Here is a 72,089-nt window from a genome sequence, read left to right on the forward strand (position 1 = left end):
CTAACTCATATCAAGAAAGGATTGCACAAGAACATGTGTTCTACGGCTTTGATCTGTGCTATGGCGGAAAAGGTAAGAGGCATACTCAGCCACAGAGTTTTCTGATGTTTAATGATATAATGGTTTATTTCGTCATATGATGCCCTGAAATGTCAATCCTCTGCTCCTACGGATTTTGGTAGAAGACTTATCTGCAAATCCAAAGGTGACAATTAATTATTCTATTTACTGTGTCTCCCTTTATTTGTCCCTTTCAGCACTACAGAATTTTGTTAGTAATAAAAACTACTAACTGCTCTGAACTGACTCTGAGAAATTGATTGAACACCAGTGCTCTATCATTGGAAAGATAAGACAGTTAAGGCTTCCTTATCATGATAGATTTAATCAAAGTATGAAAATGACAAAAGTTACACAGCACCAAACTCCAACCCTGCAGAAGCAAGGGTCTGCAAACGTTCTCCTTCTGTAGTAGAATGGATGCACACACATGCAGACAGACCTACGTATTCCTGAAATTGTGCAGTTGCCAAATTGTTGCCTACTGTCTGTTCAATACTCACTTGAAATTAGGGATATAAGGATTGAAATCTTCTGAAATGGCATTCTGAACTTCAGACACATTTTCCAAGAAAAGTTTCACCTAAGCTGGTACATTCCAATATTTTGGCTTTGATGAACTGCCCTTCTTCTGGCAGAAAATTCTTGGCAAATTCTTAAGTAGGAATATTTTAACTTCATTTGTTGAGATTAAAACTTAAAACACCACTAGCTACATGCTCTATTTTCTTTCATAAACTATTAATATGGCATGTAATAGTTTATTATATATTCCTGTCTCTTGACTTTATAACACTGGGTGTTACAACTTGGCTGAGGAGTTTTGCATCTTTTACAGCTATTCGTAGATGGATATGTAACAGCTAGTAAATTATTTTAATGGAAGTAGCTGTCTAGCATTTAACATTAAAATTTCAAAAGCAACCTCCCCCCAAATATTTTTTTCTGATTTTTGTTTCAACTGTTACTGGGAGAAATTACTTAATTTTGGGTTATCTGCAGTGTTAAAACAACCTGAGATCCTAGGATGAGCCTCTTCATGAAAACTAACAGTTTTCCTCCCCCATGGGTTAGCATCAGAATGGACACTGCTTGTGATCTATAGATTCAAGATTAACATTAGAAAACGTTACCTTTCTTTGCATGGAGGTAATCTTTCCTAAAGTAGTAATTGAGGTTTTTCTAAGAAATGGCATCTGGATCTACTTCAAACCAAAAAAAGCAGTATCAGCTAGAAAAGTTATACAGGAGTGAAATATGAACCTAGTTCTTATCTATTAACTTAACTGAAGATAAAAGAGTATGATTTTGCAAAATATTACAGCCTGGGAAACATATGGGAGGAATGCTGGAAGCAAAGAATACCAGGCCTTACCTAATGTTTCATTTTTTTCATTCCACCTGTGAAAGAAAACAGGTTCACAACCCTTTTGTTGGATAATACTCTTTTATGGTAGCAATCACAACACATTTACAAACTTATTTTTGAATGTAAAACTCAAGAGACTGCAGTTATTAAAAATAAGTTTCAAGTCCAAAGTTGTACTACCAGAAAAATCCAAAACATTCTCAAAATACTTCGAATTTGACATTTGATTTAATAATGGGATTATAACAGATGTAATGAGATTAGGTCACATGACCCCAAACTTAAGTACATTACTCTAGTTCTCAGTATTGTGAGTTTTATGTGTTTGTGTGCCACATTGAGGGACACTAACTTTCCTTGCTAAATTACAGTCTATATCACCCTGACACAACTTGATTTAATCTTTGAAAATCATAATTAATCTTTATCTTAATCTTTAAAAATCTTAATCTTTAAAGATCTTACACAGACTCTGCATTTTCTTGGAACTGTCAAGCCTGTTCTCCTGCTGCTTACCTTGAGCTTTTTAACTCAAGGTATTTTAATTCCTTGCTGGCCTCACAAGAAGGATTATGTATCAGTTTTTGTACAAGATCCTGAAATGCTGCTGCCCCATATAGAAAGAGTGTTGTTAATAAAAATCAAACTGCTAAATCCAAGTAAATAAAAAACCAAAGGTAATTATGAAAAATACCTACAAAGCAACTGCTACATGTAAGATTAATAATGAAACTGCCTTACGCTCATTTATCGATTTTTATTACTACTACTTAGAAAAACAGAAAAGATAAGGGAGAAAACTAAAGCAAGCAATGGCAAAAGATTTAGGAAGCCAAGCCACGGGGAAGATTTCATGGAATTCCCTGTGGTGAGGAGACAGCTGATCATGTACTTTTGCCTGTGGCTCAGGGGGTTGCTTGGAACCAAGGAGGATTGTGGCTTGGCTGCAGTTCCCCGTGGTTGTTTGGGGAATAATAGGTGGTGTGAGCGGGAGAGAGTTCTTGCAAAATTTTGAAAGAATTGTTCTGCTTGATGGGCTATTAACTACAGCCTAAATGAGGCAGTGGGGCTGGCTTAGCTGAAAGCAAAGACAAGTGACAGTCAGCAACCAGAGAGCAAATAAACATGACTGTATTGGGATTTAAAGGTAGGGTGTAAGGAAGACACAATGATGTTGGTGTTAATGATTAAACTTGCAGAAACAAAGACGACAATGCAGAAGTTGCAAGATTCACGTGGTACTTTAGTACCTTACTGTTGAAAAAAATGTTTTAAACAGATAAAAAATGTTTTAAAAAATGTTTTAAACAGATAAATGACAATGTTTTAAACAGACAAATGTCACGCAATCTTTCTGCCTGAACAATACAGAATAGGGAGGCAGGCAGGTAAAACTTGGCAGTGTGCATAGGAGTATTAAATGGAGGAAAGACAGACTCAAGACAAATCATTACACGGAACAGAAAAAACAGCTAGTTAAACAATAGTTTACTACACCTGATTCAAAGGCTGGGTATGAGCAATAAGAAATAACATAAACATGCAGCAGTACATGACCTGGAGAACAAAATGTGAAATTTTAAATTAGTATTGCAGACTGTAAAACTGGATGCTATATGGACAGCACGTTCATACCTGTATTGGTTTAACCCCCAACTCTCACAAATGATTTAAGCAGAATAACACCTTCTACCTCCTTGGATGGTGGAACCTCTGACGCAGCTTCACTGACGCTTGTGTCAGGCTCAAGTCCTACACTCAGTGAGTACAGTAGTTGACGATATCTTTTCCTTCTCTCAAGATCTGGCATTCTGTGGTGGGCTGACCTTGGCCAGGTGCCCACCATGCTGCTCTATCACTCCCCTCCTCAGCAGGACAGGGGTGGGGGGGAGAAAATAAGCTGGAAAAAAAACCTTGTGGGTCAAGATGAAGGCAGTTTAATAAAGCAAAAGCAAAGGCTACATGCAGTAGCAAAGGAAAACAAAAGATTTATTACCTACTTCCTATCAGCAGGCAATGTCCAGCCACTTCCCGGAAAGCAGGGCTTCAGGACGTGTGGTGGTTGCTCTGGAAGACAAACGTTGTAATAATGAATGCCGCCCCCTGCTCTTTACTCTTGGCTTTTATTGCTGAGCACATGTCATATGGTGTGAAATATCCCTTTGGCCAGTTTGGGTCAGCTGTCCTGGCTGTGTCCCCTCCCAAGATCTTGCCCACCCCCAGCCTACTGGTGAGGAGGGAACGTTGGAGAAACAGCATGGATGCTGTGCAAGCACTGCTCAGCAGTAGCCAAAACATGGGTGTGTTATCAACACCTTTTCTAGCTACGGATACAAAGCACAGCACTGTGAGGGCTGCTATGGAGAGAATTAACTGCATCTCACCCAAACCCAATATATATTCCTTCCTGCCCATTGTCTCACAGCACCCTATGTCCACAATTATAAAGCCACAATGGTTTGTGGTGCCACTCTTTCAAGTGGATTCCAGAAGTGACCCAGATGTAAAATCATCAAACCCATCCCTCTTCTCCTATCCAAAAAAGCAGTTATTTTCCTCTGACAGATCAGTGCCCTGATTTTGTCAACAGAACATCATCATGCACAATTGTACCAATGCAACATGGCAAGCATGTTAGTTTAGTTTCACATATGTACTTCCTATGGCAGCACTTGTTGGACTTGATGAAATATGTGACCTTTTGGAATGATTGATAGATATGTCAAAGAGGGCATTGATTATTGTAGCTTTGCAGACGTTGATGGTTTTGCAGATGTTGCTCTGGTGAGATCTTGTTCAATTTCGTGTTTGCTGATCCATAGAAAATTCACTTCTGGATGGTTAGATTGAAAACAGGAATGAGGAGTGAGTTTTTTTGAAATATGATCTTCCAGAGTAAGCTACAATTGTTTAAGAACTTTTCTGCATAAATTCCATTGCAGGATGAAATATAGCAAAGAGCAATGTATAGTCAATGGAATTTCCCTTTCTTAGAACAATAAGTAAATTGAAATATTTTGACTTATTCAAAGTGATCTACTTATTGTGCAGTAATCTTTTTACTGAAGAAAATAATATTTAAAGAAGATGGAGGATGTTTTAAGTATTCTTTTCAGAGCAGGTACCTGGCCTAGTTGCCTACCACAACTGTATGTGAGTCGTGCTGCTGCTCCTACAGTGTCCTGCTGCTGGAGATACAATTAAACATGACACATCTATCTTCTGAAATTCCATTTTACATTCTTCCACAAATCTTGCTATATTTAAGCTAAGATATTATTCTGCAGGTTTTCTCACACTCATCACAATAGCATTTAAGGTCTTACAGAAATGCACCTAACAGCCTAAGCAATTAAAAAAAATTAATACCGTCGAGCTGAAGACATGGCACTTGCTTTTGGTTATGCAGAGATGGTGATGTGTATGGCACCACTTAATGTTCCTCCACACAAAAAACAGGGTCAGTCTTAAGATTTCATGTACCATGGATCTCACTCATGTCTCTGACAAGATTCTGCAAGTTGTCATTCTATGGTCTTCTAAATGTCCTTCTCTGTGTTTACAGCACAGAATAAAATCTGAAACAGTATCAAAAACACTAATAGAAGTGGAATATTGGAGAAGCATGTGTCAATACTCAGTTATTACAGTTAATACAGTAAACTAGTAGATATAATATATAAAAATAAAGCAGTAATAACACTGCATCACATATAAAATAAATTCTACTGTAATGTGAGATAGCAATAAGACATAAAGATACAGTACATTTTTGCTTCATAAACCCAAGTTCATGTCCATAGGGACCATATTACAGTCAGCTGAAGCTTTAAATTTAAGCCATATATGTATATAGTAGTTCAGTGTTGTATTTTTATAGCTAGTTTTACACTCAACTCAAAAGACATACATCAAGTTACATAGCCACCACTGGCACCTCAGATATAATTTTGCGACAAAATGCATCACTCAGTATATCCATCTATCTGATACCCATTGCAATAACATCCATTAAAATATTACTGACAAATCTGTTTCAGAGCTGAAGGAGTAGAATTTCTCTCTCTCTTATAGAAACCCTTGCTGGGAAATTCTTACGTCTATGGTCTGCATCAAAATGACAATCGAGAAATTCCATGATATGGCTATAGATCATTACTGTGTGTACTGTATTCCACTATACTGTACATAGAAATGTTCCTGTTCAACATCTGGCAAGATTGGAGGATAGAGGAACCTCTTTTTGACTGTTTAAGGAAAAGGTCTTTTAAGTAAACTTGCAGTTTTGTTATTACTACCACTTATTTACATCACTATTTCACTGATTAACCCATAATTTTGTATTTCTATCTCTAACTTTCACATGTCAAGTGACTTAGGCTTTTTACATTTATGAATCAAAAATACTGATATGGCAGCCTGCAGTGTGTTTGAAGCTGTATGCCTGTGACTGAAGTGAAGGAAGCGATAAGGTCATCCTCTCAGCTTAAGCAACTCTACTTGATCATGAGCTGTGCTGGGTAAAACAAAATGAAGCTATCAGTAACGCGTATTGCATAAAAAGCATGGTACAAGTATAGGGACTGAGATGAAATTGTATTTGGGGCGAGCAATTCTGTATCTCCATTCTTTTCACCCTATCTCGGAATAAACTCAACACACACTAACAACACAGACGTGGATTCTTATGCATCCGGATCCTACTGCCATCTCAGGTGCACTCAGGCACATCCTGGCCCGCTGCCAACCCCTTGGCACACATCTTCCCATCGGTGACAGCATTCTGCAGAAGAACGGAAAGATCACTGACTTGGCCCTATCACCTAGCAACTTGTGGTAGCCGAGGTTAGCTATTAAAGCAAGAAAGAACAGCTTATGTTACCGACTTTTAAAATACCTTTTCTGTGCAATTTGCTTGAGAGCAAACTGCTAATGGAGTGTGTAGATTATCACATATGAATTTAGCAAATCTGGAAGTGTAGCCAGATCTTCAGGAAATGCTTTCTAATTTGCTCTGTGGAGAACTGTTGGGTCTGCTAGCCCCGACTCCCGTTTCCAACTGTTCTGCACTAAAAGCAGCCGAAGTACGAGATCCGCCGGTGGCTGCGCTTGGCAGAGGGGCAGTACCGACTGTGAAGGGGAAGAGCGGGGGAGGACAGCACCACCGCTGAGAAGCGAGCACGGGCGGGGTAGGCCGAGTTCCCGAGAGGCCCGGCGGCGTCCCCGCCCGCGGGACACGGCCCTTCCCCGCGGTGTCCCGCAAAAGGCCGAGGTGGCGGGGCACGGAAAAGGTATCGCCCGCCCGAGCGGCGGGCACAACCTGGGGAGAGGACCCCTTCTGCCCTCACTGCCCGCTTCTCCCCAGCGGCCCCTCCCGCCCCGCCTTCACGTGACGGCCGCGGAGACCCTGGTGGACCCCAGCCACGCCGCCTCGCACCCCTCCCCCGCGCCTCGGTGATACAAACGCTCGTCCGCTCATCAGCCAATCAGGAGAGCGGGCTCTCTTCTCGCTGGCCTCTCATTGGTCGGCACGGCGGCGCGCGCCGCCGTCGCAGTTCTGCAGTCCGCCGTCGCTGCCGCGCCGCGGCTCGCGCACGCTCCAACCGCCGCAGTAGCCGAGTCTCGGCGGGGCGGGGCCGCGCCGCAGCGCGCGGCTGCAGCGCGCTCCCCGCCGGTGCGGGAAGGGGGTGGGAGCGGCGGGGCCGGGCCGGACCGGGCGCGGAGGTGACTGCCCCGCCAGCGGCGGGGATGCTGCTGCCGCTACTGCCGCCGCTTGTGAGGGGGCAGCAGGGGGGAGAGCGGGCGGCCGGCGGCATGAACAGCGGCGGGAACATTCTCCGAGCCCCGCGGCAGTGCTAGGTGCCCCTTCCCGCTCCGGCCGCCACCTGCGAGCCGCGGCGGCGGGTACAGCCCGCCCGGAGGCGCAGCGCGAAGGAAGGTGGGCCTCCTCCGGCCGGCCACAAAGCGCCGCCGCCGCCCACCCCCCTCCTCGAGCCGCGACGCTGCTCCTGCCGGCCCCCGCCGGGGACGTGGCGGGAGGGAGGCGGCGAGCAGAGCCCCCTCGTCACCTTCTCGCTGCTCGATCCATGGGAGGAGCGGGCCGCCCCCCTCTGGGAAGCGCCGCGGCGGCTCGCCGGGACTGAGCGGAGCGGCCGGCCGCCGGCGCGCAGGGAGGATGCCACTGCTCCGGAAGGTGCTGCGGGTCTCCAATCGCTCTATGCTCGCCTTCATCTTCTTCTTCTCCTTCTCCTCCTCCTGCCTCTACTTCATTTATGTGGCCCCCGGGATCGGTGAGTCGGGAGCCGCCCCCTCGGGGCGGGGGGGGAGCGGGGGTGGGCGCCGCGGCCCAACGTGCGGGGGGCAGCGGGAGCCGGGGGGGCGGCCTCGGCGCTGCGCACCCGCCTCCCTCGGCCCGTCACGCCGGGCACCGCGGCAGGGGAGGGGTACGGGCGGCGCCGGGCGCGGGGCGTCCCGGGTGTCGAAACGCGACCACTGTCCCCTCCCCGCCGAAGGAGGGTCGTGGCGGCTGACAGGGCCCGTCGCGGCGGCGGTAACGTGTGCTAACCTCGCATCTTTGTTCTGTTGGTTTCAAATGCTCTAGAAGATTCATCTGCCATCGCCAGGTAGGTAGATGTTCTTGCTTCCCAGGCCGGAAATAGGAGGCAAAAAGGCAGCTCGCTGTTTCATCACGTTATAAATTAATGGTAGAAACCAGGAAAGAACTGCAGAACTGCCTGCTGGAGTCACTTGAATGCATTCATCTTTTAAGTCATTAGTAACTGCATTAATAATAAAGCACGCATGCACAGAAATAAGAACCAATTTGAGTATTTGTTGTTTAATTCTGTCAGTGGGCTACCTTTTCTCAGGTTTTACAGTTTAACTTCCACTTCTGAAAGAACCACTCAGAGGGGAGACAAACAGTTGCTTTAAGAAAAGCTATGTAAAATAACTGTGCAAGTCTGGGTCAGGCAAAAAAATGTGCTGTTTTCTTTAGTGCGTTCTGCTGTTTCTGGGAGACCATCAGGCTTTTTCTCACTGGATGATCCTTTCAGAACTGGTTAGCCTTACCCTTGAGGTAAGACAAACTGTATCCTGTATGGTTCTCTGTGGTGTTTCACTGTGTTGGGTGTCTGTTAGCTAGGCAATGTTTCCCTTTTTTTTTTTTAGGCAACATTGACACTTTCTCCTGCACTTCGCCTTGCTTATCAGATGCTACCTAAATACCTGTAAAACCATATCGCTCTTTGTCCTCAGTGCTTAAAACTCCTCTCTGCAGTCATTACTACAAAATGTCCAATGTCCACATTGATTTGACCACTGAATCTGCAGGAATTGTTCTTTATGGTGTTTGGCTTCCTCTTCTTGAGAATCTTCTATTTCGCTTGTAAACCCTTTCAAGTTGCAGTTACTTCTCCCACACTTACAGCACTTCATACAATATTGACATGCCTGTCAACTATTACTACAGTTCAAATAAGTATAAAAAAATATTAGGGAACATATCGTGGGTTGGAGTTCTTAAGTCTCCTGTCCGTCAGTGTGTCCCTGCTGAAAGGGATGTAATTTAGCCTTCTAAGTGAGAGAATGATGCTGTTAGGGTTCATTTAGACATCTTAGTTCTATGAGACACTAGTGCAATATCAGAATAGACTTTAATTACAAGCAGTTTATGTATGATTTAGAAAACGAAGTGCAGTTTCCTCATCTTTAGAAGTGAAAATATTAACGTCTTGCAAAATGTATGCAAGTTGGAGTTTTACTTTATTATTTAAATGTTTCTTCTTCAACGGGTATCTTAGAAGTACGATCCCTTCGTACTAAACAAGGCTTGTTCAGAATCAGAGCTTCTGGTGATGTGACTTTTCTTTCCTGATCTTGCTGCTCAGCTATTGGGGTTTAAGTGTCTGTTCAGTTTCCTTTGTACCAGAAGCGAAATGAAATCAACAGTATGCACCAAAAAGTATCCTGGGGGTATGTTATTTAGGTCTGATCAACCTTAAGGAAAAAAATCATACTCAAACTGGTCTGTCTTGCTCTCTCAGATGAATACACTGCAGTTATCCTTTTCAAGCTCTGGTTTAATGATACAAAAATCTTCATGAGTTACACGAGTTTGTGAGATCACAGCTCTTTCCAGCTACTAATGGTGTGCTGCCCTAACTCTGTATGCAGTTGTGTTGTGAAGTCATCCAGCTTAAACAAATCAAAACCCTACAATATTGGAGCTACTCCAATATGTCTGTGTTACTTCTTGAATTGTCACTTCAGTGTCTATTGGCACTTCTTGGTTTCAGTTTGAAATGCTACCATGCTGTGTGAGTCTTACTGGGGAAGGGAATATAGAAAGCGGTAAGGGAAAAAGCAGTAGGCGAGCTTTACAGTGGTAATGTAAGCCTATCAGCTTGCAGATGTGATGCTGATTTCCCAGGAATTTGCTCCTGGAAATGTTACTGTAGGAGAAAGAAGATCATATCTTAAATATTATCTTAAAGCCGACAGGCATCCTGGCAGTATTATTGGGGAAAATGTAAGTTGTAAGAATGGAAAATTTTCAGAAAATGCTGTAACACCCTGGCCCTCAAGTTTATAGGCAGATGATTCATCTAATAATCTTATGCTGTATGCTTATTCCATTTGCATATTGCAATAGTACAAAATATTTCAGTGTTCTTGCTCCTTTCCACTGAGTGTGATGAAATAGGTGTATGTAAGTCAAAGCTGATTGTATGTGGAGAGGAGGGGGGCTTAAGATTGCTTATAGAAGTTCAGACACCTTACATGTTAGCAGCATATTCATGAAATATATTTTGCAGTTAAGTCATAAGTGATTGGGCTCTGTCATAATTTATGTGTACAGATATGTTTTAGTGAAGATATTTTGGTTCATCAGGACACTTTCTTCCTCAACAAGCTACAAGTCACAGTGGCAGAGAGGAGGAAATTCCAAATTGTGTTGTAGGGAACTGGTGCCCTTTCTGTGGCTGGTTTCTCTTCCTGATGGTCAGAAGAACTCGGAGAGAGAGAGGTCAGACTCACAAATGTTTTATGGAGCAGCAGTGTACTGGAAGGTGGGAGGTGGAAAACAAGTGAGTTATGTAGCAGAATGGCTTCCTGAGATGTCAAAACTCAGTGGAAATTTGAATTCTTATGGACTAGTAGAGTGGAATTCCCTCCTAGCAAGCAGTTCAGGGCTTATCAAAGGGAGGAAATGTGTGCACAAGTAAACCCTTAGCACTGGGAGAACTCTCAAAGAGGTCATTATCGTATTCCCTCTGTCCTTCACGCCAATTAGAAAATATTTACTGTTTTTTTTTTTTTTAAGCAAAATTAGATCTTGTGACAAATGCAGTTTGGGTCAGTTTAGAATACTGACAATTTGTTTAGAGGGGAAAAATCGTACTTACTTACTTTAAGGTCTTTAATTGTCTAATATTTAAATGTTTTTATTTGCACAATAATTACTTGTATAACACTTTTTGTTATTGTAGAGGCCTTGCAGAATGTTAATTCTTTGGGAAATAGAAACTTTTGTTTATCCCATGTACTTCAGAATATGAGGAGAGGAAGAGCATTTAAATTTCAGGTTTTCAGACACTGTTTTGTGTTTTGAAACTAAGACACATAAAAATACAGTGTTTATATGGTTGAGAAGAATTTGTGCACTATATTGGGGTTGTTCATGTGCCTCCTTTCCCCTCTTCTGTAAGAACAGAAGATGGGATTAAGTAGACATGCCTGCAACCGTACCTCAGCACCCCAGTGATCTTTTGATAGTCAGAGGAGCTCAAACACAGCAGCAGATTGATTTCTAACTGCTGATTAGAGAAGACAGCTATTTTTCTGGTTTTCATTTTCCCTGTTTAATTGAATGGATGTTTTGAAGCAAAATCTAGAGGGATAGGATGGCAAGGTAAAATGGTGGAAAACATTTTAAATGTTTAAAATCACATTTAAATGTTTAAATGATACTTCTATATAGTAGTCTGAAGTATTTGATGGAAGTAGGTAACAGGTGCCACTTCTCCAAAAGACCACTTTTCTGACAGTACTTCATCTGGTGCTTCTTCTCTGGTACCTGAAATGAAAAGATAAAAACTGAAGTTACTGTTTTTGAATTAGGCAATGAAGGTGGCCTGTGATTCTGAAACTTCTCTGAAAGTTACAAGTATTTGTACTGCAGTTAGTTACTGAAGTAGCTGTCTGAGAGCAGGAATCTTTGGCACCAATATGTTCTTTTTCAGTATTGTAGATAACAGTACTGATAAAAGGGACTTGAATAGTCGATGTCTGGTGCTGACAGCCATTTAGAACACATAACTCATGTTCAAGTTTACATCATGGAAAGGATCCAAAGACGAGGAGAATAAGACAAAGTAGCAAGGCAATGGTAACCAAGAGAGAGCACTTGCTGATCTTATTTCACTGCCAAGCCAATCTGAGTATTGCCAGAGAATATCTTTCTTTCCTTTTCCTGTATTTTTATCAGCATTGTAACTGAATTCACATTGGACAACATAACTGATCTCAGAAAATGATCTCTTACTCATCTCTGGGTTATTCCTTTCAGTCTGACTCCAGCAGAGAACCTTTACCAGATTGGGTGGAAGAGTACCTTAGAGCTCTTAATACTGTAGTCAATTGCAGTCTGACTTGGCCAGCTTGGACTTGATGACCTTTGTAGCTCTTCTAAAAACTGGTTATGGAACAGTGCAGTGATCAGGGAAGATGCAGTCTGTCTTTGACATCAGTAACTAGAAATCCTGAATAGTGGAATGAGATTCAGGACGGAAAAACAGCTACTGTTTTCTGTGTTCTGGTCTTCTGCTTCACTTATTAAAACTTTACTACTTCACTGGCAATCCTAAACGAAGGGCAGCTGTGCAGGCTAGGTGGAACTTGGAAACATCTCCACTGGTTTTAGCTCACAATTTGATATCAATCTATTTCCTTTTCTGTTATTAGGAAATAATTTTCCTAATAGGAAAGGGTGATATCACTCCTTTTTGAACTTGTACAGAAATGGAGGGAAGAGCTGAAAATGCTATTGGCAAGATAAATGGTTGCCAGTTCTGCCAGGTGCTGAGCCCATAGATATGGGCCCAGCCTTTGTGCTGATATTATTTGTTCCTGGCATCTGTGGCAGTTGTGGTATTTCTAAAAGACTTGCTGTTTGACTATAGAATAATATAGATTAGCAGTGTCCTCTGGAAGTCATCTGATGCAACCTCCTGCTGAAAGCAGATCCTACTAGATTGGGTTGCTCAGTTGCTATGTCCAGTTGAGTTTTGAATACCTCCAGGGATGGAGATTCTGCAGTCTCTCTGGGAAACCTGTTCCAGTGTTTGACAACTGTAAGAAAATTGTAATATGTAATTGTAATTTTCCGTCTTGCACCTTGTGTTCATTGCCGTGTGTCCTTTCTCCATGTACCTCCAAGCGTTCAATTTAACCTTGTCTATACTTCTACTCCATAACTGAACACAGCAAAAAAATTCATCTTTCCCTTAGCCATTTCTACTTAAGACTGAATAAACATATTTCTTTCAGTTTTTTACTCTTAACATCATATGCTCCATCTTGGAGGCTTTTCTCTGGCCTTGCTCTGGTATGTTAATGTCTGTCTCTTATTGGGATCCCCAAAGTGGACATAGTACCCCAAATATGCTTTCACAAGTTGCTGAAGAGAGGAGAATAGTTGCTCCATACTGGTTATGCTGTTGCTAATACAGGATAGCATACTGTTGAGACTGTTTGCCACAGTGATACATGGATGGTAATACCTTGTCTGAGGGTTTTGTAATAGAGCCTGTGTCTTCAAGGCAATAGGTTTAATACAGCTCAAGGGCTGCACTGGAATAGAAATAATACAGCTAGCCTGTTAAAACAAATCCTTTGTTACTCTCCTCCTTTGGTGCTGTATGGAAATATCATCTGATAAGAGGCTGGGTTTTGCAGGATGTGGTAGATGTTCATGGTTTTTTTTTGCTGCTGTTGCCTTCTTTTACTCCTTTTTAGGGTATTGTTCTTATGGGTCTCTTAGAAGTTTCTTGAGTGAATGAAACTTGTCTGTCCCGTTGATAATTTCTGCAGGGAAATGTCTCTACTACAGACCTGGTTGTTGTTTGGGAGCTATATTTCTTTATTAAGGTTCACCTGTTGTTAAAGGCTTCGTTTGGAGGCAGGAATAATTTCATTAGCTGCAGTGGTCTTTTTCTTGCTCACATTGCAGTTTTTCCACTACAGTTCCACAAATTACAACTAAACCCTTTAACAGAAAAATTTTAGTCAACTTTCTGGTGAATAGGGTCTTCCCTTTTTTTTCTTGTGCAAAGAGGAGTGTGAGGCTTACACATTCTTCTGCTTGATCCCTGATTTCCAGTGATCAAAAGTTCCTTGGGAACTAGTGGCTCATTATGAACTCGGGCAGCTTCATGGGTAAGTTTTCTGCCTTATTCTGGGAGGTGTAAAGATTTTTCCATGATGTTGGTCCAGCACAGTCATTCCTAGCACCTGATGCTGAATAAATTATTGCAGTTCAGTCATTCATGACTCTTTGACTTTTACTAACGTATAATCTTTGACTAAATGTGCATATTTCTTTCTGAATGTGTTGTTGTGCCTCTTTATCTCATAGTTTTCCCAAAGCCCTTAGGTATGCGTAGTTATTAGTCAGGGAACTTGCCTGCATAAAATTTAATGGAGTCTTAATTCTGTCGTGGTGTTCTTAATCAGAAAATGGGGAAAAAAATATACAGGTAATTATGGTGTGTAGCTAACTTCACAAGGACAAAGTAATTATGAGACCTCATGTGCAATGAGTTTTCACTTAAGCCAGCCAGTTATTTGAATGTGTCCTCCTCATCCATTGAGGAGGAGAAAAAACTGTATGCCCTGGAAACATTTGTTTGAACTATGGTACTTTACTGACATGGCCAAAGCTTTTAACTGTTTTCACATCTGTCTATGGTGAAAGATAGCTTATCTATTGGCTTTTCATTAATAAGACTGTTTCTACAAGTGATTATCTCTGCTTGCATTTCTACAGTTCTTAGTCTGTTCTGCATAATCTTTTGCATTCAGATTATGCAATGATATTATGAGGAGCAGCGTGCAATGATTGTGCATTGTGTGGGCTCCAGTGCTAGATTCTTGTGAATACAGTGAGAGGTTGGTTTCAGGCCGTTTATATACCTTGCAAAAAAGCATCTTTTGTATCGCCAATGGTCAGTTCACTTTCTTAAATTTACAGTTGTCCTTCTTTACCTTCACTTTATTGTGCATATATTCTTTTTTTATTTATGTGTGTATGATGATACTCGGAATATTTGATTTACAGTTTTATATTTTTCTTAGTAACTGAACTTATTAAAACAAAATTCTGGAAAAATTGGCAAGGCTTAAGCTTAAAATGTCACTATAAAACTCTTAATTGTTGATGTCCAAAGTTGGCCTGCCTAGAGCAGTCTTCATTGAACAGATGTCTTGAAATTGAATTATGTATTTTAAAGTTGGAGTTCAAATTTTGCTAAAATAGTAGAAATTCAAGGAAAAGCACTTGCTTTTCTGATTGAATCTGCCTTGAGTGGAGGGAAAAAACAAACAAAATAAATATATAAGTTATATATTGGTCATTACAGCAATGCTCATTCTTAAATTTCTGTAGGACGCTATTTCAGAATTAGCTATTGAATTATTTCTGACTTGCTATATAATCAACTAATAGCTTGAGACTGGAGGACAGAATAGTATCAAATGTGTTAGAAATTGTATTGAACATTGTGTCATTTATCATGCTTAAAAATATTGCTAGAGAAAGAAATTTTCATTTAATTTTTTTTTCTTTGCCCATAAATGGAGACTTGATCAATGAGGTTTTCTCTTTTACTGGCTCCAATAAACAGTGAACTGACATTTATTCAGTTTCTCAGATTTGCAGTCAGAGGACTCATCTATTTGGCATGTCCTTTGTGGCAGTGAGTATACAGAGATTGCCTGGAGTATTGAAAAAATGCCACCACTAAAAACAATTTTGAAGCCTCTCTGTTGTAGCTGATATGGATTTGTCCATCTGCACCCTATGAATTATCCCTATTAGCCTCCAGAAACATCAGTAGCTTTTGATATTTTCAGTAGATTGAGGTGATCTGTATCTTTCTAATATATTTTCCTTACAAGAAGGTATATGTACGCACTCATGCAATCTCACCATCCCTATGGAATAAGTTTGGATTTACTGTTAAATTCCAAATAGTGCAAAATTGGTATTAAATATTCAAGAACAAATCAAGTGAAAATATGTTTCAAGGCATACACACTTTTGCCTTTTTATGTTTTTAAGTATGTTTTAAAAACAACCTCTGATTAACAACAAATGTGTTAAAATAGAATCCTGTGGTAGTTGAACACTTACTATAGGATTTATCTATGTTCGCTGTAAATTTCGGTTTGTGAATAGAAACCAGTTTACAGCAGTCTTACATTACTTCAGGTATTGTCCTTCATTGCAAATTTGTTTAATATATCTGTTTTATAGACTAAAGTGCCTATCTTGTAGTTGTGGAAAATATTGCGAGCTCCTACAATGGTGACCGATGTTTTAGAAGCAATCTTCAGCTGAGCTCTACTTAATGTATATTTAGATTAGTTTATAGAGTTTAATCTAACACTTTTGTGTTAATTTGCCATGCATGAGCTCTGCCAATAGTGTATTTATAACTCTTGTATTGCTGAGAATAATGTCATAACCTTGAGATGAGAAGAGATCCATGTGGGACTTGTTCTAGAAATGTTTCCATGAGATGATTCCCCATTTACAATTACTAGTGAAGAACTTTCTGTTAACCCATTTGAATCATGTCAATTTTTATGCAATGTGTTGAATGTGCTTTTCAGAAGTCCTGTGAAAATAGGTGTTGATTGGCAGATGAGTAAATTTAAGGGCAACAGCTGTTTGGCAAGATGTATTTTCTGTAAAGCTGTGTTTATTGCATTTGAATTTTGCAGTATCACTGGGTTCTCTATGAAGTATCTCCTGCCTGAGCTTTTCAGTATTTTTTTTTCCTGGAAGATCAATGTATAGTTTTGCTACAGATGCTCTGATGATCATCTTCTCACTTTTTAAGTAGGGGGTGGGGGGGTGTTAACTTTTTTTGATAATCGCTTTAAAGCGTTCTTGAGATAAGGCTTTTTTCTTGTGTGCTTTTGGTTCTGGGTGTGGGTGTGGGTTTTTTTTGTATCATAAAAGCTGCATTTCTAAATAAAATTTGTGATCTCCAAGTCTTTTCTTCTTTGGCATTTAAGAAATCATAGTTTGTGACCTAATTAATGTTTCCTGAGTATCTTGTTAAAAACATCATAGTTCTAACTTCTTACTGTTCTTCAGAATGTTAGTTGTTGATCCAACTTTTAACTTTAACAACTCCAGTTTTAACTTAAGTTGTTCTGTTGTATACTTTACTATATTGACTGCTTCTAAGTGCATGGCACATTGTTTTGGCTTTGGCGTATATGTACAGCATGATAAATTACTAAGTTTCTATATAAGATTGAGTTTTGTGCTTTTTCTGTGAAGATAAGGAATGATAAACTGATGCAGTGTTGTGAGAAGTGCTTTAATTTTTGGTGTGCTGCTTGGAAGGGGCTTGATTCCCTAATGGAGAGTGATCTGTGAGACTTTTTTTTTTTCTTTAAAAAAGGTGTGAGTAGTCCTCAGGTGAATATTTAAATAACAGGATGCTACCTGATGTAAAACATTGAGCCATTTTAACAGATATTTTTATATTTTAAGAATTAATGCTCTCCCCGCCCCCCGCAATGTTCTTGTCTTCAGTCTAACACACAAAACTATTAATAACTAGTGAGCTATAAAAACTGTAGACAAAAAAAATCCATCTGATATTTTTAACATCTTCTCTGAAATACAGGATGAGCCTTTTAATTCCCTAATGTGCTTTATCAGAATGAGTTTTAAATAATGTCCTAAACCCAGGACTTCTGATGACTGATGTGTAGCTGTGTGTCCATGATTGCTGATATAGATCTGGATCAATTGCTAGTGAAAATTTCATCTGAGTTAGGTATGAGGTCATGCTCACACTGCAGTTGCTTTAGGTGGAACATTGAGTATGGTATTTATTCCAAGGTGTCCTATATGAGTGTGTTTTATACTCTGCACTGCACTTCCCAATTGCTCACCTTGTAAACTGTGTGACAGTCTGGACTCTATATGTTACTTGAATCAGAAGTGCTATTTCTTACTCACTATGGAGCATGTACAGAGAAATAAGAACATGAATAAAACCAGGTCTAGGTGGTTACATTGTTAGATGCTTTCTTCAGTTAAATGTGAAATTTTGCCTTCCTGGTTTGTGCATTGCCTTGCACTGTGACAGGAGTGATGGTTGGATGCATAAAGATAATAGTGGAAGAAAATCACAGAATAGTTGTGATTCGATGGGACCTTTGGAGGTCATCTGGTCCAACCCCCCTGCTCAAGCAGGGCCATCTGGAGCCAGTTGCCCAGGACTATGCCCAGATGGCTTTAGTGTATCTCTGAGGATGGAGACTCGACAACTTCCATGAGCAGCCTGTGCCAGTGCTTGGTCACCCTCACAGTAAGGAAGTGTTTCCTGATGTTCGGGTGGAACCTCCTGTGTTCCAGTTTGTGCCTATTGCCTCTGGTCCTGTCACTGGGCAGGCCACGATGCCATGGGCCTTCTTTGCAGTGTTGGCACATTGCTGGTTCATGTTCAACTTGGTGTCCACCAGGACCTCCAAGGTCTTTTCTGCCAAGCTGTTTTCCAGCTGGATGGCCCCCAGCATATATTGGTGCATGGGGTTGTTGTTCCCCAGGTGCGGAACTTTGTACTCCTCTTTGTTGAACTTCATGAGGTTCCTGTCAGCCCATTTCTCCAGCCTGAGGTCCCTCTGGATGGCAGCATGGCCTTCTGGCATATTCAGCTGCTTATCCTGGTTTTTTGTCATAAGCAAACTTTCTGAGGGTACCCTCTGCCCCATCATACAGATCACTAATGAAAATGTTAAACAGGACTGGACCTGGTATTGACCCCTGGGGTATGCCATTGGTTACTGGCCTGCAATTAGACTTCGTGCCACTGATCATCACCCTTTGGGCCTGGCCAGTCAGTCAGTTTTTGATCCACCTCGCTGTTTGCTCATCCTGACTGTATAGCCACAGCTCGTCTATGACAGTCTTACGGGATACAGTATGAAAAGCCTTACTGAAGTCCTGGTAGACAATGTCCACTGCTCTCTCCTTATCTACCATTTTGTCATAGAAGTTTATCAAGTTGGTGAAGCCATGCTGACTACTACTCATTATTTTCTTGTCATTCGTGTACCTGAAAAATGGTTTCCAGGATTAACTGCTCCATCACTTTCCCAGGGATTAGGGTGAGGCTGACTGGCCTGGTAGTTCCCTGGGTGGTCCTCCTTGAAGATAGGACTGACATTTGCTTTCTTTCAGTCCTTGGGCACTTCTCCCAGTTGCCGTGATTGATCGAAGATTGTTGAGTGGCCTTGCAGTGACATCTGCCAGCTCCTTCAGCACTTGTAGTGCATCCCATCAGGGCTCATGGACTTACGTATGTCTGGTTTGCTTAAGTATTCCCTGACCTGATCCTTTTCCACCATCTTCCTTGCTGCAGCAATTCTCCCTGGTCTCTGGGACATGGGATTCCTGAAGGCTGGTCTTGCTAGTAAAGACAGGTGAAGGTGGCATTCAGTACTGCAGCGTTTTCCATGTGGCCATCTCCTTGAGCAATGGCTCCACACTTTCACTAGTCCTCTCTTCGTCACTTCTGTACTTACAGAAACCCTTCTTATTGTCTGTGACATCCCTGGACAGATTCTTTTCCATTTGGGCTTTAGCTTTCCTAACTACATACCTGGATGCTCGAACATTGTTCCTGTATTCATCCTACATTACCTGTCCTTGCTTCCACCTTCTGTATACTTCCTTTCTGCGTTTGATTTTGGCTAGGAGCTCCTTATTCATCCATGCAGGCCTCCTGTCATTTTTGCCTGACTTTATATTTATTGAGATGGAGCTCTCTTGAGCTTGAAGGAGGTGATACTTGAATATTATCCGGCTTTCTTGTGCCACTCTTCCTTCCAGGGCCTTATCCCATGTGACTTTTCCAAGCAGATCTTTGAAGAGGTCAGAGTCTTCTCTCTTGAAGTCCAGGGTTGTGAGCTTGCTTTTCCTTCTCCTTCCTGCCCCTAGGATCCTGAACCCCACCATCGCATGGTCACTGCAGCCAAGGCTGCCTTTGATCTTCACATCCCCAGTGAGCTCCTCCTTCTTGGTGAGTATGAGGTCCAGCAGACCACCTCCCCTTAGTTGGCTCCTCTATCACTTGCTTCAGGAAGTTACCTTCAGTGCACTCCAGGAGGTTCCTGGACTACGTTTATCTGTCTGTGTTGTCCCTCCAGCAGAGATATTGGTGTGGTTGAAGTCCCCCATGAGAACCAGGGCCAGTGAATATGAGGCTGTTTTCATATCTGTCTGTAGAGGGCATGATCCACTTGTTTTTCCTGGTCAAGTGGACTATAGCAGACACCCACTATAATGTCACCTTGAATCCTAACCGATGAGCTGGCAGCTCTTCCATTCCCAGGCAGAACTCCACACACTTCAGCTGCTCTGTCACATAAAGGGTCACTCCCCTTCCTTGTCTTCCCTTCCTCTTCTCCCTAAATAGCCTGTATCCTTCTGGTGCAGCACCAGTGATGGGAGCCATCCCACCACATCACTGTGATCCCATAAGATCATAGCCTTGGAAATGCACACAGATCTCAAAGTCATCATATTTATTCCCCATACTGCATGCATTAGTATACAGGCACTTGAGGGGCACCCCAGCATGTTAGGAGTTGTATTCATGGCAGCATAGGTAAGGTTTGTGGAAACCTGTGTCAAGCTCAGGAAGATGACTGGTATTAAAATATTACTGACAGCTGAAAAGAGGATTGCTGTGGAAGTTATCAAACTCTAGCTCTTGGTATTCTGCTGTCAGTCTTCTCCCCTCACCACACTAGCAGAAAAGATGTATTTCTTTGTTACAGTTCTGGCCGTTGTGGATTATCTTGAATGCTTTGTTCCTGTTGCTGCTGGTTGATGTGAACTGTGCTCTTTTTCATACGTTTTTGCCAATAAACCTGGGCCAATAGATGAGATTTATTTTTAGGACTAAATATCTTTTGATTTTTGCCTGATGCTTTTAGCTTCTGAAGTAATTAATTGGCTACTCAAGCATCTCCTACTACCTAAGCAGCTGTTGAATGATGGTGGAATAAACTGATCAGGTCTGTACTCCCTGTAACTATGATTGTGCTGGAGACCCAGGTAGCTGGGACAAAGTGCACAGAAAGAAAGATGTTTAGTTATGTTTATGTATTTGAGTAGAGCTGGATGGTGAGTTGACAAGCAGATCAGCCAGGAAGAGGAGGTGTTGGATTGGGGCAGACTACAATAGCTTGATGAAAACATGGCAAGGCTAGATTTTTCCCGTTAGCAAGAGCAGCTGTTGAATAATTAGGCCAAGGTGGCAGCAGACTTTGCCTGATTATTTTTTTGATTCTGTCTTTTCATGATGCCTGCTTTTGAGAGAAATATCTTTTCTAGCTTTTTCCCTTATGAGGGTCTGAGGTATTTGTTCTAATTTTTCTCCTCTTAGTAAGAAGAAGGAAGTTGCCCTTCAACAAAGGGGAGATGCAGATGCTTTTGCAGAAAGTCTGTTTTGTTAAGATTTATGTCTGCATTATCTGGACTACAGTAAAGTTTCCCATAGGAACTGAGAACAGTTATATGGCCCTCTTGACTTTTTTGTGGATTTGTTTGAAGGTCTTAGTCTCAGTTCCGTACTGTATCAGGTTCCTAAGACTGCAACAGTAACATGTTTGAGTATTTTTTTCTAATATTCCTTGCAGTGACTTCAGAGCAAATCTTTTGTCTCAACCGTATCAGGAGCAGTGCTGGAGAGTATGCTCACTGGCTGCAGTGTCCATAATTTCTCTCACTGTGTGTGTAGTAAGTGACATCTATCTGTGTAACAGCTGAAGTGTTTGCAATCAATGTGATTTGACAGCAGCCAGAAAGACATTCCCAAGGATGGTGAACATGGAAGTAGGAGAAGCAGCACTGATCTTTCTCATTAAGAAAGATGGTATCATTCTTAGGAAGTCTGAAGATAGAGGGTGAAGATGTTGGTGATGAAAAAGGAACAAGAAGCAGCTAATGAAATTATTTATGGGCTATCAGAAACAGGTCTAAGCATAGGTCTCTGGAGATACATGCTTTGGATTTGTTAACAAAACAGTGTTTTAGCTGTTGCTTCATGCTTGCACAGAGTCAAAGGCTTTTCAGTTTCTCACTGTCCCCCACAGCAAGTAGGCTGGGTATGGGCAAGAGGTTGAGAGGCGATGCAGCTGGTACACCTGAGCTGTAGTGACCAAAGAGATATTCCATACCAAGTAATATCATGCTCAGCAATAAAACTGGTGGTTTTTTTCCCCCAAAGTAGCTGTTCCTTGGGGACTGGAAGGGCAGTGTCTTCTAGTGGTAAGTTTGGTTGGGGGTTAGTGTGTGGGGTTTATGTGTTTGTGTTTTTGTTTTTCATCACTTTTGCCCTTCTGATTCTTTTTCTCATCCCCCTGCAAGGAAGTGAGAAAGCAACTGGGTGGGGGCTTACCTGCCAGCTGGGTCAACCCACCACACCTGATATATGTGTATTAAGGTTATGTTTCTATAACTTTGCTGTTCTGCACTGTTTAAAACCTCAAGTGACTTTGGCTTTTGGTATCATGTTGAAAAGGATAATATAGTAAACAAACTTCCAGAGGTTATCTCTGAAATCAGTATTTACTAACTGATTTATGTTAAAGAAGACGTTTATTTTAGTGGTGGAATAAGAAGATACTGAAGAGTAGAGCTGTACAGTAATATGTGGGGAAAAGAGAAGGAAGGATACCAATTTGAAATATGTTAAATTTTCTGTAAGGAAATCTGAATGGTATCTGGTGTCTTGGATCCCAGAAATAATCTTTCTTGAAGGATTTCCTACATCTGTCATGAGGCCAAGGCTGTAGTTTTTTGTTTTGTTTCTGTTTTAGTGGCCAGGAGGATGTTGAGACAACTTCGGTATCCTATCACCTGAGTAACTTTTACACACATGTAAACTCTTGTTAACCCAAACAGCTAGTCCTGCTGGCCAGGAGTTTGAGAATTATGTGCCATGCACCACACCTGACATGTTCAGAGCTTGTCTTTTAAGTGATAAAATTCTTTACTTTAATAAGGAGTTCTTTGAAAGTTGGGAGACCCCCTCCATTCATTCTTTTAAAAACAAAAACATTATTATAGGGTTTGCAAATAATATTCCTTAAAAGATTATGTTGATATTTGTATCTCTATGGGTGTCAGTAGTATTGTTTGCTAATGTGGTGGAATTAGTCACTGTATTTTCCTCTGGAAATGCCCCAGTCTTTTATAATCAGTTTTCTGTAGCTCTAGTCTCTTTGTGTTGCGCTGTAAGAAGGTATCAGCTGATCTGGTGTTACTTGTGTCATGCCACTGGTGCCGAGTCATCTGATGCAGTGGCGTTCCTGAGATAATTTTCTAACTTTCTTTAATCTCTTTATGCCAGATTAACCTTAAATCTGTTGTTTTTCTGGTATGTTTAGTTCTTTCCTCCAAAGTCTCGGAGCATATTTTGATTAGGGTGGTTGCTAGTTACAGTGAGCCAAGTATCTGCCAGACAAATGGGTGTTTAACATAGGTAAAGTGACAGATGATCCCTTTGATCCTCTTTTGCTGCCTAGAGTCAAAACAGTTGTGCAGAGAGAATTTGTTCTTCCCTTTACATTATTTTTTGAGCTTTGTGAGTCCTGGATAGACATTTGCTTACTCAGACATAGATGCAGCTTTTTTTCCAACTTACTTCTGTTTAGGACAAAGAATTGTCTTGAGATCAGATTTGGAGCTTTGAGTGCAAGGCTGAGGCAGAGGGATATTTCATGGTGTTGTAATTAGTGAGTCGCTTAATTACTCAGAACCTTGATTTACTCACCCTTGATGCCTATAATAAATATTTCACATATAATTATCAAACATTAATACTTTGAGATTGGCAGTGGTTTGTAGCAGTTGTATAATGAAACAGCTGTTGGGGGTGAATGAATAGCAGTACATTTTGACTGAAAATTGTGTTAACTAATGAGTAAAAAGGGGGGTTATTCAATGGGACTAAAAGATTTTCCAGACATTTTTGTCCTGTATTTTTGTGATGTATATGTAGATGCATATATGAGGGATGTATCTACATATGAAAACATTTTATTGGTAAATTCCATTTTTTGTGGGCACTGTCAGTTGCTTTGTGTAAGATAAAGAGAAATGAAAGTGTCATATAAAGTGTGTATTGACATTTATAATTTTGGGATTTTATATAGACTTGTGGTTATGAATCCATTTTATTCTTTTGTTGCTGTTAGGTTTCACTCTTGGTGGACGTTCATCTCGAAAGGTTAATGTTCACTAGCCATGGATTCAGACATAGTAACAAATATTGAACACATTATAAATGGATGTTAGAATAATTTGGAAATACCTTATTTTAATTCAAACTCAAAATTGCTTTTTGTTTTATCAGCAAACACGTATCTCTTTATGGTGCAAGCTCGTGGTATAATGTTGAGAGAAAACGTAAAAACAATAGGACACATGATCAGATTGTACACTAACAAAAATACTACACTGAATGGCACAGGTAAGAATGTTTCTCATTTAATTTCATTTTTAAAAGAGCTTTATGAAAAAAAAACCCAACAAAAAGCCAAACATTAATGACACAGCTTGATTATGAAAATCTAGACCCAGGTCCTATTTATCTGTAACCGGAGTGAAGGCCAAATAGTTACTGTTTATCAGTTTACTTGAGTAGGAAATATTTGCCATATCTGTAACAAAGATATCTTAATTTAATTATTGTTGCTTTAGTGCAGTAAAATTTTTTTTTAATCATGCTGCTAGGAATTTGTTACTTAATGTGCTCTCACCTGCATGATGATATGTTACAAATTCAGTGAATAACATAGGTTTTTACAAAAATCAATTCCTCTTTTTAAGATTATCCTGAAGGAAACAATTCTAGTGACTGTGTTGCTCAAACAACAATGTATCTTCCAGAAAACTTCACTTACTCTCCTTACCAGGCTTGTCCAGAGAAGCTGCCTTACATGAGTAAGTTTTAAACTGACCTCAGTGTTTATCTAGTTAATTGGAGTGTACTTAAAACAAAATACAATTATTTTAATATAAAATATTGTAAGGAGTCCAAATATGTAGCAGAAAATAATGAATAAAATACATCTGAGAATGGACAATAATGCTTAGCAGGATTTTGCCTGTAACTACTGTGTTACTAAAGTTTCTGGTCTCTTTAATAATTTGTTTTAAATTCTATTTACAAATAATTTTACTTTCTACAAATTAAACACTGAATGTTTTTATTAATATGTATGAATACTCTAACTTTGTAATAAGTACCCATTCAGAGTTGCGTATTTTGAGGAATGGTTAAAAATTTCCTTTTTGGAAATGATATGCCTTGGACGGGGCTCTGAGCAACCTGATCTAGTTGAAGATATCCCTGCTCATTGCAGGGGGGTTGAACCAGATGACCTTGAAGGTCCCTTCCAACCCAAAGATTCTATGATTAGGAAGGAAGATTCATGAGTCAGAAACTCAAATCTTCATCAGCTAATCACAGTTACCTCGATATATATGAAACTGAACAAGATGGTGTAGTGAGGTGAGAATTGATGGAGGTAAGAAGGTGCTAAAGCCCTGTCACAATGAGGAAGTAGTACTTCTATAACAAATGAAAAGTTGTCATCCTCAGGAAATTTTAAAATTAAGCTTTCAAACGTGGATGTTTATGATCCCAAGCTATTAAGTAGAACTTGATTAGGTAGCCCTAACTTTATTTGTCTTTAAGCCTAGAATCTAAACTTCTAATTATTTTGCTTGAAAGTGTTTAGTTGCAGAGAAATGTCATGCAGAAATAAGAAACTGGCTGGAGCACTTTGGCACCATTGCTGTTTTGGTTTGCTGGGTTTTTAAAAAACCTGTAATATCACAGATGTCTTAAGTAGCAGTATTTCAGTACATGTAGAAGGTCTTATAAGCAGATATTGCACAATTAAAGCAGTTACACAAACTGAAATTGGAAGAGTGTCTTGCTGTAATTCACTGTCCTTAACCTGATTAATAATGTGTCTGAAAGGCTGTTGGCGTGACTTTATCTTCTTTCTGTAGACAAAATATAACTTTGGGAATATACTTAAAAATTCTTGTCAAGAACTGTAAATATTAATGTGAATTCCACTTTCCTGAAAATTTGCTATTCTTCAGATTCAGACAGAATTCTGGGCACTGTTTGCTCTCTTGCAGCTTGTAGAGAAAGCAATCCTTAAAGGCCAAGAAGTGTTAGGTAGGAGACCAGTTTTGAATACTAAAAAGAAAGAGGCAAATCATTCCTGGTGGTGACTGCTTTATCTAGACTGATGGTTTGCTGTTTGAGACAGTTCTTCTATTTAACCTTTATAAAACTGCAGTCCCTTGGCTAAAACAGAGTTCCTTCTTAGAAACTGCTATTGAGTTTTCAGCTTTTTTCTCTATTTTAGGAATTGTTGTTACATTATCAGAGTTGCTGTCGGAAGCAAGGGATGATTCTTAGTTTTTTGTGCTCTGCATTTGGAAGAAATTGGAAATTGAGTCAGCAATCCATGGAATTAATTCAGTTCCAGTAAATGTTTTGTAGACAAACTTAGTATTTTTGAGTGAAGAACTAATAGTAGCATTAGTATAGATATGTAAGCTAATTAGTTAAATTGAAATATCTCATTTGGTGTCAGAATGTACCAGCTAGCAAGGAAGAATCAACAACTACCTGTAAATAAGTGTAAATGTGTTACTAGAAGTGACTGTTCATTAGTATCTGGCAGTTTGTGTTGTGCTATCGTGTTTATTTTACTTGCTATATTTAAAATCAAACAAGTAAACTACTGATTTGTAAGAGCGAACATATGAAATAGTTTCTAAAGATATTTGTGATGCCTTCCAGAATTCTAAACTCTTTTTTCTTTTAGGCTGACACTTGACTTAAGCTGTGGGCTGTCATTCAGTGTGAGCAAGTAATTAGGTGTTTAATGTAGCAGTTCAGATCCATATCATACCAAACAATGTTGCTGATAGCCAAACTGAATTGCTGATCATTTTTCTTCAAAGATAAATAGTGGATTTTATTAGCCTAATCTAGATGAGGGAAGGATGAGGCGAGTTAGAAGGTACTAAGGTACCTTAGTAGGTCAGCCTACTTACAGCATGTTATCTTATGTCATTGATGCAGATTGATTTGCACGGACACGTATTTCGAATTGCCAGAGTAGGGATGTGTTCTACTCTGCCATCCTTGCTATCAACCTCAGTGGCTATATGTAATTCTACCAGAATTTGTCTATAGGTCTCCTTATTGCTGCTCTCTTTTCCATCTTTTTTGTTAGTAATCTCTGTACTTACTCCATTCTGCTTAATTTAATAGAGAAACCATAATTTTAATAGAAAATAAATCACTGGATAAGTTAGTGTTCAGCAAAGAGATGTATGTCTCACCCTTTGGTTTTCATGTATGCCTTTTTAATCACTCTGTATTTAATTGTAATCTAAATAGAACTTCTCTGAAGATTATTTAATGCAGTGAAATGCTGTAGGGGGTCCTGAGCCAGGGAATAAAGCTTGTTGAATGAAGTATATTTTGACCTGCTTAATAGTCTAAGGTTATTATAGAAGTCACCTACTCTTATTTACATTAACTTGCCAAATCTCTATCATGGAAGGAGTGTGGTAAAATCATGTTTTGCCCCAAGTACATATGCCCTTAAAATAGAACCTGTTAGTACCTTTTGTGCGGGACTCAGTCTCTCAGATTATAACCCACTGGTTGAGCACTGCTGGGCTAATTCGTAAGCAAGACACCTCTACTTCAAGATATAAGCCATACAAAAGAGTCTTTGATCAGTATAATTTTAATCCTGACTTGAGAGGTAAATGGAAAGCAGATCAGTTTTTTCAGTTAAATGAAATAAAACACTTTTTTCTTTTCTTTTTTTTTTTCCTTTTTACCCCTTCCTGCAAGTTAGTCAGATTTCCCCTTGCCCTTCTTGATGCTTCAAAAAAAGTTGATTACCATCTATACACCAAAATATTATGTCTTGGAAAAGACTTAGGTTTTTGTCAGTCTTCTCCTTTGTAGATAAACCAGTACTTTCAGTCTTTCTAAACTACATAGTTTCTAAAGCTTTTGTCATAGAATCATAGAATAGTTTGGGTTGGAAGGGACCTTTAAAGTTCATCTAGTCCAACACCCCTGCAGTGAGCAGGGACATCTGCAACTAGATCAGGTTGCTCAGAGGCCCGTCCAACCTGACCTGGAATGTTTCCAGAGATGGGGCATCTACCACCTCTCTGGCAACCTGTGCCAGTGTTTCACCAGCCTCATGGTGAAAAATGTCTTCCTTGTATCTAGTTGAAATCTACCCTCTTTTACTTTCAAATGATTACCCCTTGTCCTATCACAACAGGCCCTGCTAAAAAGTTTCTCCCCATCTTTCTTATAAGCCCCCTTTAAGTACTGGAAGGCTGCAGTAAGGTCTCCCCAGAGCCTTCTCTTTTCCAAGCTGAACAACCCCAATTCTCAGCCTTTCTTCATAGGAGATGGGTTCCATCCCTCTGATCATTTTGGTGGCCCTCCTCTGGACCCTCTCCAGCAGGTCCATGTCTCTCCTGTGCTGAGGGCTCCAGAGCTGGGGTCTCAGCAGAGCAGACTGGAGGGGCAGAATCACCTCTGTCGACCTGCTGGCCGTGCTTCTTTTGCTGCAGCCCAGGATGTGGTTGGCCTTCTGGGCTGCGAGCGCACGTTGCCAGGTCATGTCCAGCTTTTCATCCACCAGTACCCCCAAGTCCTTCTCGGCAGGGCTGCTCTCAATCCCTTCATCCCCCAACCTGTATTGATCCTAAGGGTTGCCCTGACCCAGGTGCGAGACCCTACGCTTGGCCTTGTTGAACCTTCTGAGGTTCACATGGGCTCGTTTGTTGAGCTTGTCCAGGTCCTTCTGGATGGAATCCTGTCCCTCAGGTGTGTTAACCATATCACTCAGCTTGGTGTCATCTGCAAACTTGCTGAGGGTGTACTCGATCCCACTGTCTATATCATTGAACAGTACTGGTCAACAGTACAGACTCCTGAGGGACACCACTCATCACCGATCTCCATCTGGACATTCAGCTGTTGACCACTACACTTTGGGTGCAACCATCCAACCAATTCTTCATGCACTCAGCAGTCCACTCATCAAATCTATATCTCTCCAGTGTAGAGATAAGGATGTTGTGGTGGGCTGTGTCAAAGACCTTACAGAAACCCAGATAGATGACATTGGCAGCTCTTCTCCTGGTCCACTGATGTAGGCACTCTATCACAGAAGGCCACTAGGTTGGTCAGGCAGGCCTTGCCCTTGGTAAGGCCATGCTGACTGTCTTGAATCACCTCCATGTCCTCCATGTGCCTTAGCATAGCTTTTAGGAGGATCTGTTCCATGATCTTGCCAGCCACAGAGAGAGGTGAGACTGATGGGTTGGTAGTTGTCAGGGTCCTCCTTGCTAGCTTTGTTAAAAATGGGAGCAACGTTACTCTTTTTCCAGTCTCCAGGATCTTCACCTGACTGCCAGGAGTTTTCAAGTATCATGGAGAGTGTTTTGGCAACTACATGAGCCAGTTCCCTCAGGAGTCTCATCAGGTCCCATAGACTTGTGCATGTTTGGGTTCCTCAGGCGGTCATGAACCTGATCTTCTCTTAGGGTGGGAGGGACTTTGCTCCTCCAGTTCCCATCTTGCAGACCATCCCCTCAAGAGGTGTGGGAAGAGACACTGGCAGTGAAGACTGAGGCAGAGAAATCGTTCAGTACCTCAGCCTTCTCATCTGCTGTTGCCTGTCTTCCAGCCTTGCTCATCAAGGGGGGTGCACTTTCTTTGCTCCTCCTTTTCTGGCTGACACACCTATAGAAGTCCTTATTATTGTTATTATTTGTGACCCTTTCCAAGTTCAGCTCCAGCCATGCCTTGACCTTCCTGGCCCTCAACCCTACACAACCGGGCAGTGTCCATGTACTCTTCCCAGGATACCTGTCCCTGTTTCCACTGCTCTTTTGCTCTATGGAAGACATCCTGAAAGATCTGCCACCTCTTTTCTGCTCCCTTGTCCCTGAGGGCAGTTTCTCAGGGGGTCCTACTGACTAACTCCCTGAAGAGCTGGAATTTTGCTTTCCTAAAATTCAGGGTCCTGACTTTACTCTTCACCTGCCCCATATCCCTCAGGACTGCGAAATCCACCAGTGCATGATCACTGCAGCCCAAGCTGCCTCCAATCCTGATGTCACCAGTCATCACTTTCTCTAAGTTGGTTTCCTTTGGAAGCTTCATAACTGGCTGAAACCCTGGTTACAAAACAAACTAGTAATTACCTTCTCCGTATTTCATGTAACAGCAGTTCATGTAATCCCAAATTGTATTTGCCCCACTTGTGCAATTCCATTGCAGTTTATTGTCTCATATGAGAGTGGTTATAGTGGTTAAAACAAGTTTCTGTGTACTGCAGCACAGCCTGGTATTTCCTGTTTTGTGTATGTATTCTTCATTTCTGCTTCAGTAACAGTCGATACTTTTTTTTTTTATTAATTTTACTCTATTGGTTTCAGCATGTGTCTGATTTGTTGAGATTATTTTGGTTTCTGATTCTGTTCTTCAAAATGCTTTCTGCTTCCTTAGCTTTCTTTTTCTTTTTGCAGGTTGTAAAAACATGTCTTATTGCAGCATGCTAGACAGTAATGGAAGAGGTGAATACTAAGACCAGATATTTGCTGGGGTGCCTTCTCCTGCCCCCCACCAATGACAGGGAAATACTGCCGATTTCTATTTGCCCTTCTCCTGTGTCCTTTTGATAGTACCAGTAATTCAGAATTTACTGTAGCTATTATTTAAACAGTCTGGAGGGAATTTCATCATGTCCCATCAAGTTCAAAGCACCTGCCTTACATAAATACTGTTTTATCATTCCTCCTTTTTAAAAAAAAAATTTTTGAAATTATTTAAACTCTGGAAGCATCTGATCACATGTAAACTTTTCTCAGGAGATTAAGACACCTGAGTCCTTCGCACCATGTGCTGTTTGCTTCCTTTTCTGGTGTAGTAGTTGACCTTTATTTATCTTTATTTTCCTATTAGGTTCTATAAATAAACTGAAAGGTTCTTGTTGCTTCTCTGTCTCTTGGTAGTTGAAATTGATCTAGTGATTTTTTTTTGTTTTGTTTTACTTTAATTTGTACATGCTTATACTCTGTATAGTGGTCCTTTGTTGTTTGCCTCTGTTTCTACTTCTTGTAGGATTTCTTTTTCAGGTTATTGAAGAGTTTCAGAGACAACTATAATGATCATCCAAACTTTTTTATTTTTTTATTTTTATTTTTATTTAAAGTGTTGTAGGATTAGCTTGTTCTGGTGTATATTTATACAGTCTTTTTTCAGCAACTGTGAGGTTTCCTTTTTCTTCTGAAGTAAATAAATAAATATGAGATTGTTTACACACTCTTAAAGGATCTTCTGCTTATTGAGATGTTCCTGATCCTTTTTTCCTATAATTTTGCTTTTTTTTCAAGTTACCATCTACATTTACAAGTAGTTCTACATTTAGTCATGTCCAAAACTAAAATAGCTCTTGCAGTATCTTCTGTCTTCTTTTGCAAACACTAGTTATTCCTAGTACGCTCCCAAAATTTCAGTCTTTCCAAAAGATTGAGATTAGCTAGTTAATTCAGTGCTATAACATGAAGCAATCTTTTGGACACAAATTGGATGTCTTGGGTATGGGCACAGGGGAGAAAATGGGTGTGATTTCTTTTGTTGACTTTAAAATTCCAACCCTCACCAAAAGACTTAGATTTTTAGCCAAAAATAAGTAGACTATGGTGTCTCCCAGATAGTTATTGCAAGATTTTTATGTAGCTATTGACTAAATGTAAACACTTTCTCATAATAAGTAGTAACCTGATTGTTTTTCTACCATATGGTGGTCTTTATTCGATATCTTAGTGAATTCCACTCTCGTCAGTAGGCATTTGTAAATGCTTTTCCCATTGGGCTAGTTAGCTCTATCAGTGGTTATTCTCAAATACGTCCGCTTGCTGTAAATTGTTTTGCTGCAGACAGTGGTGAATTAGTGGATGAAGGCTGTATGTGAAATGTGTGTAACTATCTAGAATTTAAATGGAGGAAGTTTTGAGTGTAGTGATGTTGCATTTTGTCTTTTTGTGGAAGTGCAGATAGGAAGACACCCAGAATTTGAGTGTCAGTTCAGTAGCACAGATGATGTGGAATTGTTAACAGTGGTACTTGAAGTGAAGGGCAACTCTAATTTACTGGAATAGACAGAGAATTCCAATTACTTTGCTTGTTCTGTCCCCTCTGAAATGAGTATTTTGCTTATAGGATTTATTGAAGGAATGTTTATCTTGGGGAAATAGTGAAATGCATGCTGTAAAAACTGACTATTAAAAGGATAGTACAAGTTGTTTCTTTTTTATCTGTAGGTAGTGTAACTACAAATGTCCGATGCTATTTGTCTGTGATACACATTGTAGTGTTAGATCTGGTGTCTTAATAAATAAAATTCTTTTCCTCCACTTAGGAGGCCTTATCGATGTCAATATGAGTGAGATTAGTTTTGACGAAATTCTGCAACTGTTTTCAAAAGATTTAGACATTAAACCAGGAGGACACTGGAAACCGAAAGACTGTAAGCCACGGTGGAAGGTGAGGTGCTGGTTTTCTGTTTTTGGGTTTTTTTTCCTTTTTTTTTTTCTTTTTCATGGGAGTGTATAAGAATAGTTTACCATTGCGAGCACTTAGTCTTTTGCTGCTCTGTATTTTATATAATATGTAGTGCGTTGTATGTATTGTGCTATCTGTGCTCAAGAAGAGACTAAAGCTTGAAGAAGAACTTGAAATGGATTGTCAAAAACTTCTAAAGGTTCATTAACTGTTGTTACAAAACATTTTACTGTATGGATGGAGACTTGTTCTATGTGTATGTTGCTTAAAGTAGGACTAGAAGCAAATGAACGTAAAAGAAAAATCTTATCTATATTTTACTCAGAGTTTTTTTCTTTTTTTAATTGTTTGAGCAAAATTCCAACTTGCTTTCCTAGTGGGAATGAAAGCATAAAACACTGAGCCAATTTAAATGTAAAAGGTGAAAAGCCCATGTAAGCCATGGGCAACTTGATCTGTATTGAAACACTAAACCTGAAAGATGCTAATATAATGGCTTAGTATATGTATATGTATGATTTCTTGTAGGTGGCGATCCTTATTCCTTTTCGGAATCGCCATGAACATCTTCCAATTTTTTTCCGTCATCTGATACCTATGTTGCAGAAGCAGCGGCTGGAATTTGCCTTCTATGTTGTTGAACAGGTAACAGCGTTTACTTGAGAAGTGACTCTTCAGTAAGTGAATCCTTACTAAAGGGGATTTGATACTCTTACCAAGATTTGGCTGAATCCAGAACTAAAAAATTGTTACTCTGCTGTTCTAGTCCTTTGAATGAAAAAGTGAAGTTCAGCTTCATCCCCCTGCTTAAGCAGCGGCCAGATACATGTTGCTTTTCTTCAAATATGGGCTGATATTTTATAGGTGGTAACATGGCCTCTTTGTATCTACTGTCTTTCTGAGTTTTCAGGGACAAAAAGATAGGGCTGCGTCTGGCTGGTGACCGACCACCAGTGGTTTTCCTCAGGGCTCAATTCAGGGCCACTTCTGTTCAGTATATTTGTCAACGATCTGGATGCAGGAGTTGAATGCACCATAAGCAAGTTGCTGATGATGCCAAACTGGGAGGTGCTGTTGTCTCCCTTGAAGGACAAGAGGCCTTGCAGAGGGATCTAGATAGATTGGAGCATTGGGCTATGATTAATGGAATGAAATTTAACGAGTTGGAATGTAGGATTATGCACCTAGGACAGAGTAATACCCGGCACAGTTCTGGGCCGCACAATTCAAGAAGGATGTGAAAGTCCTTGAACGTGTCCAGAGGAGGGCAACAAAGCTGATGGAAGGGCTGGCAGGAATGTTCTATGAGGAGCAGCTAAGGACTTTGAGCTGGTCTAGTTTGGAGAAAATGAGGGTGCTGGGCAACCTCATTGCTCTCTACAGCTTCCTGAGGAGGGGAAGTGGAAAGGGAGGTGCTGATCTCTTCTCCCTGGTATCCAGTGACAGGACGTGTGGGAATGGTTCAAAGCTGCGCCAGGGGAGGGTTGGACTGGACATCAGGAAGCATTTCTTTACCAAGAGGGTGGTCAAACACTGGAACAGGCTTCCTTGGAGAGGTGATTTATGCCCCAAGCCTGTCAGTGTTTAAGAGGCATTTGGACAATGCCCTTCATAAACATCCTTGAACTTGGCCAGCCCTGAACTGGTCAGGCAGTTGGAATAGATGATTGTTGTAGATCCCTTCCAACTGAAATGGCCTGGTCTGTTCCTATTCTATTCCTAACCTATCCGACTTTTAACAAGAAACAAAATGTAATGTTTCTTTCTTAGTTTGTATCGGTATTTCTTTAACTCATAATGTGGTGCTGTATTAATCCAAGGAGTTACTAGTGCTATAAATTGCTAGTGCTGTTCAGTTTTGTGTAAGAAGGGAGAACATCTAGACTACTTCAATCACGAAATACAGTTGATGTAGTTGGTGCTACTAGGTCTAGAGGAATTAACAGGCATCTTTGTCAATTCTTTTTTTGTGTGTGGTAGAGGATGTATTTCTCATAGTATTGACATTTTGTCTCCTCCTTGATTCTTACAATGTGTCGTTTGTTTTCTGCTTGAAGACAGGTACACAACCTTTTAATCGTGCAATGCTCTTTAATGTTGGTTTCAAGGAGGCTATGAAGGATGCTGTCTGGGACTGCATAATATTTCATGATGTGGATCACTTACCTGAAAATGACCGAAATTATTATGGATGTGGAGAAATGCCACGTCATTTTGCAGCAAAGCTGGACAAATATATGTACATGTAAGTAATTAGCTTTATTCATGTTGTTTTTTAAAGAGCCAGAAACATTCTTAAAGTGTGTGTGAATTTTGTGACGGTACATAGAGTAGGTGAAACCAATGAAACAGCTTCCTACCATACTATTTACATAAACGAATATCTAGTTATTAAAAGGAAGATTTACGTTTAATGTCTACATTCGATCTGTTGTTAATTTGAAGATATTATTTATAATTTTCAGTGTTGAACTTGTTGCAGTGAGGTTGATCTTTAAAAAAAAAAAAATGGCTACCTGTGCCAAGGGGGGAAAACTTCTCTTGCTTATTAGAAATCTTTTCTAGCTACATAAGGCTTTGCAGTGGCTATTAACAAAAACAAGCAGATAATCTGCAGCAAAATAACACAGGAAAACTGTCATACTTAATTTTCTTGTGAACGTACAATTTATTTCTGCTTTGTCCTGCTTTTTAAACAGAAGATTTTCTTACTGCTAGAGCATTTCATATCTTGTATGTCTGTCTCTATTGACATTTGATGTACGTAGTGGGTCCTGCAGTTTTGTTACCCCCTTGCCATCTGCTGTTTTACCTTAACCATAGAAAGGTTTGGGTTGGAAGGGACCTTTTAAAGGTCATCTAGTCCAACCCCTCTGCAATGAGCAGGGACATCTGCAACTAGATCAGGTTGCTGAGAGCCCCATGCAACCTGACTGTGAATGTTTCCAGGGATGTGGCATCTACCATCTCTCTTGCCAACCTGTTCCAGGTCCCTCTGGATGGCATTGCGTCCCTTGGGTGTTGTCAGCTGCACCACTCAGTTTGTCGTCTGCAAACTTGCTGCAGGTGCATTCGATCCTACTGTCTATGTCATAAGTTAAGATACTAAACAATATTGGTCCCAATACAGACCCGTACAGATAAATATTTACAAAGTAAATGTTCATGAAATAGATAAATGCGTATATATAAATACATACTTCTAAAATGTAAAAATAAATACATAGAATAATGGAATCATAGAATAGTTTGGGTTGGAAGTGACCTTTAAAGGTCATCTAGTCCTGCAACGAGCAGGGACATCTTCAACTAGATCAGGTTGCTTTGTATATATACAGAAGAGTGCATGTGCACTACCCATATGTACATACGTATGAATAAAAACCTCAAACAGTTCCATTAACTGTCATACCCCAGTTGGTTTTGTTTTTGTTCAGTTGGCTGATTTTTGATTGGTGGTGGGTTTCTTTTGGTTGTTTTGAGGGTGGTGGTGGTTGTTTTTTTGGGGAGGTTTCGAACACCTGTTATTTCAGTTCAGTGTTGAAAGGGATATATACTAACAACCTTCCCCAAAAGCTGTTAAGATTTCATTGAATCCTGTGTTTCCACAGAGACCAGAAATTTCATGACTCTGTATTTCTTTTTCTTTCCCCTTGTATTCTGGAGTTATTTGTCCTTCAGTGTGGCAGTTGTGTCCTAAGGAATGGTAAATCATCTTTGTAAATAGTCCTGACTCCCTGAAGATTCCAGATTTGGAAACATCTCCTGAGAAATTTGTTCAAATACTTTTATTTTATAAAGTTGTGTGCTGTTTCTGAAAGAGGAAGACACTACTGTAGCAGCTTCTGGGTTAAAGATGGAAGTCATTAGTGGTGGTGGTGGTGGTGTAGTGATGAACTGTTCCTGGCAAGTTTTAAGAGTTCTGTAGAATATAGTTATGAATTAGAATTACTGAATTGATGCATTACTGATTTGTCATTTTTTCAGTTGATGGAGAGGGTTTTTTTCAGTTGAATAAGTGTCAAAGTACAGTAGTTGGAGGGCTTCACATAACACTTCAGCTATGGGTCTAAATCAGCCATCTGAAATACATGGTAGACTTTGTTTCCTGTGGTGATTCTAATTTGAGCTACAGTTTAAGAGTAACTTTTATGCAAATCAGGCACTACTGCAAGCATTTTGTTCAACTTCTGTAGATGCTACTTAATACTCACTGGATCTGTGAACCAGTTTTTGAACCAGTTTCCCTTAGTGAATACATTGAGCATCTGTTTGTGTGGTTAGTTTGGGTTTCTTGTTTTTGGGAAAGGTATTGTCCAAAGAGAGGGCAACCTATCTAAGTTCAGTTAATAATACAGAATTTGTCTTTTGTTCAAGTCTTCCATACAATGAGTTCTTCGGTGGTGTAAGTGGCCTGACAGTGGAACAATTCAAGAAGATCAATGGGTTTCCAAATGCTTTTTGGGGATGGGGTGGAGAAGATGATGATCTTTGGAACAGGTGGGTGTTCAGTGCTTACGTCTTGCTTATTGTTCTGTGTTATCCACACTTTGAGAGCAATTGGGTGTTTTTTACTGTCAGTTGTTACCTTTTTAAAATTCGTTTTAAATGAGCAAATTCTAACACTTTTAAAGAGTTCATTTGAGAAATATCAGAACATACCATTTGAAGGGATAAGTATTGATGTTCTTTTTTTCTTGACCTGGGGACAGTTAGTTGGCTTTCAAGACATAGGTCTTGTAACAAATAACAGATATAACAACAGGTATTAAGCATATTTGATCTCATTCCTTCTAGTCTTCTGTGTATTGCTTTTTGATTTTAATTTACATCTCTCTTGATGCTGGCATTATGGAATACCATCCCACAGACATCTTGAGTAAGCATGAGTTTGTCATATATTAGGAGCAGTGTTTGAGAGCGAGGTTTATTTGGGACTATATTGGTAGTCACAAATTCGACAGTGGACAACAATGCTTACTGTATTACTAACTGCTCAGAGTAAACAAGTGTAAAATGTTCCAGTTGAACTGTCTAAACAAAGTGTCTCCATGAGTTATATACAGAGATGCATTTAAAAGGAAGAATTTATATGTTTTTATGCTTCTTCCTTACTGTTTTCATATTTTTATGCTGTTCTGCTTTAAGGACAAAGCAGGAAATACTAAATAGGGAATTATTATTATTTCACACTTTATTGGTTCTGCCAGCTTTTTTCATTGTTGGGTTGGGAGTGTTTTGGATTTTTTAGGGAGAGAACGTCAGTGAATTGCGAAGATTTAGCTTTAAAAGCTTTGATGCGTATTTTTTACTTTTGCTGTAACTTGTAAAAAACATGTTTTTAATACTCTTCATACAAATGTTTATGTGTTATACTGAAGGGTTCACTATGCTGGATACAACGTAACAAGACCAGAGGGAGATTTAGGGAAGTACAAATCCATTCCTCATCATCACAGAGGTGAAGTCCAGTTTTTAGGACGGTAAGGAAAACAAAGAACTGTTCAAATACTAGAGCTAAAGCTGTAAAAACTTCTTTTTACACACATACAAGTCTTCCATGCATACAAATAAGCAGTCAGTGTGTATCAGTGTGATTCCCTCTTTAGTGCTAAACTTTGTATTTTCTTAAACACGTTATGTTTGGTGTTCAGACATTTCTTATTGAACCATGAGAGAGACCGAGTTTGTGTGTCAGAAGATATTATTATCATAATCTTTGATGCAGAACGTTATTGTTCCTTAAATAGTTTGGGCATAGAGCTAGTAGGGGTCTATTAGTTGGTTAATTTGGATATTTTGCAAAAGGAAGCAGTACAGCTAGGGGAAATGACTCCTGTGTGAAAACAGACTGTAAAACTACTCCAGGATTGGTTTTTTCCATCATATTTCATTTTTTTCTAAGATACAGGTCTTCTCATTTCCTGCTTACATTGACATAAACTTTTTCCTTTGGGGTTCCTTTCTTTTGCTGGAAAGATGCAAAACAGTTTAACAGGCCGGTAGGTTCTGGCTGCCCTAGATTGGCATAGCAACCAGAATGCAGCATATGAGCTGCACTTAAAAATTAGAATGTGAAATGCAAAATAAAGGGTTTATGGTGTATGTTTTTAGAGAATTAGAAATACTGCTCAATTCTGTTATCAATGGCTATCTCTGGCAACATCTTTATTTTCTGCTTTATTCGTAATTTTGAAATAGACACATACAGTAGACGTGAGTAAATATGTGCTATGAAATTAAAATGTATATATCAGTAATCTGGGGGAGAGGATCTGTTTTTTTAATTGCCTCAAATGTAGATGTTTGCAAATGTAGGAGTCTCAAGAATGAAATGAAAACCAATTCAGACATTTAAATGTGTAATGTTTAACAGCGAAGGTTCCTAAATCTTCTCTGAGCTCCATAGTTGGGTTTTATAGCAAAAGAACGCAAAGAAATTGCATTTTTTTAAAAAAACAGTTTAGTTTGGGACCATAGAAAGTATACCTATGAAATGCCTTCTTTGTTATTTGGTCTTAATGTTAACTTGTATATGTGAACATAATTGTATTAAAAAGCAGAAAGTGGCTTGCTTTTAAAGCTTGGATAGGTAATTTGGTAATTTCAAAGGGCTGAGAGGTAGTTTCAGAACTTAAAGCGTATTTCAACATGAAATGACTGTTACAGTATCATGTCTAACATCAATCAAATTGTTTCTTGCAAATCTTTCTTATGTTTTCTTCTTCCAACTCCCTCTGCAGATATAAACTTCTGAGGTATTCCAGAGAACGTCAGTATATTGATGGGTTGAACAATTTAATATATACTCCTAAAATACTTGTCAGTAGATTGTATAAAAACATAACTGTTAATCTCGTACCAGAACTTGCTCCTGTTAGAGACTATTGATGGAAGCAGAATGACAAGCTGCCCTACCAGAATAAACTGTTAACACTGGAAGCTACTAATAGACACTGTAAAACAAAACCAACAAACAGCAGCTTAGAATTCGAGATTCTTGACCATTTGATGATGCATATTTGGGATGAGAAGTGATTGTATGTATCATGCATTTTGTTCAGAAAGAAAAGCCAGCAGCTACCACTCAGATGTTTACAGCATGAGACTACTGTTCAAGCCTTCATTCTTCATATTCTCTATCTTAACCACTCAGCTAAATAAACTGCAGAAAACAGACTAGTAGCTTCTCTGGAAGTAGGGACAAAGGCCTCTTCTTCCAGGAATTTTTTTTATACTAGACCGCCCCTGTATTTAACTGAATGCTTTTGTTTCTTTTTAAAATGTGTTTTGTAAATATGTGATGTAAATTAATGTGTGTACATTGCTTTTAAATTGCTCAATATTTTACTCTTCAGTATGTGTTTGAGTGTGTTCTCATTTGAATTCTATACGAATGTTTTTATTAGCATGAAAGAACACGTGTAAAATGTAAGTATGCTTAAAAAAAAGGTTATACCTTATGTGAAATGAAGGAAATATTAATTGTTGGCCAGCTATGACTGTAAACTGTTATACTAGTTTTGAGCTCTAGGCCTCCTGCATATCTATGTAGAAAAATCAATTTTGTATATGAACTTGCTAGAAAGAAAGCTTTTAATTTTATTTATTGCCAGCAAAATTGTATGATGCCCTGCCTGCCATCTAAGTACTTTTTATATGCATATTGCATGTGTATTATGGAAAATCTTGCGGTTGTTGGGTATTATGATCTACAGGAACTCTAACTGTTTCCAAGTGTGCCACTAGTGTCAATGTCAGGGATTTTAATGCCTAAAACAATGTGTCTGGGTGCATACAGTATTTTGGCATACTTTTTTTTTTTTTTTTTAAAGCCTAGTAAACAGCACTTTTATTCCTCCAAAACCAGAAGAGCCAAAAATGTGTCTTCATTGGGAGAATACTAAAGTTAGGGTTTAAGGAAAATAATAAAACGTAGTTCTTAATAGTTCTAATGTTGGCAGTGTGGGATTTTCAGAACCATGGTGTTGGTCAAACTGTTCCAATGATGATGGCATAAGCGGAACTGAAAGGAGGCCAATCCCAAGTGCTTTTTAAAATTCCACTCGTAATACATTAATCAATATAGCTATTGAAGGGCCTATTCTGGTAGAGTGCTGAGTGCTTCTGTGATGCACTAAGTATCCTCAAGTCGATGACTTCCAATGAGATTGAGGTTGCGCAGTCCCACTAAGGATTGGTCCCGTCTATTTCTCTATTTTTGTGGTGTTAGATGTATGAGTAACTAGCCTCTTTCCTTGGCTTTGTAATGAAATACCTTTCTTGTTATTTTCTGTTTGCTTGTAATGTTATGCTACCTAAAAGTATCCCACTGCTAAGCATTATTATCTTTTCCTAATATTTTTTTACATCCGTTGTTAATACTAAGGAAAAGGAGCGGATCATTTCTTTTCTGTGTTAATGAAAAGATACTGACCAAGATCTACTGAACTGGTTTTTTTGTCGCAGTTACCCAGCTCTTTAGGAACCAAAGACTGACTTCTGCTCCCCGGAGAGCAGTATGTAATAAGGATTGTTTATCCATAGAGTGTTCTGTAAGAGTGTTGACAAAGAATACTGACTTCAGCTCATTACTGTGTGTTGGTTTCCTGAATTGCTGCCGCAGATGGTGTGGCGCTTTGTATATTTGAGCTTGTTTGCTGTAAACACCTTTTATTTCTTTGATGTCCCAGCAGCAAATTTTGCCCTTAGCCAATCTTCGGTAAAGATATGAGTTTAGTTGTAGTCATCGCAAATATTTAGTAGAAATGTAATGATTTAATTTACATAGTTGAGAACAGTTGTCAGGTATATTTTAAACCATATTGGAATTACCTTAAAATCTACCAGTAATTTGCTTTAGGAATGATGCAATGCAATGAAAATAATGAAAAGTGAGCATAAAGTGAACAGAACACCCTTGGAAAGCATGCTGAAGTGGTTCGATCACTTCCTGATATGTTTTTCTATAACTGAGTGTATTCAGAAGCATATAGATAAAGGGGAGATACTTAATAGACTGTATGAACAATTATACCTTCAAAATAAAATTAGTCTTATTTCATAACAGACTAATACAATTCTTTAAGAACTGTTGAATAACTTTTTAAATCCCTGATGTAATTTTGAAGTGATTTCTGATTTTCAAGGCAAGTTCACCTACAGCTGAACACCTATGATTATGAAACATCCTTTGGTACTGTAGGTCTGTACTGTTTTCTGAAGCATGCTTTTGTGCCCATTTGTTAGGCAGTCTGTGAAATTAATGTGCAATTTAAAAAAATTCTAATCCATTTATATGTGTATATATATAGATATATACATATATTACACATATGCTGTGGATGAACTTATATAACTTTACAGCTGTAAGTGATCATGTATGATCTGAGAAAAATGTGGTTTAAACGAGTATGTGAATGGATTATGACATATGGCTGAGTTCTTGAAAAGTTTACATTTTGGTGCCCCAAAGTAATGGATATTAAACTGTAAATTGTTAACCAACACTCCTCTAAATACCTTTTATCACTTTGTTGGGAAGTTTTAAAAGTTGTCATCTTAAACTCACATCAAAGCAGTGTTTGAATACTACCTACTTGAACTCAGTACTATTCTGTAGTGAATTTCAACATAGACAGTGCCTTCAGACAAAATAAATGCGATGCAGAACTAAGAGTTGTGCACATTCCTTTTGATATTTTCATGATTCTTCTAAACTGTAGAGAGAAGCGAATCACATTGGCTTTTGCATTGCTGACAAGGCAAATTAAGGACATCTCTTCAAGTGTGACCATGGAGAGATAAGAAAGAGGAAGTAATTTACAAGATTCTGAAGGTCTTGAAAATTAATAAGTAAAAACATTACGGAAATGTTAACAGTGGTATCTGGTTGATGTGCTAAGGTATTCTTAAGCCCATTTGCTGTATTTCAGTTTTAAGTAGGAGAATATAAAATATAAAACCCATTCTGCAGTAGACAGTCTATTGAAAAGCAAGTGCAAAATGTCCTTTTTCTTGGATCTTGCCAGTCTATTTTTCTATCATTATGTTTACTAATGACTATGTTGTAGTGAGTTACTAATGAGCCAATTATTTAAAAATATTAAAGGATCCATTCTGTATCAGCAAGAGGAAGTGTACTTAAGATTATTTTATTTGTAGAGGTATGTAAGATAAGCTTAATGAAAAATGCACTGAAACAAATGCTGGGAATTTCCTGTGTACTATCATAGTTTTGTTTTTTTTGTTGTTCATGAAAATGTTTGTACTTTTTTATCATTGTCTTTTATGAAATACAATGTTCTAAAGATTGTGTTGGTTTGTTTATTCTGAGGTTCTGTGGAGAATGTATCTTCTTTGTGTTTTGTTTATAGACAAAGAGCTCATTTTTCTAGTGCTCAGTTCCTTTAAGTAACAACAAAAGGAAGGTGCACCTGACCAGAGGAGGCCACAAAAATGATCAGAGGGATCATGGAACACCTCTACTATGAGGACAGGCTGAGAGAGTTGGGGTTGTTCAGCCTGGAGAAGAGAAGGCTCTGAGAGAGACCTTATTGCAGCCTTCCAGTACTTAAAGGGGGCCTATAAAAAGTCTTTCCCATCTTTCTTAGCAAGGCCTAATGCGGTAGGAGAAGGGGTAATGTTTTTATACTGAAAGAGCGTAGATTTAGACTAGGCATAAGGGAGAAATTTTTCACAACGAGGGTGGTGAAACACTGGCACAGGTTGCCCAGACAGGTGGTATATGCCTCATCTCTGGAAACATTCAAGGCCAGGTTGGACGGGGCTCTGAGCAACCAGATCTAGTTGAAGATGTCCCTGCTCATCGTGGGGGGGGATGGGGGGGGTGGGGGGTGTGTGTGTGTGTGTGTGTGTGTGTATGTACACTAGATGACCTTTAAAGGTTCCTTCCAATCTTATGATATTGACTCTCCTTGAAAGTGTCACCAGTTACCTTCTTTCCTGCTTTCCAATGTATTTTAAGTATGTGTGGCATTCTTAGCATCCTTAAATGATATTCTACCTTGCTGTCACTTTTAAGCTGTTTTTGTTTCTAAAAAATTCTTAAACTCACCTCCCAATTCTGATTTTTATCCGATGATTATGTGGGGCCCTGCGCAGTAGTCCCATATGACTTCACCTGTTGCAGGCATCAGTAATGAAGTATGGATGATGGCAGGTGGTGGGTTGCGCTTCCTATGTGTTTGCTTTTCATGAAATGCTTTTCAGATGTGTTTTGTTTGCTTCCTTTGCAAGAAGGAATGTAGTTTATGAACTTCAAGGAAGACCTTGGTTTATTCTCAGAATCCCAGTCATGGAGTTTCAATGCATTTTTTTCTAAGCTTAGTGTGGTTTTTTTCAGAAGAGCGATACTTACAGAATACAGAAATACAGAATACCTTTATTCAGAAGAGTATTTGAAAACAAATTCGATACACATTTCCTCCTAAAGTTAACAAAGTGAGTAAGCAACTTGACTGTTACCGTTGGTTATTTATTATGAAATCTAAAGATGTTGATGCAATCAGAAACAAAGTTCTTATCATTTATGGACATTTAAATTTACACATTGAAATTTTCATGCTTAATGTCAGCTTCTATTCCACTGGCTCACTAACTACTGCTGTAGTTGAGTACGAAAAGGGACTGAGGATAACGGCAATGGAGTAATGTCGATAACCAACGTCATTAGCTGTGAACACCACCTGGAAAAAAAAAAGAAACAAATGCAAGACAAATGAGAAGTGATCTCTAGATACTAGCCTAGATGGAACCACTGAGATAATTTTATCTAACCTCCCACAAAACTTTGGAAATACCTTCTCTTGTGGTAATTTGACCAGTGTGATCTGTGACTGCCTATCACACACAGTTTTTCCACTGGTTAAATATCCTTTGTTAAGGATACACGTTAAGACATGTATGTTAAGCATACATGTCCCCTATATTATTTAAAATATTATCAAATATCTTTATTTTCAAAACTGGGGTTTCCTTGTTGATACTCATAAATGGCAACAGGGTTTGGTTTTTTTTTTCTTTATTGAAGATCTACATTGAACCCCACTGATTGTCTTTATTAAAAAAAAAAAAAGGCATTCTTTCAAGTATTTGAATATTTTTGTTGCTCTTAAGAAGTCCTGATCTTTGAGGAACAGAATTAAACATAGTGCTACAGCAGCTATCATCAGGCCAAACTATGAAGCAATGAGTTTCTTTAATCCTACTTGTATATGTAGTAGATTGGGAAGGACTGCATTAGTCCACATTGTGGACTAAACGACCTTACGTATGAACGATTTACAGCAGCCCTTTTGACATCTCCCCATCAGTTCATGTCCTGTCCTTTTGGTTTCTCGAAGTTCAACATGTGCAATTAGTAACTGAAGCATAGTGATAGGAAGTATCTTTATTCTTTGCAGCTGAAGTAGAGGAGAAAAAGGATACTCACATCAGCATGGTGATGGAAGGGATTCAAGCCCAGTCTCTTCCAGTAAGAGGCTGTATCAAGCTCAATCTTGTATATCCCTGTTACAAACTGTTCTTTAGTTGTGAGCTCGTGGAGCTCTCCGTTGTCATTGGTTTGTCTGTGTGATGGCAGAAGAATGCACTTTTATATTTTGGTTAAAAGCCTGAGAAAAATGCAGTGCTCAGCAATGGAACTGGAGTGATGTTGTGTAGTGTAAGTAATACAATGAATACCTCTATTGATGCGGAATGGCTTATGTCCACCTGTGTTATGGATGCTTCAGAGCTTATCTTAGCATTTGCTGCTTCCGTGATCGCCACAGCAGATGGCTGCCAGCCATGTCACCACTCTGCATGGTTTGGTTGTGAGCCAAAAGCTGGCATAATTGTTCATGGACTCTTGGCAGAGTCTTGGCATTAATTAAATGGACCCACTCAGGGAAAACTTCACCAGTGCCGTAAGCAATGTGGAAGCTCCATGGTGCAATTACTGTGCAAGTAAGTAGGGTCAACTCTTGATCTTTGCATAGTTTTCTTACTTATTTAAGTACACTGAATTGTTTTAGCAGTATGAATATTTTTTACAGTTGGCTATCTGAAATTTGACATCTGCTGTTTGAAATGACTGTAGGTCAGCCAACAGTGCAGCCTTGTGGGTTTCCCTGTTGTCTGTATTGATCAGCTGGTTTTCCATCCTCAACAAACAGATGGTTTTGTTTGGTTTAAAGGTGCTATCAGTGCTATCCAAGGCCATAGTACTGGCTCGAAATTATAGACCTTTGAAGACCAACCAATTTGGGGCTCCAGCACCAATATTGAATGCTCTTTCTCAAACACGTCTCTTGGTTGAAACCTGCTTCTGCAAAATAAGTTACACAATACTTGGTTTTCGATTGGGTAGGTTATCCACAAATAACAATGCTCCTAGTGAGTGATTTTAGTAGTCACAAACCACTGTTTTGTGTTCTACCTGCCAAATTTTTTTCTGCACATAGTTTACTCAAATTGCATGCAGAGAAAAATGGAGAATTGAATGGTTTTTATGTCGTTGTCCACTGCACCACTTAGATTTTGTGCTTCAATATAGCTTATAATTCTGAAGTCATAGACCACTTGTATCTTACAAGATGCTGTGTAGTCAGTTATTCAGATTTTTTTGATCTGTTCAACTGTCTCCATGTTTTTTTTGTCACTGATTGCTCATTGTTAGATAGCTGTTCATTTCTCTAATAAGCTTTCTCAGCTAAATCCTAACATATCTTTATCCGAGAACAGTTACTTCTGACTCCCTTGCTAACACTCAATTATTTACAACCTAACAAGGCTGGAGAGGTTGATTTAGCATTCTCATGACTTTCGCATACCTCAGGTTAGGGTTACTTTGTTCTTTGTTGCAGATGTTAAGCCTTATGTTTGCAAGGCTTCAGTCAGCATCCAGCTGTTTGGCCGAGTATCTTTGTATAAAGTCTCTGAGCTCAAATTTAAAGATGAGTAGACTGAACACCCTCTTAATGGAAAATCACACGCATTTCCAGTGACAGAATATGTGTGAAGCTACCTTCTCACCTGAGGGGTGGGAGGCAATTTAAATAGGACAATATGAATAGATTATTCTGACCCTCCCCCCCCTCCCCCCAAGAAGGTCTTGGGTGGGACCTTGCAAATATCTTGGGGAAAGAAGTGTGGAAGCGGGATGTTGCGTGTTGAATAAAGAATGTTCATTCTGCATATATCCTAAGAAGTTTTTCAATTTCATATCGTGTTGTACTTTAAGGAAAAATTGCTGTTGGGTTTTTGAAGTGTTAATATATGTATTAAAATTGAGGGGAACTAAAAAAAGGTCATCTACGTTTGAAGTTACACAATTCTGTCTTTTAAAAGATATGGCAGCATTTAAATATCTGGGAGATTCTTTTTCTTATTTTAGATGTAATTGCTTCTCTGTGGGGGAGGAGGTGAGAAAGCTTTGTCCCCAGATTTTCTCCTTCTGGCTGGCGCCTTTTTCTTGAAGCGAAGGCGGCTCTCAAATATGGTGTGGCATATGTTCAGAACAGGTCTGCATTTTCTTTTTAAAGCTGTGGTGTTGTATGAAGTGAAAATCCATTTGGAAAGAAGGGAAATAGCCAATAAAGGTAGGATTCTCAACCAGAGTCTTACTTTCAAATGAACTGAAAGAGTCTGCCTGCTGCGTCTGGTAACAATGCGGCAGTTCATTGCTGGCTACTGCAAAGGTAATGAAATTGAAGAGAAGCGATGATTGAATTAGAAGGTAGTTCAAAATACTTTCTTGTGCTCACAGTAATTATAAAGCATTATAAAACCATTTTGGTAGTTGAAACTGTCGTACAGTTAAAGGACCATCGGCTGCAAATAAAATGTAATTCATTCAGTAGTATGTTATCTTTCCTCTGCGTAAAAAAGATACCTTACGTTAGAGCACGTGCAACTGGTTTTTCAACTGTATGGCCTCTTCCCATTGCCTTTCCCTTCTTCCACTCATTATTTTGGTATGACTTACTTTGAATTTAATAGTTCCCAAGATCCATCCGCAGCTTCTTTATATACCTTAACTGGAACATTTGGAGCTGGGCTTCCTCGGACTGAATCCAGAATTTTTACATGAAGAGGATGTTTGGGGTCAGCAGAGTCCTTCAGGTAGGAAGAGAGAATTTTTTTGTTGTAAGAGAGGTAAGCAATGGTGCATAATAAAGCAGTAAGGAATATTATTCTTTAGACCTACAGAATATACCTGATTTTCCTCAACAAGATCACTGTGTACTGCAGAAATGTAGCCTGAAGGTTCCTGGGGGCTGGGTATGGTGGCACCGGGGAGGAAGATGTCGGGAGCTGTCGGGGGGAGTTGTAGCCATGTGCACTGGGGAGGCACTGCGGCTGTGTGTGAGAGCACGTTTCAGTTTTCTCTCTGTCATGGCTTAGCTACACATCACCTCCAGCATGAAGTTGTAACTAATTTGTGACCTCAACAGGAACCAATTAAATCATGAAAGGTGGTTGGAATGTTTGAAAATCTGGCAACTCTTCCTCTGTATATTGGAGTGGCAAGTTGAGCACAGCTTTCTGGCTTTGAGAGCCTCTGATGTCTTGTTGCCATAGATTTCTCTTAATTCTGCTGTAAAGTTGATACGCCCCACATAGGGACTCTCTCCTAACACCATGTTGGATCGGATTTGGCAGCCCCTGGCAGCTCTGCAGGGGTAGGAGAGGAAAACCATCCTTCAAAGATGGAATGGCTGTAGTTTCACTCCCAACACGTTCATCACAAGCAATGGTTATGCCCTGATGTTTTACCTATTCAAAGGCAGGGTTGAATGAGGGCTTTGACCTTCCATTACCTAATTCTGTAGATGAAAGGTGAGACAACAGAGCTTTGTGGAAGGTGCTAATCGGGGATGATCTCAAAACAGCAATCACTGATCTCCATTTAATCATGGCCAAATCAATCGAGATGTAGACGTTCAAAAGTAAAAACCCTCTCTTACATCCCCTCTTGCAGTCTGTGACATACTGAGCACCCCATCGGTCAGGAACCCTGCCCTGTGTCAGACCAATGCATCAGCATGTATCTATACCGCCTGTATGCCCTGACGACTCGGGCTGCCTTTCTGGAATGCACAGGCTCCTCGCCAGTGTTTCTTCTGAGGCTTTGGCAAGGGGAGCTCCTGTGCCACCACCTCATTTCCTGGCTTTTACACCCTGAGAGCTCAACGGAAGCCTACTTGCTCACAAACCTTGGTCAGGTGCTCATTTTCCCAAAGGTCAGAGCTTGAGAGGAAGAATGAGTAGAGGGCAGAGAGAGAGAGAGAATTCTGTTCTAGGAGAATTTCAGGCTGAAGTGTCAGTGTCTCGCTTGCTTTGCTGGAAAAAATGAGCCCTCTGGAAGTGGGATCTTGGCTTTGGCTCTGTTCTGTGCTTGCACCAGTGAGTGGTGAGATCCCTGCTTGCTTGCACGGGACAGAGCTGTAGTGGGTAGAGCAGTGAGGGAGAGGACTACAGCAGGCATTTCTCCAGCATGGGTCTCGCAACAGGAAACGAAATCCCTCATGACTGGAGCTTGTTCATTGTGTTATAAGGGCTACCCGTGGCTTTTCAAAGGCCCAAGGCTTTTGTGTAGTGAATATGACTTTTTTGTCCTTTCTTCTCTTAAATTGTTTCTCATGTAGTTGCTGAGTCTAACAAGTGCTGCTTCTCTAACTGTAAAGCCTTCTCACGAAACACTATAGAAGGAGAAAAAAGGACCAGAAAAAGAGCAGTAGGAGAGCACTGCAGTCAAAGCATACCATAAAAACAAAAGAACTGCAAACAAATGGAACATCCTATTTTTCACTTACACTAACTACAGTATTAAAAACAAAGAAAAACCAGCTGGGACTACATCAGTATGAAGCACCTCAATCCAGAGACACTTACCGGTGGAGCAGCTTCGGAGAAAAATGCCAGGCCAGCTAAGAAAACAAGAAATACAGAACGAAAAGCCATTTTGCCTACCACTAGGAAGTCTCAGTGTCGGCAAGTGGAAACTGGTGGGATCTATGATTTTTATATCGAGGCCTCTAAACTGAGGCCACTTATCAGAAAACCTGTATGACTTCCAAAGTGCTGAATCATACTATTTGCTTAGTAAACAATGAGAAAATAAGTAACCCATACAAACATGAACCTTGTCTGCAAAAATAAGTCTCTTTTATGATTGCCTGTGGAAATACCGTGAATATTGCCTAGCTCAACTGCAGCGCTCTATTTTCTTGGAAACAATGTCTATTCTGTTTTATTTTTCTCTTTTTGTTGAGGAATAGTGCTGTATAGATCTTGTATAGCTGAAAGAAATACAAATTTCTTGTCAACTCAGCAATGTCAGTCTCAGTGAGAATTTATCTGTGGTTATGGCTTGGCATAACTCACTCACTTGTGTTTACCTATCGAGATTTCTCTCTGGTGGCCTTCTCCCCACCTGTGCTAAAAGGTAAGTGGATAATGTGTGGCTGTCTAGTTATCTTACACGTTCCCCTGCAGGAAAAACACGTTACTTTGAGTTTCCAGCATGATAACCACATACCTACATACCCATTTCTGGACCACAGTTAAACAGTGTTTTAAGTTCCGTCATGCCACTTGTGCCTCAGGTTCTGTATAAGCTCAGGACCTTCCCTGTACAGCCCCCACCAGGAGTGTTCTTCATTTTAGGGAAATGTTACTTCTTGAAATGAAACTTTGTCTTTCTGTTCTTTGGTTAGACACATGCGTGTACACTCCCTTACTAGGTTTATCCTGTCCCCAGGTAGATAGATGACTATATGCAGTTTTTGCTATGGTGGTTGTTTTTTTTTTAATGACTACACTTGTACGAACACATTGATGTGCTATTTCAAGGGCTGCATATAGCCCGCTGCAAATCAAATCTACTGGTTTTCAAGCTCTAGGAATAGCAAGATCCCATGAAATCTGCATGCTTTAAGGTGGGTGCTGGTTGAAAGTATTTGCACTGCTTACAAGAGTTGTGTAACTGTGGTAGTGTCCAGAAATTGGGGAGAAAAGTAACCAAATACTGGCACGTTAAAGGCAAGCTTTTCTAACTTGTGAATTCACTTGGTGTGCAATCATCCCAGCAGGTGCTGGGTGTGGAGATAAAACTCCAAGGTCGGTGGCAGATGAGTGCTGGTGGTTTCTGAATGGCATGATTTCAATAACAATCTCTGTAGCTTCTGTAAATCCTGTTAAACAACAATTCCTCTGCTTCAGGACATCTTAAATATAATAGGCCACAGCCTACAGAAATCACTGCTAACGCCCTCAAACTCTTTGGTCAGTTTATCAACCACACTATTTGAATCACCGTCACTCTACAGCTTACCTCTTACTGTTTCTAAATATATGAAGAGACTACTAAGTCGATGTTTCTATTTTAGCACTTTTTTTAGTAATGGCTGGAGATTTGACTTACTGGAGATTTAACTGGAATGCACCTGAATACGGTAGCCAACTGGGTTAAAGATCAAAGTTGTTAAAAACAGTGCTAATTGAAATGGCTTCAGAACTTCCAAGGCTGATGGAGCAGCAAATTTCCTCTTGAAACCACCAGGTGTTGAGGTGTATCTGAAGTTTAAGAAAAGGTACACAGATGTTAACTCTTTCAGCTCTCTGGATATATATATTTCAACAATTTTTCTGCCTCGTTTGTTCTCCTGCTAGGTATTCAGAATTTCTCCTATTTACCCTGTGATGTAGTTGATTGTGGGACCATCTCTTCTGTGTGTAAACTATGAGTAGCATGGATGATGTTCTTATTTTGAACACATGTATTTCTTATACATGTGTTCGGTCAAATTCTTTAAGGTAGCACAACTCTACAACTTTCGTATTTTGAGGCAATGCGTGGCTTCCAGATGTCCTTTACACTTGAACAGCATGACACCCTAGAACACAATAAAACTTTGCCAATCGAAGCAAAACGCTTTTAAAGAAGTAACACTTTATTGACTTGTCTGAAGTTTGCCAAGTTACAAACTGGAAAAAACCCTAATGTAGCAAAACGTTATGCATTATCAGTAGGAAACACCTTCCTCCTGAAAGCCTACGATAGTTCTAGCGGAGGAGGGTATTTGTGTAAGGCCAGTACGTGTTTATTCCTGGGGATCACTGACAACAGCAGTGGTCGAATAAGAGAACGGACTGAGGAGAGCGGCAATGGTATAGTGGCGGTGACCAGAATCATTAGCAGTGAACACCACCTGGAAAAGAGAAAACTTGTGATCACGATGACAAACGTACATTCAAAGCTACCTTATTAAGAATTGGCAAGAACACTCCATTTCCTGTGCAGACTACTTTGCCAGGTCTCTGCAATCAATGTTTTCACCCTTCCGAAGGGTAATGCTCCCCACTACTTTGTGGTGCTAGCTGAAGGCTGAGAAACTTTGGACCCAGGTCCACAGGGAGCCTCGGCTGTGGTGAAGCTCCATGGCGATACCTGGCACCCGAGTCAGGCATGCATATTTCTAGTTTGTGGTGTGGAATGGGAGGGTGAGGGGGAGGTATCTCAAACGACCAATAAGACAGACAGAGAGGAGAAATCCCATCCAGTGAGCTTAAGTACAAGCTCTGTGTGAGGTGTCCAAGCAAGGCAGGCAGCAGGAGCCCAAAGCTGCTTTCTTTACTTCAGTGCCTCACCTGTTTTTAACACAGCTGGTGATGGGTCAGTTCTTGCATTAAGAACTGAGGGGCTAGACTTGCCAAAACAGGGAGAGACCTTTGTCCTAAGAGAATTCAAACTTGCTGCTCTCTACATCAGTCCCTGGGACTTGGGACACTTGGTTCCCAGGAAAAGCGTTGCCCACCTGGGTTAAGCCCCCACTTTCTTTGACTCTCTTGAGCCAAATACTTGATCTGTTTTCTGAACCATGACGCACTTTCTGCAAGAGGACTAGAGAGTTCCCTCCTACATCGTGGTCCTGTCAAAGTCTAGGCTGCTGGGACGTGGGAACTGTAGACTTCAGTTACCTTGCACGCAGAAGGTCATTGAACTCTGCCCACTTCCCAGGCTAATTTGTTGACCTGTAGGCTATTATGTCAAAGAAAAGCACCCTCAACGGCCTAGCTGGAACAGCCTCAACCAGGTCCTTTTAAGCAGCTCTTGGGATGAAGCCCTTCTGTAGGCCCCAGCAACTTTCAAACATCCAGACGGTTGGGGAATATTTTTCTTAGGATTGTTTATTTGACCTACATGACCCAAGCTGCACCTCAGAGTTTTATGGACCTGGGCCCTCAGTCATTTGTTTTAGTCTTCCACAGAGCTTCATACAGTTGTAGTTTAAAATGTTCGACAACAAAACCTATAGTCATTTCAGACCACTTAGTTTGAAGAAATGTAGATTTAATGGCAGATTAAGCCTGAAGTATTTAAACACAGTTTGTGGAAGTGCTAAGTAAATAGGGTAGAGCACACAATAAATTGCTGTTGGGCTGAGAGTGAAGAGTGGAACAAGACCTGATTTATCTTGCTGGCCTGCTTATGAAATTTAGGTATTGATGAAACAGCCTACTTTTCCTTTCTTGCTATGGTTGTTTCTTTACATTTTTATGCCTTTTTTTTTTTTTTCTATTGCATATTTCAGTACTGAGCATCATTTAACAAAAGAAAACAGCACATCAGAAGCATTGTTTTCTCCTGCAATTACAGGTCTTACTAGAATTCAGGGATTTTCAGGTGACTGATATGGGGGAAATCCCTCTGACTGAAGCATAGCTTATTTTCTATAAAATGAGGAGGGTGTCCAAATTCCTATATTCCTTCAGCAACAATAAAAGCAGTGTTAAAGGACTGTATTTGTTCTTTCCAGCTGATGCCACTACACAGCAGATAGACACATAGGTTATTGGGTATATTTGCAAATACTTACATCAGCATACTCATGGAATGGGGAAAGGCCAAGTCCTTTCCAGTAAGAGCTGGTGTCAAACTCAACCCTGTATACTCCTTCTACAAACTGTTCTTCTGTTGTGAGCTCATGGATCTCCCCATACTCTGTGGTTTTCCTGTAAAGGTAAGATGTCCACATAAATATTTTATACTGCCATTTAGATGCTAAACAGAAGCAGTCAATGTGGAATATGAAAGAGCAGAGGTGCTGCACAGCCCAGTTCTACATGGAACGGTTTCTAATAATCTGAAATATTTCCTTCCTTCTGTGTATTGTATGTTTCCATATTGCAGAGCCTGTTCTTGCTACCAACTCAATCCATATGCATCACAAATCAAAGCTGGTGAATGGCTTTTGCTGGTCATTTCTGTTGCTACGTTAGGGATTATAGTTAAGGCCCCTCTTCCCGTATCCTGTTTAACTTGTACCAAGTGCCCTCTGGAACCAAATGTTCATGGGTTAGGAAAAGGATTGTCCTGATGAAAGGCAAGATACCAAACCTCAAATTGTAATTAAAGAGAGGAGGGAGATTTCAGTGGAAAAATGGTTTCATTCTCTGGTTATTACCACTGAGGCGATAAGCTTTCCATCCCTACGCTGATGCATTTTTATGTGACCCTGAGTGCTAGTGTCTTGGAACAGCAATTTAGCATCGCAAGATTTTATTAATTTGAATGACAATGCCTTGGTCAAAGAGCAGGGGCCTCTTCCACTGGGTGCCATGTCAAAGAGCAATAGCAATTCCCAGCTCCAGTAGATGATGGGCTCGGCTCGTAACAAAAAGCCATGGGTGAATGGTGTCCAGAAGCAAGGAGGAAATATAGCTGGCATTGCATCCTGTTTCTTTGAAAAGGAGCAAGCTTTGTATGACAGCTTTATTTACATATGTAGCTCCTAATCCCCATCTCTCTCTTTTCCCTTCTTTTGTTTAATTTCTGGTTTTTTACCAGTTTTTTTTTTTTTTCTGCTGAAAATACTTATGTGATATTTTTAGCACTTTGTAACCACATGATATAGTTGAAGGAATCGTGAAGAAAGCCTTGACTTGAAGAGCTACTGGGACTTGCCTGTCCTACAGCAGGGAGTGGTTGTCTAGGCAGAAAGAAGAGAAGCTTGAGGAGGAAGAGAGGGAGAGGAGAAAGCTGTGACATGCTACCTATCAGAGACAGAACCAGTTTGTGCTCTTGTAGCTTTTCTTTCCCAGCTGTTACCTCCTCCTTCATCTTACTTGTCCTCTTTGGTTAATGGTGGTGAATGAAAAAAGTCTGAATAACAGCGCTTTTGCTTAAATGATGAAGTAACAGGATGGAAAATCCCATGCTAATTTCCAGGTTTTCTTATATTTCAACTTTAGCACTTTGAAGACTGACAAAAGTCTCCCTGCTCCCACACAAGTGAAATCAACTGCATCCAGGGTAGACAAAACCTGCAGAGAATCCAAGCCCTGTTTGAATCATGGTTCACAGGCAATTTGTGAAGTGTACAGCCTGTTTTCTTTTGGTTTAATTTGTACTTCCTGGCTTAACCTGTATTGCCTTCATAAAAGGAAATAGGTGAAAGGATGAAGAATTCTTTGGTGAGCGTCCTTGGAACTGTGAAACAGAATTGCTGCCATCCTGCAGAAGCATTCAGAGTGCAAGCTAGCAATTGGCATACATCTGCTTATAAGTTGGATAGTCTAGACACAAACCAATTAAAAGGAAAAGTGGCGTCTGCCTCAAAATCTCTGTTCAGGTAAACAAACAAGTTTTAGTTGGAGAAGAGTGTGGATGCAGCTTGAATGGTGCTTCCCCTAAAGGGTGCTGACCCAGAGTTGCAGGTGTTAACTATCCAGAACAGTTGGGAAACTGGAAACAAGTGTTTGCTTGAAGGCTCTCGCCCACACCCAGGAGTTCATGGAACTTTCTCAATTTTAGTAATTAAGTGGTAGCTATTGAATGCAAGTGGTCTCACAAGCAAACCCTTCAGCGTTACTGCTGCAGTGACAGCCAACAGGACAATGTGCGATTCAGAGCCTAGATGGGATTAGGACAAGGCAGAGGATTCCCGGCATTCGGTCCTGGTAGCAAAATGCCCAGGAAGAAGGGAGGGGTGGGCTGAAGGTGTTTAAAGATTTGGTTTTATTTCTCAAGATCCTACTCTGATTTTGATAGGCAATAAATTAAACTAATTTTCCCAAGTTGAGTCTGTTTTGCCCGTGATAGTAATTCATAGAATAATAGAATCTTTGTGTTGGAAGAGAACTTTAAAGGACATCTAGTCCAACCCTCCCTGCAATGAGCAGGGACCCCTTCAACTAGATCAGGTTGCTTAGAGCCCTGTCCAACCTGACCCTGAATATTTCCAGGGATGGGGCAACTACCACATCTCTGGGCAACCTGTTTGCTGAGTGATCTCTCCCTGTCCTTATCTTGACTCACAAGCTTCTCATTATAATTTCTCTCCCCTGACCAGCTGAGGAGGGGAGTGATAGGGTGGCTTGCTGGGTACCTGGTGTCTAGCCAAGGTCAACCCACCACAGCGATTCAGAACCTGGATGGGACTACAACATGGCAGAGGATTGCCCCCGTAGCAAAATGCTGCAAGTGATTCCTTCTAAACAGCACTTGTATTTCTGTCTGAGTCAGGTAATAAATATGGTATGGTTGCTTACTCTTAATAGGATGTGGACTGCTAGCATCTGCTGTAAGACGAACAGTTAGGGTAAAAAAGCTGTGCTTTTCCAGCAAAAAATTTACAAAGCACTGGTTAAGTTACTACAGCTCCAGCCTCGACCACAATCCTGATCTTATTCTTCACTGTCTGGATCATAGTTGTATATTTTAGGGGACATAGTGGCGTTGGGTTAATGGTAATGGTTGGATGTGATCTTGAAGGTCCTTTCCAACCTTAGTGATTCTGTAATTCTGTGATTGTGAGCAGGTTCACTCTACACCATCTGTGCAATGACGTTTATGAGCTCTTGGGACACATACCGCACTGAGATAAAGCCTACCCTCAGATGCAGACTGCTGAGGAAATATCTCAGGAACACGAATTTTGAAGTTTTTTTTCAAAAAAGGAGTGTGAGGAGGAACCACTTCAAATATGTTGCAGTCTGTCTTTTTTAAGACTTACAACCTAGGTCACAGGAGAACTATGTTTGGTGAACACAATTCTTGAACTACATGATAAGACCTCGATTTCCAAAAACATGTGAGGAATGGAAGATCAAAGCTAGTCATGGGAGGAGCTCATATAGAGCCCAAATCACATGCTTCCCAGGTCTCTCTGCCCTAAAGCCTTCCTCAGAGTGTGTCTCAGCTCCAGTTATCTCCTCTTGCATATTTTTGGCCTGACTAATTTTGAAATAAGCCGCTTCATAAAGTCAGCTGTTGCTATGCTGTCTTCCTGCCTGCCCTTTAAATACTATTACTCCAGAAGCAAGAGTTGCTAAGTGTATTTGCTTCGTTCCTTAAAATGTGTTAGCAATGTAAAAACAAACAAAAAGGCAAAAAATAACTCTTGTAGACATTTGTACAAAACATAACTTTTCCATATGCATCTGCTAGGGTACTGTAACTTAAAAATATTATTAACCTGGCAGGAGTAGTTACAGGTTGCATCCTGTGACTGCATTCAGATTTTCATCTTGTTTAACACAGAGAAACTCTGGTTTTCCCAAATAAAAAAAAATTGCAAACACATGTGAAGAAACCTTTCAAACAATTGTCATCGGCTAAAGCCCATGGTATCGCTGAAAGCAGCCTTGGTTAAGATACAAGTCCAGGGAAAGGTCAAAATCTTTACCTGCAGTGAAAACTGTGGTTTAAAGTTCCTCTACTGCCTTCCCCCAGAAGAATGCTTCTTGCCTAAGGTTAACCTCCTTGCATGGGAGAAGACGACTAATGCGTTGTCTTATTATTTGCATGTGTACAGACAAAGCTTACAGAGAGGATTTTGTCTGTGGTTGCCGCAAATGAATCAAGACAGCAGGTTAGTCTGAGTTACCTACAAAATTCTGGTAAATAGGCTTTTAATTTTTTTTTTTTTCTTTTTGTAGGAAGGAAAGATAGTACTGGAGCTAGCTGAAAAATGAACTATTAAACCTGTTCCCTTACAAAGACAAGATGAGCATACGTATTTTTGCAGTTAGCATGTGTTTCCGTCACGGGTAAGTTTCACATGAGTTGGATGGATTTTAGACCAGAATTCACACGCTGTTACCAGGGATAGCGTGACACACGTGCTAGAAAGCATATTGCTTTTTTGATCAGTGCTCCATTCCCTTTACTTCTCACCTGTTTGCCCGGGGCACCTTGAAAACGGCTCCATAAGACCACATAACTTACCCAGTAGCAAAGTCCTGCCAGCTTCCATCTGCAGCCTTTTTAAAGACTTTAATGGCTACGTTAGCTGCAGGACTTCCTCTGACTGCATCCAGCACTTTCACCATGAGAGGGCATTTGGAATCAACAGAGCCATGGGAGACCTTGGGGAAAGCAGGAGAGGTTGAATAGGAGCTGTTCACCAGCCCTGCAAAAGCCTTCTTTCAAAGAAAAGATGGATTCTTATTGCAGAATTAACATTGACTTAAAAGCAGGTTCTTTGCCAAATGGTATTCAAAGCTATTTTGCAAACATCTGTTTCGTAAAGCAGAGTATCTTAGAGCTTTATACTGGTAACTTTATTTATTATACACGCACACACACACACAGAGATTGCTTGATAAATCTTTAGAATGGCATATGACCCTGGGAAAATGTCATAAAGTACTCCTTTTTAATGAGGTCACAACTAAGAAAATAGTAAATTATTGTAAGTGTAGGCAGAGTATGTTAGCCTAGGAAACCAACATAGACCTATGACATCCCTAAGGTTGAAAGAGGATTTTTTTTCCTTAAGCTGCATTATACTATATGGAATCCTTAGTCATACTTCAAAAATATTTTTCTAGTGCTTAAGGGAAGCACTTGTTTGGTTAAGAAGGTAAAGCTACCTCTGTATTGAAGATACGGGACGTGAGTCATGAACTGACAGAAACAAAGAAGAGGTCCCACCTCCTAGATCCTGGACCCGTTCATAATATCCTAAAATAGGCGGGTAAATGGCAAAAAAGCAGTTTTAAGAATTCTGAAGAAGCTACTTAAAAAATGGTAGTAAAATAACACTTCAGCAAAGCCTAATGGTTACAGAATTTCATGGATGAGGAGGATGCTAGTCATCCTGAAAACCTAGATTATCATTCTTGTAATGACTGAGCTTGAATAAAAAGAGACTTACCAGTGGTGCAGCTTCAGAGAAAAATACCAGTCCAGCTAAGAAAACAAAGAGCACAGAGTGAAAGGCCATTCTGCTTGCTGTTAGTGAGCCTTGGTGCCAGCAGCTAGGAGCTGAGGGGATTTGGGGTTTTATACCTGATCCTACAACAAAACAGGCTGCTTATTGGGTGCCCATATGACTGCAAATCTGCTGATTCTGATTATTTGCTTAGTAAACAGACCAATCCTAGAGTCAGTCCATGAATAGCACTGCCATTGCAGTCAATGGAAGACCTGCAGGATCACTGGAGCAAAGAGAATAAGTAACGGACACAAACATGACCCTTGCCTGGGGAGATTAGGCTCGTAGAAAGCCCTCCACAGAATAATGTAAATGACCTTTGTTTGCCCAGAAGTCCAACCATTTCTAGGAGATCTTCTTTACTTTGCCCTCAGGTTGTGCACAATAACGGCCCAATGCTTTCTCTGCGCCTGCTCCGTGTTTCGTCTCAATGTGCTCAGTGCTTTCAGAAGACCAGTTACCACACGTAGATACAGACTCAATATGGGCGATGGAGTGTGCTCATTGTCTGGCTCAAGCAGTGCTGATGGTCCGTGCTGGGAGAGAGGTTCCCAAGCCGTTCCCTTGCTTGTTTAAAAGGAGCAATGTTTCTTTTTGAAACTTAATTTAGATGATAGGATATGACAACATGCTGCCTCTCACCAGGAGTTCCTAAGGATTCATCTTGCCTAATCTTCAGGTAGACATTGAGGTTTCCTCTTGGTTGCTGGGAAGAGACCTGGAGAGATCTGTAACCTTGGGGGATAAATAAAGGTCAAAGAAAATTGAAATGAGTCCTGTCTTGCTCTAGGTACCCCAGAAGGAGCCAAGGCAACGAGCATAGACTGGTATCTTAAGTTAACATCTAGCTAACGTTCTTGTTGCAAAGTCCTATTATACTGGAAAAGTTATTGTTGTGCCCTGAAATGTACCTTTAGGTAAGAGGTTTCTCAGGGATGAACTCAGCCCCAACCTAATTTAGAAGGGAGAAGATGTCAGCTGGGGGACTAGGCATGGTGTAGCTGGGTTGCTGCCTCACATAAAAATTGTCCGTGCTGCACGCTGTGCTAGTTGTGGCAGAAAGAAACAGCCCTCTTCGGCCTTTCCTTTTCCCCGTGTTCTAAACAAGCCTGAGTCTCCACTTCTCAGGAGCCGGCACACTTAGGTTTCACTGCTTTCACAGCATTCTAACAAAAAGCAATTTTGCCTCTTAACTTGGGTGTGATTACGATGAAGGTGTTGGACAGAAGTCATTGATGGTATTCTCCAGTGGCTTTCATGCCTTCAGGCTGCTTTATGCAGTTGTTCTCTTTAGGCAAAGTTGTTTTTTGAAAAAATCTATGTTACAGTAGTCTCTTGAACTGGGATCAAAGTGCCCTTTGTACTTAGAGCAACACAGGCAATACGTAGGTAGCATTCTACGCTCATTTTGCATGCACATGAAAGTCAATGCAAGGTGCCCAACGGTAAAAATCACGCTGCAATCTAGTGCTTGTGGGACGTATTCAGATCTTGGAATTGTAAATGCTACTGTTAGATCTGTTCATTGACAGTTTACTTCATTATTTTGCTCTTAATGTTTGTAAATACTTCTCTAACACAGTAAAGGTTTGTATGTCAGGAAGAGAAATTATCTGTACTCTAGTGCAAGTAGGCTGTCCTCTCATTTGCTATCAGCTGTTCTGCAAGGAAATAATGCCAAGGAGCTAATGATATTGGCACCTGCCTGCACCTGAAATTGCTCTCCTATGGGAGAATAACTTCAAAAACATAATCATTTTTCCTAGGCTTTCCTGCAAGGTAGCAGTTTCTGAAAAATCAGGTCTACAGCGATAGTATGTCTCAGATGTTCTTATTATCTATTTTACTTTCCTCCTTTATAACATTGACCTTTTGTCAGCTGGTTTTTAAAGTGAATAAGGAACATGGAAAACTCTAATGCCAAACATGAATTTTTTTTCTTCTCCTTCATTTGCTTTTTTTTCCCAACTCTTCCAATCCCATACATAGCCTAGATAGAGGTCCTGTAATTATTAGCAGGGGCATCTTTCTGAAGGGAAATTAGACTGTGTGTTTGTGAATCTCCATCCATACATTTTGCAGATAACTAGATTATTGCTGTAAGTTCTAAGATACAAGTGGCCTCAGTGAGAAGGTTAAAAAAAAGTCTTTGGTAGTATCCTCATCTGAAAGGCCATTGAGCATCTAGAATTTATATAGAATTCTATTAAAATTCCACCTGAGCCTAACTTAAAATTACTATAGCCTGGTGAAAACAATGCTAGGTAGACCTTCCTCCTTCCATTGTCAGCCTCAACCTATCAGCACAATATGCTAATACTTTCCATATAATGTATGGGTGGGCTCAGGAATTTGGAATAGCTGGCTGAGAATAGTGATGAGCAGAGTATTTGCTGAAAGAAAAAGGCATTTGTTTGGAGTCAGAAGAACAGATGGAACCAAAGAGAAGGAAGAGGCTCCTGCCTGGCTGGCTTTCAAATGGAGGAGGAGGTGGTTCTAGAGCCGCCATCATCTTGATTGTGTTTGCTTGGTACTAGCAGAGTTTTTTACATCTGCCTCCTACTGAATTTTCAAATTTTACAGAATGTACCAGCCTCAGTGAATTGAATTTGACTTGAGGGATGATCCAAACACGTGACTGTAGGAGGGAAAAGGAGAAAGGGGATGGGTAACTGCTGTGTATCCAACAAGTGCCGATTGTTGTCTGTCTGTTGTTGTTAATCCTTTTCTGTGCAATGGGAGTCTGAAGCTTATAAACTGAAAACTCATCCCAGATTAAAAAATATGGGAATGTGAAATGACAAGGGACTGAACACTGAGCGGTAACTGGGACTGGAAAACTCTAGGCCTTCGGGAGGAGTAGGGAAGCTGCCGTGAAGAGCAGGCAACGGGGCCGCTCCCAGAGACTGCGAGCAGGATACATGCCACAGGGAAAGCCGTGGGACACAGAGCCTTAGCAGAGAAGAATAGCATAAAAGCCTTACTGTAAGAAAAGAGTAAATGGAGTCACTGAAAATCCTTCAGAAAGTAATATTTAGGAATCCTGGTGTGGAAGAAACAGTAGGGCTATATAGCTAATAGAGAGATAGCATAAGGCTGTTTGGGGTCTGGGAGACACACAACCCAGAAGGGGTGATCACCCGGCACACGGGGCGATTAGGGGGCCAGGGAAGAGAAAGGCCGAGTCCTGGTGTGCACAGTAACCTCAACCTCTTGGAAGGCAAGAAATACGAGACTTCCAGTTATGGAAAAATTTAGATAATCCTCAAATATGTAAATGCTTTAAGGCTTATCTGAATTCCAAATCAGTTGAAGTTCATCTCTGAAGAATTAGAATTAATGCCTATTTTTAATGAAAGCATGTTCCCTGCTTGGAAGTATTACAGTGTTCAGGTCAAGAACAAACATGTCCCGCTAATACTTTTGTTTATGTCAAGGATTTTTCCAACTGCATTATGGTATTTGTGTCTCTCTTCTATACAGTCTCACACACTTATGCTTGTTTTACATCGATAAGCTCCTTACTCTCTGCTACATTCCCTTCTATTTGATTTTATTTAGAAAGCCAACTGCTTCTACATGACAAAATTCTCAGACAGGCTGGAATATCGTACTTTGGCCATAAAAACCTGTAAGCTACTCCTTCGACATTGGAGTGAAAGGGGCTGATGGTAAGCTATTCAGTAATCTGAATAGATTTCCCTAGCACTTTCCAAAGAAGAAATGAATTCCTGAGCTCTAAAGCCCCCTCCTTCTGTAGTATAGAGACCTGAATGTGACACCTTCTTTCACTTCTCTGGAGTAACATTCCACTAGGACTTATAGGAAAAGACTTATTTACTTCTAAAAGAAGTTTGCCTGAATTTTCTGAACTAGAGTCAAAAACTCCTTGAGTTTTACTTCAGGTGTCTGCCAGCTGAGTTGCTGTGGCAAAGCTCTGGCATGTCAGCAAGCGCTCAGTATAGGACTTGCTGAAGTCAGTGAGAGATGTTCTGTTGATTTCACTATTCGCTAATTATGTAACATTCTCTCTCTCTGCAAAGCCAGGGATAATACTTTTCTAATTAAAAGGGAGGTTCATGTTTGAGCTTGAATTTCAGTTTGTAAAGAATTTCATTAAAAAATAGTGGCATTTCAGGTGTGTGTGGTATGTGCATGTTTGTCAGCCTGCTGCCCATTTTGATTTTCTATGAGGAGTATGTACGTATTTAGAGTTTTAATGATCATTCTCAGATTTCTTTTTTCATAGGACTAACACTGGCTATTTTAATGGGAAGTAAGGAAACATTACTTGTCTTAAACAAAAAAATAAGAAAACCACCCTTATCTTATATCCTGTGTCATATCCAGTTAATCTGAAAACAAGGAAGTGTAACCTGTTAACAAACAATTTAGAAGACAGATGGGTTGGGTTTCAGGTATAAAATTACAGTTTTTGATCTTTTCAAGGTTATGTCCAAGGAGCATCCTGGGACATAGCCCAAAGTCCAAAAAAAGAAACATCTAGATAGGTGGTTGTTGCTCTGGGGCATTTGTAATGTATGAATTCACTTGGCACCTGCTCATCTCAGCAGGCTTTTGCTCTGAAGTGTTTCAACTCCAAGGTCACTGGGCACTGATCGTTACAAGGTACTGCTTCATTAGTTACCCCTACAGTCCCTGTGATCGCTCTAAAACAAACTTCTCTTCTTCAGCTTTAATATGTATTCGTGTCTACATCCTAATAGACAAGTGATTGCAAAAAACCAACCAAAAGAACCAAATCAATTTATACACAAAGCTAACTGAATAATCTTGTGCTAGCCCTGATGCCTTAACCTTTTATATTACTGAAGGATGCTTGGAACTTGCCATGAGATCAATGTTTTTAAAGGTCAATTTCTTCGTTAGCAAAATGATTACATGGTTTAGGTTATAAATTTATTTTTGTTCTCTTCCTCTTCTTACAGTGAAAGGCACACAGTAAATCTACAACATGATGCAAATGTTTCCGATAGCATAAAACATCAGCAGAGGCCACTATTTTCATAGGGTCTTGGCTAGGCTCATTTGGGAGCGTATGACAGTTTTTAAGAGAATCTCCATAAATTCTCAATTTATTCTCAGTGGACTGCAGATGTCAAATGAATAATTACATCAGGCATGACAATGAAAATCTTCCCCTAGCTATTATTCTGTAGGGTTAAATTATAATCTTTTCTTAGGTTATATATGTATTTGCTAAAGCTATTGCAGCTATGTACTTTGCTCGTCATCTTGCTGTTCAAGATTGTAAAATGCTGAGTCTAAGGCACTTCATTCTGATACCTGAATACAAATAGATGTGTGGAAATGCCTGTTTTTCCAGCATGCAGGGCCAGCTGGGTAGTCTCTTCAAAAGCTTCTTCAAATTTGCACAGGGCCAAATTAGCCATTGGTTAATGGCTAATCAGCCTATAATGTCATTTAAATTACTCAATTCTTTCTTCAGTGGAGATCACTATATGTAGATCACCACATGGACTCATCTGGATGCAGCTTGGATGTGAAGTGTTGCTGGAGTGCCTGTGAGTGCCTTTACACTCTGTCATGTGTCCTGGGCTCCCCAGCCCCTATATCCCCCCTGCTGATCTGCCTCACCTCGGAATAAGATCCCCATCTGCCCTAGAATAAAATCCACTGGACATGCTGTTCAGCGGGAAGCTACCAAGTTACAGTGACAGTCACACATATTTTTATTAATTGAACCAATGCCGGCTTGCTGCCAAAAGCTCTGAGGAAACGTTGTAGTAATCATTTTATCTAATAAGTGGTGTTCCTGTATCTACCATGGGCTTCACTGAACTTTTGCATTAGCTTCCAAGTACATTTACCCATGTCAGTGGTCTGACAAAAGCAAACACGTACTGCATGAAAATGGATCTGAGAGGAAACAACCTTGTGTCTTTTGAGGAATAGAAAGAAAAAGATATCCCAAAAGGGCAGGAACAGGGCAGATTATGACCCTTATGTACAATGCAGTAATAACATCTGGATTTCCTTTTTTGTTTTGTTTTGTTTTTTCTCTTCCTCAACTTTTAAGAACAAGAATAAAGCATACTACAACATTTCAAGGAGAAAAACTGTTGAAGAAGGGCTAGACACTTCTATGCTGTGGAACCAGCAAACAGTGTGATGCATAAGCAGAAGAAAAGAGTTAATAGCTATTGTAGGCCATCCACTGCTCTTAGACTATCTTACCTGAGCCAAAAGATGTTGCTGGGTATATCCATAGTAGATGTGAAAGCTAACTATGAGCAAGGTAGGAAATACATGGTGAAAGCATACTATAAAAAATATGAGTAGCTCTGAGATTCTTAGTGCTTCTTACCACACTGCCAGTAAAGCGAGCTAGCTTTGTACTATGTGGGACAAAAATAATTTGTACACTTTGAAATGCTATGGTCTATGTGAGTCAACAGATTAACTGACAGTCCTGACCTCATATATTGTAAGGGAAAATCTAGCTTGTGTATGTTTTCATATATGTAAATACACAAAGTCTGCAGTATGCATTCTGTATGAAGTGCTGTCTGCCTTACATAATGGTAAACACAGATTGCTGCTTTAAATGGATGAACAAAGGCAACAAGTCTATACTTTTCCCTGATTAAGCCTCTGTGGTTATAACCTCCTTTAACTACCGCCAGCCAAGCTGGGAGACTGAATTCTAATCACCTAACAGGTACATGCTCAGGTTTATAGAGTGCAAGCTTAGCAATAGTTCAGTGCAACACTTGCCGAGGATAATAGGAGTTTCTTTACTGGCCATCTCTGAATTAGGTTCAGAACAGCTCCTGTAGCACAAAACCAAAACATATCAGCTGAGGCTACAACTTAGCTGTATGTATGGCCATTGTGCCATTGTTCTAGATCTACAGTCACAGCTATTATAAAATCTGCTTTTCTCAGTTGGGTATGCATTTTATCCCTGTGCTGTGTCTGTGTCTGTTCTTCCTGGGAAGCATACAGCTTCTTGGTCAGCGTAGTATATGGGCCCACCACATACCATTGCTGAGAAACTGTTCAGTCACAGGTCTGTTCAGGAGTTGTTCTGCATCCAGGGGTGCTTTATCAGTAACCATAATGAAGCAGAGGTCTTCTGTGTGTTTAGGACAAACACAAGCAGAACAACCACCACCTCATTTGGTAGACATGTGTCATACAGTCATACACGGGTAAAACAGTAGCTGGCTTACAGCAGCCGGTCAGATCTCTGGTATAGTTAGGAAAAAAGAGGTGTAGCTGTACTCAAGTCAGAGCGGTAGGAAGTTTGAGTTCGTGACTCTGACAGCTTGTGTTACAAACCTGGAGTTCACACATAGTGATTTTTAATATTGTGTAAAAAAACACCATGCAAGTGGAGTGATCCACAGCACTGGATGAGCACGGGGCTATTGGGGAATTATTCCCACTGCTCACTGTCATGGGATGTGGAGGTCTCAAGCAACTTCTTATGAAGGCTCATTTTCCTTGCTCATAGCAATTCAAGCTGGTAGCAGAGCTGCCCAAAGGATCCCTTGATCCTGGATGTTTGTCCACTGAATGCTATACACCAATGACTTAACTTCAATATAAACGCACAGGTCTTTCATACTCGGTCATTATTCTAAACCCTTCTCCTTTCTTGGCTCTAAAATCTATAAATTCTATAATGCATATTATGCTGTAAGATGTACTGGTAAAACAAGCCTAGCTTGTGTTTTACCTTTTGGGACATTTTTTTCCTCCAGAGGCTGAGTTTGGGTTTTTAAAATCTCTGAGGAGTTCAGTGTTGCTTGAGTAAAGTAATCCGAGAAATTCTGGAGTCCTTGTAGTCTGAACTGTGATTGTTGTACTGGTCCTTGTTCAGCAGTTCCCAGACTCATGGACCACTCCTGTTCCTCATGACCCCAGCATTCATGCAGAGCTGATCTGGGGGCTGCAGAAGGCCTACTGCCCAAAGGCATCTGCCAGGTAGTGCCCTCCCTGCTTGTAGGGCAGCACTATGGTCCCTTCGCTGCCACGCGACGCAGTGCACAGTATCCCACATCTTCCTGAAGCTGTATCACAGCCCATAATATTGGAGACGCTGGAAACCATCTTAGGGAAATACGTACTGGTAAACTAAATTTGTTTAATCCCCTTCATGTCTGTGATTTTCCCCTCTAAATGTGTTTCAAAGGAATTTTAATCCCCTTTCATGTAGGCCAGAAAACACACCGAGACTAGCAGCTTGTCCACACCTAGCAGAATAGTTACCGCATTTTACATTCACGTACTGCCTACTGCCTTGACTAACTCTCAAGTGTGGCCAAATGGACCAGTCCTTAGGATTGCTTGGATCCCTCAAAATGCTTTGAAATGTCAGATTGAAATTCTTATCCACTCTTGCTAATTAGTATCCTCCCCCAAGAGAGAACAAAAGACTCTGGATGATTTTATTATGCTTTCCTTTAAGCAATTGAAAAAAATCCCTCTGCCCTCAGTGTTAGAATTCTCTACATTACTGGCTACTACTTTGTACTGAAGATTTCGCGTGAGCTTGACATCATTAGCTATTGGGCTCCCAGTGACAGGGAAAAAGGAAGTTTTAGCTTTTTCTTTAAAGATGATACTAGGCAAGTAGGTGCTTTAGTCTTTGAAAAATGATGAAAGAAGCAAAGCCTGAGAGGGGCAAAACTAGCAAATAACTCCAGCTCATGACTATTATCTGGGGAATATTTGACTATAGACAGAACTGTAGATCTTTTATTAGTATCAGCTTGATGAACCTATTGTAATTCCTCCACAAAGTACGAAAAGTCACATAACAAGAGGAGCATGTACTAATTTTGCTCCTTCTTTGTACCATTATGTGAGGAAGGCTGTAAATAGCAGGAAAAGTGTGTAATTGCTAGTCACACTCCATTCTGTTGAGCAACTTGTCTTTCCTTTTTTTTTTTTAAACCCAGGGTTGGCATGCAGAAGTTGGGAAAAACTCAGTGCATGAAAGCCCTGTTATACATGGCTTGTGAGACTTTTTCCCCCCTGAAGTGGCATGCACAGCAGCATGCTGCATACACACAACTGGCTTGTGGGTGGTGGGTTTATTTCCTGCAGAGGTCCATAAGTACTTTAGTAACATCTACCAACACAGGTATAATTGCTCTGAGAAACCACCCCCGGGCTCTTTTGAAAGCCAGAACTACTCTGGCTGTTCCTGTCACCCAACCACCCAAAAAAGTAGATGAGAAGTAACAGAGTGCCCTGTTCTGCCCTTCCTGTTCGCCTGCCTGTAAGCTCCTTCCCAAGGGGACCCTTCCCCGTGGCCTGTGGCAGGGCACCCAGTGGTCGTGGAGCTCTGTAGCCCCCTTGGCCAGACCCATGCCCCTGCGGTTGGTTTGGCCTGGGAATAAATGGCTCCAGCAACCTGGAGCAGAGTCATGCCGTGGTACAAACTGACTCTGTTAAACAGGGTTCATGGATCTGGCATAGGCAGGTCTTGGCTACTCAGTTTCAAAGCAAAACATCACTGTAAAAATCAAAAAAAAAGCCATGTCCTTGGATGAAGATAAACAAACCCAGCAAAGCAAAGTTAATGCTTTTAAAATGTAAATATTAAATTAAACTTTCATTTTAACAGCACCCTTGTGTTTGTTGCCCTTTGGCTGGAATACCTCCCCTCTCTCCTCTGCTGCTGGGCAGAACTGCTGGGATGGGAGCCCATCCCTTCCACAGTATGGGGAACAAATTACTCAAGGTGGGAGGAAGCTGTCGTCGCTGGAGTCTTGTCTCTGAGGATCATGACACATGCAAAGAAAAAGGCATCTGAGCTGGACTATGTGGGACAATCTGCTGAATGACAAGTAGGGCACACGGTCTTACCAGCCACTCTGAGACGTGGATGAGCCTGGCTGTCATGCAGCTTATAGCACGTCTTTTAACTGCCTCTCTGCCCCCAAATTCATAGCAACATTGCAATAGATGATGGCTTTGCTGGCTGCTCCAGACTCTAGTTAAAAAGCACAGGAGAAGAAAAAAAGGTAAGAAGAAGGAGAAGGAACAAAAGGTAAGAAGGAGATGGAAAAAAAGAGGCTGAGATGTAAAAAGCGTGGTGGTAGGCACCTAAATCTAACACTTTTTGCGGTGTTCATGAAAATAGCTGAACCTAGGAGAGGGCTGAGGTGGGCTGGCGCTCTGTCAGGTGCAGAGCGGCTCTCAAAGATAGGACACTGAAGGCCAGTGGCGTTGGGTAGGGATTGTTCCAGTAGGTTAACACCCTCCTGTACCACTCTCTGGGCATCTCTGTGACATTGTGGCCCCCCCAAAAGGTGTGATGACTGTTGTTTTTATCCGCCAGTTAAGAGTGATTTCCAGTGCATCAGTTTTGGCCCACTGGTCCCTTCTTCCACATTCATCCTGCTTATGATGGATGATCTTAACACAGTCCGTGGATATATTTGTTTGGATTAATCCTGTGTTTCTGTGACTAAAGTTTGATAAATCCTATAAACAATTTTATTTGCCCAGCTGAGCTGGACTTTGGGCGACTTGAAATTCGGGTGTCTGCATAATAGTGCTGAAAGGCACAATATAGGCAGTACCTGGAAAACCTGCTGTGCCTGCCCAGAAAGGGACATTTTATCCTCTCTGCTCTGCAAAGAGAGGAATTTTAAGTCACCTTGGCTTTCCATCCTCAGTTTGTAATTCTGTTGCTAAGTGGCAACAAAAGAAGATTATTGGATCATAGATTAACACAAACCTCTATTCAGTGCTCTTGTGTAATTATACATTTCAGTTACTTATTTGAGAACTGATTTTTAGCTGCTGAGTCCTACCCCACCCTCACCCCTCTAGAGATTTGTTATCCCCAGGGGCTGGTCAGGATCCTGAACAACTGGCCCTTCCTTTCCACACTCAGCCTCTGTGCCCCAGGGTGGCTCTGCCTTACTACGGTACCCCGAGTGCTCTTAGGGGGGGTCTCAGAAACTAAAATCCTACCCTAGTCCTTCTGAATGGTTTATTTTGGGAGAAAGCAGGAAAGACTGTACAAAATGGTTTAGAGAGTTTTAGATCTTTAGAGGTCACCCATTTGCTTCCTTCATTGAGAAATTCCCCATTTCTTTTTCTCTTTTTCCAGCCAACGTGGTTCCACTTTCTCAAACAAAAGTGGTCAAGGGGCTTCAGAAAGTGGAGGAAGAAATAAACCTGAGTGTCCAAGGCTATTATTAAATGTTAAAGGTGAAACTCTGGCAGAAATAACTTAGAGTGGGGTTTGAGAGGGAACCAGTGAAAAGGGCATGGAAAAACCAGGAAACAGCACAGCTGGGCGGTGGCGGGGACACAGACAGAAAGGGAATTGGGGAAGGAGATGTAATTTGTCGGCCGGGAGGAAGGGATAGTTGTGCACAGCATGTGCATTCACAGAAGCACGACGAGCAAGGCCACCTCATGTAGGAGAGCAGTTGAGATTATTTTAAGTAGAAAAGCTGCACCAAGGAGAACCTTGTGAGGAAGAGGAGACAGAAGGAAGGGCAGAGCTGTGTGGGGATCCGTCCTTGGGACTGAGAAGGATGAAGGAACGCGAGCTGAGCATTTAGTAAGAGCAGGGAAGGGGAGGAGAAGAAATGTCTGGCTAAAATGGAAGTAAAAGGGAGGATTGGCATGGAGGGATGGTGAGAAACAAGAGCTGCAAAAACAACAGAAGGGAAGGATGTGTGGAGGGAGAGAGGTAAACAAAAAGGGTACACTTTCAGGAGGTGATGGATACAGACTGTCATGCAAATAAAACACAGAAACAGAAAGCAGCAATGTATAGAAAAGCACTTCTGTGGGCAGTTCAATATACCTCCTTTCCGGGGCACTGGTATTTTCAATGCCTTTTATGCTTGAGTGTCCCAGGGAAGCAGTAACTCAAGAAAAAACAAGGCTGAAATAATATTTTCTGGGGCAGTCTCCGTGTTTTAAACTGTAGCTGACATTAAACATGTGCTGCCCATGTGCCTACTCAAGGCCTTGTGTTTGATGGACATCCTGCTTTACAGAGCCCCTTGCAAAGGGGACTTTTTTTTTGTTTCAAATTTTAGAAGGAATGAATACACACTGTCCTTTTTTCTGAAGAGCTTGTGTAATTCTCCTGTCACCCTACTCTGCCTTAGCTCTGGATGTAATTTCTCTTTGGAGGTAACTGTGCTATTTTCAGACAGGACACCGTGTTTGCTAAGATTGGTTTTAGCTCCGTGGCCACGCCAGGGTACCTAGTGACTAGAGGGTCCAAAAATGGACGCACCTGTCCCAGATGGGCCCAAAAATGAACTCTTCTTGCTGGGATGTGCTAATTCAGCTGATCAAACACAAGGCAAACATTCACTTTGCAGTTCCTACACCAGAACAGACTTTTCCCACGTATGTTATGGATCTCCTTCAGGCTCAGAGAAGAGAATTGGTTTTGATTTCACTTCATCCTTAACAGCAAGCTGCGGGAGGTGTTTGCTGCCCTTGTGGCTCTTTTGTTTTGGCACAGCACTCTGAATGAGGACAGGAGGTCACTCCGTTTCTTTCCTTCCCATCTGAGTCCATTCAGATCTTTGGGGGATTTAAATCTGAACGGGTAGCATTGACTTCATCACGGCAGTGTCCAGCGACCACTCCAGAAGTAAGGGCCTGGGAGAGCTTGTGATGTGGAGATGGTATAAAGCGGAGAAGAAAGCAGGCAGAGGGACCAGCATGTACTTCTGAGCAGTGATATGCGCAGCCTCTGCTTTTGACTGCTGCCCCCATGAGCAGTCTGCTTTTGGAAAAAAAGGGTTTTGCCTAAGATCAGGTAGGGCCCTTCATCTGAAGTCATTCTGGAAGGAAGAAAAATACCCTTCAAAAATAGAGAGCATTCTCTTTTCACTCCTCCAGACATCCTACTGTTTTTGTGATTAGTCATCTGCGATCTAAACCCCATCTTTGACCAGAGTTATCAAAAACTAAATTCCTTGCACCCATGAAAACTAAATTACTAGGACTATGGCAGACTTGCTATTTGTCAGAATATCCAGTTATGACGGGGTGAATAATTTGACCCTGACCTTGTAATTACATACATTTCCCTATATGACTGCTATGATTAACATAGCAACTCCCATTAGAATTACACTTGCCTCTCATCCCAGGCTGGGCTGTGCTCAGAAGGAGAAGGAATTTCTAGACCCTCTCTTGGTGCCCTTGCCTAGATGCTGAGGAAACTACCAAGTGAACCCTGATGAAGCAAACATAGTAGTGCCTTCGTGGCAAATAGAGTCTAGTCTTGACCCTAGGCCAGGTCTAGTCTCCTCTTGACTCTTCCAGCATAGTGGGATGGAAGGGGTGGACCACGAAAGAAAGAAGCACAGTTAGAAGAAAAACAGCTTTCTGTGGAAAACCTGTGAAGCAGGGAGCGAGAAAAGGGGTGAAAAAATGTACTGTGTTGCATAGCACATAACACCACTGTTAGCTTTCTGA

At 40.5% G+C, this 72,089-nt stretch overlaps 3 protein-coding genes across 4 annotated transcripts; 1 reads left to right on the top strand and 2 right to left on the bottom strand.

Annotated features, from left to right (window-relative positions):
• Positions 1-6,491: 6,491 nt before the first annotated feature.
• On the top strand, positions 6,492-39,285 carry B4GALT6 (beta-1,4-galactosyltransferase 6; the record flags this gene model as incomplete). 2 transcript variants are annotated; one of them, XM_082015370.1, is made up of 9 exons in its annotated part: positions 6,492-7,719; positions 24,103-24,219; positions 24,579-24,692; positions 32,252-32,376; positions 32,923-33,039; positions 34,452-34,639; positions 36,772-36,894; positions 37,776-37,877; positions 39,138-39,285. In XM_082015370.1, exons 1-9 carry the CDS (start codon positions 7,605-7,607, stop codon positions 39,283-39,285), a joined length of 1,149 nt encoding a protein of 382 aa, XP_081871496.1. In that variant the 5' UTR covers positions 6,492-7,604. The 2 variants fall into 2 exon arrangements, with proteins under 2 accessions (XP_081871496.1, XP_081871497.1); XM_082015371.1 differs by lacking the exon at positions 24,103-24,219.
• Positions 39,286-43,753: 4,468 nt separating this feature from the next.
• On the bottom strand, positions 43,754-49,362 carry LOC309417286 (transthyretin-like; the record flags this gene model as incomplete). The annotated part of the gene is made up of 4 exons (XM_082014759.1): positions 43,754-44,102; positions 44,849-44,984; positions 47,384-47,514; positions 49,294-49,362. 4 exons carry the CDS (start codon positions 49,360-49,362, stop codon positions 43,995-43,997), a joined length of 444 nt encoding a protein of 147 aa, XP_081870885.1. The 3' UTR covers positions 43,754-43,994.
• Positions 49,363-51,503: 2,141 nt separating this feature from the next.
• LOC309417677 (transthyretin) lies at positions 51,504-58,631 on the bottom strand (the record flags this gene model as incomplete). The annotated part of the gene is made up of 4 exons (XM_082015205.1): positions 51,504-51,611; positions 53,280-53,415; positions 57,632-57,771; positions 58,563-58,631. 4 exons carry the CDS (start codon positions 58,629-58,631, stop codon positions 51,504-51,506), a joined length of 453 nt encoding a protein of 150 aa, XP_081871331.1.
• Between the last annotated feature and the right edge of the window lie 13,458 nt (positions 58,632-72,089).

The sequence above is a fragment of the Phaethon aethereus genome (genome assembly GCF_964289735.1).
Source record: "Phaethon aethereus genome assembly, chromosome: 2".
Lineage (NCBI taxonomy): Eukaryota > Metazoa > Chordata > Aves > Phaethontiformes > Phaethontidae > Phaethon > Phaethon aethereus.